Consider the following 71,636-nt stretch of genomic DNA (forward strand, 5'->3'; position numbering starts at 1 on the left):
GGATCCCAAAGAATCAAGCTCTTTCCAAGAAACACAACAGTATCTAAAAAGGGCAAATATTATTTGTAAAAAGAAAATGGATGGTGAACAACACATGGGTTTTAAGTAAAGACAGGATCCATAGTAGGGCACTGACCTATCCTTTGTCCTCAGGCTTTACTATGGCACTGTTTTCCTGATTATGTTGAAATGTTACCTTAAAAGATAATTGATCTTGATTTCTGAGGGGGATTTGGGGTGCCATCTTAAGTTGTATACCCAATGCCTCACTCACTTCACCCATATTTGGGCAGATATCAAAACCTGAGGGCTGTGAGTACATAGAAAAAACATGGTTCTCAGAAGCTCCCTCCTTTCAATTGTTACCTATAATTTATCCAGGAGAAATGAAAGTACTTGTATGAAGATGTGAACACGTGAAATATTCGTGACCCCTTGATTTCCAAACAGCTTCAAACTGGAATCAGTCCAAAAGTCCATCAAAAGATGAATGGGGAGCTGACCTGTGGAGGAGTGCCCATACACGGGAACAGTTCTGTACCACAAGCAAGAATGCAACCTTGCCGGCCATCCCCGGACAATGCAGGCTGTGCAGGGGCACGTGCTGACCCACCTCGGGAAAGAATAAGCATGAGTCAGCACCAGGCAATGGTCTCCTAGCAACGGGGCCGCTGGGACAACAAACCCCTGAAGCCACTGGGCGCCCTGGGCCAAGGGCGCCATGGCGTGCCAGCAGTGGCCCTTACCTGAGCCCCACAAGGGGTGGCTGTTAAAGTCGGACCTGAGGAAGAAGGCGCTCATAGAGTCAGGGCTGATCAAGCCGTGGCAGTCAGGGCCGAAGCTGGACAAGAAGCCGGAGCCCAGCAAGAAGTGGCTGCTAGGGCCAGGACCGCTGGAGCCCGTGCCCCTGGGCATGAAATGTAAGCCCTGGTTCAAGGACAGGGACAGGTTGCCTTCCCGCTATCTCTCCAGGCAGAACAACAAGCTTGGGAAGTGCCCCACCTCCATGGACAGCCGGCGGTGGGTATTTGTGAAGGAGGGACTGGACGACTTCAGAACGGGCTGTCCATCTGCTGAAGATGTGATCACTCGTGGCCCTCGGGAAGGCTTTCTCCCCATGATTGCTCATAGAATTCCCCGCCCTCCGCCCAAAAAGATTCACAGGCAGCCGCCCACGGGAGCGGACCTGTGTTCCAAGCTCTCGCCAGCCCAGCGAGCACGGAAGGCCTTTGTAGAGAACATTGAAGCCAGCCTGACCCAGCATTCCTTGGTTAACTGCCCGAATCTGGAGGAAGCTCTCCCTCCAGACCTCCTGCTCAAGGTCCTGGAAGTGCTAGATCCTGACAGGAAGATGGAGGACACGTGGGCGTATTGTGAGGGCACCAAGGAAAGAAAGAAGACCCCCACACACCTGTGTGAAGAACATCCTGAGGAGGTCAACCTGGAGCCTCCCCAGGCAGTGAACCTGGAGCCTCCTCAGGCAGTGAACTTAAAACCTCCCGAGGCAGTGAACCTGGAGCCTCCCCAGGCAGTCCACCCCAAATCTGCCTGGAAGCTCAACCTGGAACCTCCCGAGGAGGACAACCTGGAACCTGAAGACCAAGCCTACGTGGAAACGGCCAAGGAGAGTCTCCAGTCATATTTATTCAGTTTGTTTCCTGAGGAAGAGACAAATGCAGCATGCACAATGGATATCCCCAAGGATCCTGGGCTCCAGAAATCAAGAAGAAGAATTCGTGAATTCTGCAGATGGATCGATGATAATTTTGGAGACATAGGCATTGATGAAGAGGACCTCATGAAACAGTTTCAAGTTGAGTTAGAGGTCCCACTCACCCATAATACAGTCAAAATAAAGAAAATAAGCCAGCTTCCTTTGAATATAAGGCCCTGCAAACAGCTAGATGACATACAGCAGAGAAAATTCTCCATGCAGGAAGGTAACTGGGAAAGGAAACTCCGCAAACAACAAGACCCTTATAAACCCAAACGGGAGAAGATAAGGTATGGAGCATGGTACCTGGACCCCAAATCCTGGAAAAAGCTGGTCAATGACCAGCCCTTTCCCGACCCTAAAGCCGTCCCTGACAAGGAACATTTGACCGATGGAAGGCATCTTGAACCAGACATTATTGATGAACTTTATGGACCAATTGCCTTCAAAGATTTCATTGTAAGCAAGGGCTACAGGATGCCAGGTGTGATTGAGAAGATGTTTATGAGGAAGGGATGGAACTATGAGTCTGTGAAGACTCCTATACACCGAGTAATGAAACTCCTCTCCAAACCCAAAGAGGAGGATTCAGGGGACGAAGAGGATTAGACAATTTTCTATTTACTGCTCACTTGGCTAGTGTGTCTCTCTCATTTTAACATAAGTCAGAATTCACCATGAGTGCCTCACTGTGTATGGACAATTTGATTCCACAATATCTGTAAATTTTTAACACCTATTTCTAATAAAACTTTCTGAATTAGCTTCTGCTTCAATGTGTTATGTATTTTACCAACTATGAAGTAAATATTTATATATACTCCTCTTGGTTTTGGTTGTGTTAGGAGTATTATATTTTCATTTCAATTATTCATTAAAAATGACCATAAATAAATGAATTACTTAAAAAGGATCTTGTTGCCCAGCCTATGTGGCTCAGTGGTTGAGTGTAGACCTATGTATCAGGAGGTCATAGTTTGATTCCTGCTCAGGGCACATGCCCGTGTTGCTGGCTCGATCCCCAGTGTGTGTGTTGGGGCGGGGGGTACATGCTGGAAGCAGCCGATTAATGTTTCTGTGTCATCATTGATGTTTCTCTCTCTTCCTCTCCCTCTCTGAAAATCAGTAAAAGTATATTAAAAATTGTGCCAGCTACAACTTGGGATGAATTCCAAGATAATCGTGCATAATGAAAGAACTATCGCTCCGATAATACTCAATTTATAATGCATTACGACAATTATTTTGTTAAGCACAACTTGTAACCCGTAGCCGAAGTAATTTTATGCATTTTTTTTTTAATTGTCCATGGCTACCTTTGCACTACGACATGAGAATTTAGGAATTATCACAGAGATCATATGGCCTGCAAGCCTAAAATATTTCCTATCTGATTTTTTACAGTAAAATTTACTGTCCCCCTGATCTAGAAGGAAAATATATTCATACATATATTAAATCAATTATTCCACTCTTTAGCTGAACAGAAGATAATACATGCTCATCTATGGAATAGAATAAAGTAAAATATTTTTATAAAATTAACTATTTAGTTAGAACTTTCTGAACACTTTTCAAATCTGCCTATGACTTTTAATATCCTTAGGGTCAAAAATCCCTGAGGCATATCATCATATTTATGATAGTCCCTGTTTCTTGTAATATCTCTCCATGTGATGACTTGTCATACAGAGATTTCCCATGACTCCAAAAATGTGGGTGTTAAATGTGAGGTAAAGCAGCCTGAACATGATAAAGACAGACTAACTTTCTTTCCACTGAAATGGCTAATTAATTCAATGGGATGTCCACAAAGGTAGGTTGGCCAGGAAACATGGATTGTATGTCACATATATATTCTATCCATACACCCACCACCCATGGGACCAAAATTAATTTATTTAGGGTATTGTGCTAAGGAGTCGACCCTTCACCTCCATGAAGGGATTTCCTGGGATATTCTTCTGCTTTCCCAGACTACACAGGGCACAAGACTGAATGTTTTCTTTGGTGCCTAGGGCTGCTGTTTGTTCTCTACAGCCCAGGACACCAGCAAGGCACTGCTCTTTGCAGTCCTCCGAGCCAATCAAGTGTCAGGACAAAGGTTTCTACAAAGAACACACATTCCCCTCAGCTGCCACAGGGTGGGGGCACAGTGTCTGCTTAGGACCAGTCCCTGGAAGCAGCATGGGGAGGCTCAGGGAAGGGCAGAGGTTCCAGGAGAACACATGAGGTATGGATTTCAGGAAGTGAGCTGGAAAGTTTCTCCCACAGACTCAACTTAATAAAAGGGGCCACCTGGGGCTAATACTCAGTGTGAAAAGCAGCTTTCAAGCTGGGAGATCTCTCAGTCAAAAGCACAGCTAGCATTTCTGTTTGATTTTGGGGGGATGGGCTGAAATAGGCCTGTGCCCATTAAACTTCCTGAAATGAACACCTAGACCAAAGGCTGTATAACCATCAGGCTTTAAGGGTGTATGTAGAGTGGGATGTTGTCCAATGGAGGTCCTCCTAGGGGCAGAGCAGGCAGCTCACAGGGTGTCTTTGGAAAGGATGACACAGGGAGAAACAGTACTGACAGACACACAGAGTTACAGACACCAGGAACCGGAAGCCACGTGACAGAGCCTCTGGATAAATTATGGTTCCTTCTGTGCAGATATAAAATGGGCATTATTGAAAGTCATAGGACAGCTCTGGGCAGGGGTGGGGGTGTGTGTCAAGAATTCTTTGAATATCTCTTCCATAGCCTACTTGCACCTGGACTGGTGCTCTGCCAGGAGGGGCTGCAGGACCTGCATGAGCTCCTTCTTGAGCTCCCAGGTGAGCATGGCTCCACTGCTGTAATCCTTCCTGATCTGCTCCAGCTTGTCCTCATCCTCGAGCAAGAAGGTCATGTACATGAAGGACACGTCCAGGTGGCCATTTCCCCCAAACTGCCTGTGCTCCTCCATGATGTGTCTCCGTCCATAAAACACATACTTGTTGACCTTGGACTTGATCTGCTTGGCTGTGTCTGTGAGGAAGTGGACCAGTTGGGGTCACTGGCACTCCTTTGGGTCAGAGTCCCCTGCAGGGAGGGGAAGAAGGTCGAGTGCAGCAGGGTGGTTTAGGATAGAAAATCCTGGGTGTGACATCTCTTGTCATCCTGAAGTAAGGATCCTGGTTGATGGCACAGGGGCTGAGGCCTTGGACGTCCATCTTGCTCCCAAAGTTCTGTGGGAATGAGTTACTGAAGGAGGGAGCAGCCTGGATGGCAGGAAAGCTGATCTTCCCCTTGCAATCACTGTCTGCAAAGCCAAAAAATGCCTTTCACTTGGTTGAAGGTCACGTGCTTCTGATCTTCACCATATTCTTGTAGAAGTCTGTGCTCACCCCCATGTAGTCGAGGTCAGAGAAGATGGGCTTGTTGATGTCAAAGCCACAGGTGATGATGTCCTTGGCATTTTCCATGGAGTAGCCATAGGCCTGGTCCAGGGTCAGGACTTCCACAGGTACTTCTACTCATCTGCCATCCGGATGAGCAAGAGCACATTCAACATGTCCCGCAGCCACTTTGTGAAAATGAACGGGATGTGGTGGCCTACATGCATGGCTTCGGAAGAGGGGCCCCTGCCCATTTACCAGCGAAACAGCTTCTTGTTTTCATAGGCATCGAGGACTTGGTTCACGTCTCTGTTTGAGAAGAAGGTTCATCTGTGCAGGAAGCGGTGCAGTCTCTGGCCCCTGGCTCTCTCTATTCTGTTTATCAGCTCTTGGTCAATGTTATTGCTTCCCAACAGACAATGAGCTTGTCATACTCACTGCCTTTTGCACTGTTCTTCTGTTCATTTCAGGGGTCCACAAAATCCATTTCAGCTTCCATGGCACCTGGACCACTAACCCAGGTGCAAGGGTCTCTGGAAGGCAGTGGCCTTGTAGCTCTCCCCCGTGGCCACGTTGTAGCTCATTTTTAGCAATAACAGCCTCTTCCCTGCAGAATCAATTTCATCCTGGGCTGCGGGGGACACTGAAGAGGTGGCCCGTGGAGTAGCTGAGATCTCTGTGCAGCTGGGCTCTTCTTTTATAGTCTCCCCCCTCTTACCGTTTCCTTTTTTAAGCCCCTTTCTTCTCTTTTCTTCTTGTTCACCCCACCCTGCAGCTACTTGCAGTAAGAATTTCTTAGAAATCAACCAGTTTCTCACAAACACTTGAGCCTCTTGACCAATTCCTCATGAGACAGTCCAATCAGGTTTTGGTTGTGAGTGTGTGTATTTGGGGGAGGGTAGGTGTAGAGACCAATGAAACCCACTCTAAATTCAAACTATTAGCCGGTCATTGCATCATTAGCTGGTCATTAGCCACCCCACACTGCAAGCTGGCCTCCATTTAACCTCCACACTCACTCCCCATCTCACATCCTTAGTCTCAGTATGAGAACTGAGTTTTCATTTGTCCTCATGGGAAGAAAGGCAGACTCCAAGTGCCCTGCGGGTATTGTGCACTAAGGCAATGTTGTGAAAGATCAGTTCTGGGGTCACAGGGACCTGAATTTCCAAAGACAGCTTTGACTTTTTTTAAAAAAAAATATTTTTATTCATTTCAGAGAGGAAAGGAGATGGAGTGAGATGAAAACTTCAATGATGAGAATTATTGATCATGTGCCTCCTGCACACCCCCTACTAGGGATTGAGCCCATAACCTGGGCATGTGCCCTTGACCAGAATCAAACATGGGACCCTTCAATCTACAGGCCAATGCTCAGTCCACTGAGCCAAACCGGTTAGAGCTGGCTTTTTACTTTTCTTTTTATTGCTGAAAGTGTTATACATGTCCCTTTTTTTACCCTAGTGACCTCTCCCAGCACCTTACCCCCAAATCCTTCACCATCCCATTGTCTGTGTCCATGGGTTATGCATATACGCACATGAGTTCAGTGGTTGAATTCTTCCTCCCTCCACCCTCTCCTTCTTTCCCTAGTGTGTTCCATGTCTCTTTGACTCTAGGTCTATTTTTTCATCACTTTATGTTCTTAGTTATTTTTCACATATGACTGAGATCATATGATATTGATCTTTTTCCCACTGGCTTATGCAAATTAACCGCCATCTTTGTTGGGTTAATTTGCATACTCATCCTGATTGGCTGGTGGGCATAGCAGAGTGATGCCAATTTCCATGTTTCTCTTTTATTAGTATAGACTAGAGGCTTGGTGCACAAAAATTTGTGCACTGGCGGGGGGGCGTGTCCCTCAGCTCCACTTGTGACCTCTCACAGTCTGGGACCCCTTCGGAGATAATGACCTGCTGGCTTAGGCCCGCTCCCGGTTGGCAGAGGGCAGGCCCAATCCCTAGGTGCAGCCCCTGGTCAGGCTCAGAGTAGGGCTGATTGGGGAGTTGGGGCGCCACCCTCAGTCACGATCAGGGTAGGGCCGATTGGGTGGTGGAGGTGCCACCCCCTGTCACAATCAAGGCAGGGTCAATGGGGAGGTTGCGGATTCACCCCCTCTCATGCACAGAGCAGGGCCGATAAGGGGGTTGGGGCGCTGCCCCCTCTCACACACAGAGCAGGGCCAATAGGGGAGTTGGGGCACCACCCCCTGTCACACACAGTACAGAGCAGATCAGGGGGTTGGGGAGCTTCCCGCTATCAGGCACAGAGCAGGGCCGATCAGGGGGTTAGGGCGCCATCCCCTGTCATGAACAGAGCAGAGAGGATAGGGAGTTGTGGCCCCGCCCCCTGTCACACACAGAGCCACAGGGCGATCTGGGGGTTTGGGCGTTGCCCCCTCTCACACTGCTTCAGGGGCCAGGAGGCCTCGTGCCTCCACTGATCAAAGTCCTGGGAGGCCTTGCGGCTCTGCTTGTCACCAGGGCAGTGAGGTCTCGCTGCTCAGCTGATCCAGGTGCTAGGAGGCCTCACAGCTCCGCTGATCCCAGGTTCGGGAGGCCTCACAGCTCCGCTGTTCTCAAGTTCGGGAGGCTTTATGGCTCCGCTGATCCTGGGTTTGGAAGGCCCGGCGGCTCCACTAATCCCGTTGATGGGAGGCATATTACCCTTTCACTATATACTATAGAGGCCTGGTGCATGGGTGGGAGCCATTTCTTTTGCCCTGAAGGGTGTCCCGGATCAGGGTGGGGGGGTCCTGCTTGGGTGCCTGGCCAGCCTGGATGAGGGGATGGTGGCTGTTTTCAGTTAGTCACACCACCTACAGGGTGGGTGTCCCCCCTGGGGTGCCTGGCCAGTCTGGGTGAGTGGCTGAGGGCCGTTTTCAGGCTGTCTGGTGACTAAAGCTCCCAACCTCTCCTTTTTTTCTTTCTTTTTTTTTTTTTTTTTATTCTGGGATTTATTTACCTTCTATGGCTGTCACTGCAGCTGAGAGCCAGCTTTAGCTCTGAGGCTCGGCTCCAGCTCTGAGACCTCGGCTGCTGAACTCAGGTATCTGGTTTGTTTGGCTTCTATAATTGGAACACTGTTGCAAATCCAGCTTGGCCGGCTGGTTGAAAGCATGGTGTTTATTTAGCTTCTATAATTGCAGCATTGCTTCTTAGAGTGCAGCTCAGAGGCCAGCAGTGGCAGGCGGGGAACCTTGGCTTCCTCCATCACTGAAGCAAGTAAGCCTCCTGTTCGCTTCAGCTGCCTGGCTCCCGGCCGCCATCTTGGTTGGCAGTTAATTTGCATATCACCCTGATTAGCCAATGGGAAGTGTGTTGGAGGTACGGTTAATTACCATGTTTGTCTATTATTAGATAGGATAAAAAAACCAAGTGACCAACATGACCAGTCACTATGACATGCACTGTGGCTGGCCAATCGGCCTGATCAGGGGTGGTGCTGACCAATCAACCTCTCACGTTCCCTCCCCTGGGCTGGCCCAGCCCCAATTAGACTGATCGGGGCAGGCTTCTGGACCCCACCCATGCATGAATTCATGCACCAGGACTCTAGTCCTATCTAATAAAAGAGAAACATGGTAATTAGCATACATCCGCTACCCTTCCCATTGGCTAAACAGGGTGATATGCAAATTAACTGCCAACAAAGATGGCGGTTAACTGCCAACAAAGATGGCGGTTAATTTGCATACAGAGGCGCAATGATGGGAGGCCATAGGGAAAGGACGGTGATTGGAAATACAGGGAGCAGGCAAGAGCCGGGAGGCACGGCCCCTGGCCCTGAATGGGAGAACCGGCCATCTTTGCCCGCCCCCCTGCCGGTGATCAGAGAAGCCAGAGCGGGGCACCGAAGAGGCCGGTGCCTGCCTCTTCCCTGGCCGCCCCTGCCAGGGATGGGGAACCGGAGATCCCATAGCAGGAAAGGGGGGCCTGCAGCTAGTCCCCCTGTGCGCCTGCCCCTGGGTCACTGCAGCGATCAGGGAGCAGGGAAGAGTGGTCTCTAGCCAGCCCCCATGTGCGCCTGCCCCTGGGTCGCCATGGTGATCACAGAGCAGGAAAGGGCGGCCTGCAGCCAGCCCTGTGTGCGCCTGCACCTGGGTCACCACTGAGATCCCTGAGCAGGAAAGAGCGGCCTCTAGCCAGCCCCCCTGTGCACCTGCCCCTGGGTCGCTGCAGGGATCATGAAGCAGGAAAGGGCTGTCTCTAGGCAGCCCCCCTGTGCGCCTGCCTGTGGAATCGCAGCTGCGATCACGGAGCAGGAAAGGGGGGCCTGCAGCCAGCCCACGTGTGCCCCTGCCCCTGGGTCGCCACTGCGATCCCACAGGAGGAAAGGGGGGCCTGCAGCCAACCTCCGTGTGCGCCTGCAGCTGCGATCATGGAGCAGGAAAGGGGGGCCTCTAGCCAGCCCCCCTGTGCCCCTGCCCATGGGATTGCCCCAGAGATCATGGAGCAGGAAAGGGTGTGAAGTATGGTACCTATTTGCTTTGTTTAACAATGGACAGGTTACTTTGATTTTCTAAATTGTATAAGTCATCCCATTCGATTGAATGCCTTATCGATTGAATGACTATTCCATTGATTGTTATCATACTGGTCTTAGAGAGCACATTCTTCTGTAGCTGGGAAACAGGACAGCACAATTACCCTAAATTGTTTTAGTGGCCACAGGTGGTGCGTTCCAGCTGACTCAGTGGTCCCGAGACCAGGAAAGCACAATTACTCTAAACTGTCCTGACAACTCAGTGGTCGGGAGACCCAAGGGCTCTAGATAATGTATACCTGTCAATTCAGTGACCCCGAGACCCGAAACTGTAATTAACATGCTTAATTCTGCTTCTGTAATCTGCTTTTTTGGGAGCCAGGTGCCACATTCCAAACCCTGGGATGTAATCAATACCTTTGTGATTTTGCCTATATAAGTCTGGTTTTGCCACCATCTTAGGGCTATGAGATTTGGGAATGGCCCCTCATAGTCCCGGGTTGCAATCAATGTGACTCTTTAATTCGACTTCTTGAGGCGTCCTTCTGTGATTCGCGGGGTACGTTACAACAGGTGGCCTGCAGCCAGCCATGTGTGCGCCAGCACCTGGGTCACCACTGCGATTCCTGAGGAGGAAAGAGCGGCCTCTAGCCAGCCCCCCTGTGCGCCTGCCCTTGGGATTGCAGCGGCGATCAAGGAGCAGGAAAGGGGGGCCTGCAGCCAGCCTCCCTGTGTGCCTGCGCTTGGGATCACTGTGGTGATCCCAGAGCAGGAAAGGGCGGCCTGCAGCCATGCCCTGTGTGCGCCTGTCCCTAGGTTGCTCTGGCAATCCCACAGCAGGAAAGGGCGCCTCACCCTGGCCACAGCTCAAGGGAGAGTACAACATGCAGTGGAGGCCAGGAGCCTGAGAGATCAACAGAGAGGGGCACCTCCCAGGTGTGGCTGGGGGCAGGCCCCAGCAGACACACACACACACACACACACACACACACACACACACACACACAAATGGGACGCCTGCACCGAGCCTCTGCTGCCAGACTGTGGCCATTAGTAGGACATCTACTGAGGGCTCCTGGACTGAGGGGCAGGCTTGGCTGAGGGAACCCCATCCCCCAGTCCACGAATTTCGTGCACCGGGCCTCTAGTATATATATATATATATATATATATATATATATATATTTAAGAACAATGTCAAAAAGTTTACTGACCATCTTTCTTCTAGGAGTTTTCTGGGTTTGCATCTTATAGTTAACTCTTTAATCAGTTTTGAGTTTATTCTGATATATAGTGTAAGAAAATGGTCTAGTATCATTTTTGCATGTATTTGTCCAGTTTTCCCAGCACCATTTATTGACTAGAGTGATGGTGAACCTATGACACGTGAACTCATTTTTTAGTTGATTTTTCTTTGTTAAATGGCATTTAAATATATAAAATAAATATCAAAAATATAAATCTTTGTTTTACCATAGTTGCAAATATCAAAAAATTTCTATGTGTGACAGGGCACCAGAGTTAAGTTAGGGTTTTTCAAAATGCTGACATGCCGAGCTCAAAAGGTTCGCCATCACTGGACTAGACTGTGCTTATTCCATTGTATGTTCTTCCCCCCTTTGCCATAGATTAATGGCCCGTATAGGTGTGAGTTTGTTTCTGGGTTATTCCGTTTCATTGAGCTAGACATCTTTTGCCATTACCATTTTGTTTTGATTACTAGGGGCTTGTAGAATAGTTCTATCAATGGTAGCATGATACCTCCAACTTTGTTCTTCTTTCTCAAGATTGCTGTGGCTATTTGGGGTCAAAATTTTTGGATTATTTGTTCCAGTTCTATGGTAAATGGCACTGGTATTTTGATATTGATTGTGTTGAATCTATATAATCCTTTTGGTACTATGGACATTTTTTACATTAATTGTTCCTATCCATAAGAAACAGTATATGCTTTTATTTATTTGCTTCCTCTTCAATTGCGTTCTTCACTGTCTTATTATTTTCAGAGTTCAGACGTTTTTACCTCTTTGGTTAAATTTACTGGTAGGTATTTTTGATGCAATTGTAAATGGGATGTTTTCTTAATTTCTTTTCTGATGTTTCACTATTGGTACATAACCATGCTATGGATTTCTGAACACTAAGTTTTTATCCTGTAACTTTACTAAATTCATTTACCAGTTCTAATAGCATTTTGATGGAATCTTTAGGATGTCTGCGTTGAGACCATGGGAACTGTCCCCCTTGGGGGCAGACAGGGCGGGCAGAATGTGTTTCAGGGCTGTGCTGAGAGATGGAGAGGAGACAGAGTAAAGGGCGGGAAGGCCAGTTCACAGGAGGGAAGATGGGAGGCGGAGAGTCGGTGAGGCTGTGGAGGCCGGGCTCTGCCCGCAGAGAGGGGGGCCTTGATGGTGAACAGGAGGAAGTGCAGGTCGCTTGTGTCACAAGGCCGAGGACCGGGGACAGGCTGTGGGTACTGTGGGTGCAGACGCTGACATCATTCTGATGAAGCTTTGGGATTCATGCTGAGGCAATAAGGATTCCCCAAAAGGGCTGGGCGGCGGTTAAGGACACAACCACATCGGGACCACATTCACACAAGTTGCTCCGAGAAATCAAGTTCAGTTGATGTCCTGGCAGCGGTTGCACTTCTCCTCATGGGTCACACTTTAAAATGCCATGAAGGCCAGGGCCCAGCATGAGACGGGCATGGAATCTGGAGAAGGTCAGCGCTGCCCGCCTCCTCGGGGCCCCCTCAGGCCCCCCTGTGAGGGGCCCCCCGCCCCTCCCCAGACCCCTGAGTAACGGTCACTGCTTCGGGTCCCCTCAGAGCCAACCGCCACCACCAGCGGCCCGCAGCCTTCCACGTGTCTTGTCGCTGCAGACGCCTGACTCTGGTGCCCTGCCCTCACCCAGGACCTAGGGAGACCCCAGCCGCCTACACCTGTGACCCGCCGGCCTCATCCACTCAGCCTCAACCTCCAACCCGCTCCTGCGCCTGCAGACATGGCCACTCCTCCGCCCTCCTCTGAGCGCCAGCGCTACCATCCAGACTGCGAGGCCGCCATCAACCAGCAGATCGGCCTGGAGCTCTACGCGGCCTCCGTGTACACCTCCATCGCCGGCTACTTCCAGAGGCCCGACCGGGCCTGGCAGCAGGGCTCCCAGTACTTCCGGAAGCGGGCCCTCAAGAAGAGGGAGCAGGCGGACCGGCTGGTGTGGCTGCAGAGCCAGCGCGGGGGCCGGGTCCTGCTGGAGGACGTCCCCCGGCCGCAGCAGCACCAGTGGGACAGCAGCCTGATGGCCCTGGAGCAGGCCCTGCTCCTGGCGAAGAGAGTGGACCAGGGCCTGCGGCACCTGCACCGCCGGGCCACCCACCGGGAGGACGCCCACCTGTGCGAGTTCCTGGAGAGCCACTGCCTGCACCCACAGGCGGCCTTCCTCCAGGAGCTGGGCGGCCACATCAGCCAGCTGCGCCAGATGCAGGCCCCCGAGTCCGGCCTGGAGGAGGACCTGCTCCACAAGCTCACCCTGGGCGACGGAGAGGAGCACTGACCGGGACTGCCTTCCCGAGAGCCGAGGGGGCCTCCCTGCCCCGTGCCCGGATGCCCATGGCCACATTGCCCGTGCCAAACGGGCACCTCAGTTCCATGTTCAAGGTCCGCTGTCTCTTCAAATAAAGTCTTTGGTTCTTAAATAAATAAGGGTCTTTCTCTGATTCCTCTGAGCAAATACATTTACTTTTAAACCGGTATCCAGGAGTCTCCACCCAGGCCTCAATTAGTGCAGCTCGGGTCCCTAGATGGAGAGAGGAGGGATTCCATGGGACCCTTAGGGAGGGAGGAGGGATTCCATATGATCCTGATGGAAGGAGGAGGGATTCCATAGGATCCTGACGGAAGGAGGTGGGAGGAGGGATTCCATAGGACCCTGATGGAAGGAGGAGGGATTCCATAGGATCCTGACGGAAGGAGGAGGGAGGAGGGATTCCATAGGACCCTAATGGAAGGAGGAGGGATTCCATGGGACCCTGGATGGAGGGAGGAGGGATTCCATAGGATCCTGATGGAAGAGTGAGGAGGGATTCTATAGGACCCTGACGGAGGGAGGAGGATTCCATACTATCCTGATGGAGGGAGGAGGGATTCCATAGGACCCTGATGGAGGGAAGAGGGATTCCATAGGATCCTGGTTGGAGGAGGTAGGATGGAGTACAAAGGAGCCAGATGGAGGGATGGAGAAAGGATTCCATAGGATCCAGTTGGAGGGAGGGAGGAGGGATTCAATAGGATCCTGGAGGGAGGAGGGAGGAGGCAGTCCATAGGACCATGGATGGAGGGAGGAGGAATACCATGGGACCCTGATGGAGGGAGGAGGGTTTCCATAGGACCCTGGATGGAGGGAAGAGGAATTCTCTAAGACCCTGGAGGAAGGAAGGAGGGATTCCATAGGACCCTGATGTAAGAAGGAGGAGGGATTCCATATTACCCTGAATAGAGACAAGAGGAATTCCTTAGGATCCTGCTGGAGGTGGGAGGAGGGATTCCATAGGACCCTGATGGAGCGGGTAGTGATTCCAGAGGACCCTGGATTGAGGAGGGAGGAGGGATTCCAAAGTACCCAGATTGGGGGAGGGAGAAAGGATTTAATAGGATCCTTTTGGGTGGAGGGAGCAGGGATTCCATAGGACCCTGGATTGAGGGAGGAGGGATACCAAAGGACCCTGATGGAGGTTGGGAGGAGGGATTACTTAGGATCCTGGATGGGAGGAGGAATGATACCATGAGACTCTGATGGAGGGAGGAGGGATTCCATAGGACCCTGGATGGAGGGAGGAGGGATTCCATAGGACCCTGGATGGAGGGAGGAGGGATTCCATAGGACCCTGATGGAGGGAGGAGGGATTCCATAGGACCCTGGATGGAAGGAGGAGGGATTCCATAGGACCCTGGATGGAGGGAGGAGGGATTCCATAGGACCCTGGATGGAGGGAGGAGGGTTTCCATAGGACCCTGGATGGAGGGAGGAGGGATTCCATAGGACTCTGATGGAGGGAGGGAGGAAGGATACCATGAGACTCTGATGGAGGGAGGAGGGATTCCATAGGATCCTGGATGGAAAGAGAGATGGGGATGCCATAGGATCCTGATGGAGGGAGAGAAGGAGGAGGGATTCCATAGGACCCTGATATAGGGAGGGAGGAGGGATTCCATAGGATCCTGATGAAGGAGGAAGGAGGGATTCCATTCGACCCTGATGAAGGAGGAAGAAAGGAGTCCATTGGACCGTGATGGAGGGAGGAGATATTCTATAGGACCCTTTGGAGGAGGGAGGAGGGATTCCATAGGACCCTACATGGAGTAGGAGGTATTCCATGGGACCCTGCATGGAGAAGGAGTTATTGCATGTGAAACTGGATGGAGGAGGAGGTATTCCGTGGCACCTGGAAAAACACTAAATTCACCTACCCTTATAAACAATGTATATGAGGGTGCACTCAGGTGGAAGGTCTTTGGCCCTTTGAATGTGGGTGAATGTTCATGCTAAATGTATAAAATATATCCTTAAAATCACAGCTGTGCTTACCTCTGGGAAAAGGGTTAATAGAATGGGATTGGGCAGGGACTAAAAGAAAGGATTCTTGTATTTAACCTACAGTTTTTGGTTTACAAAAATATGCAGATATTAATATTTGGTAACATCTGGGCAGCAGGGTGGAGACCCCTTACTCTAAGATCAGAGTAAATGAAATTGCAACACTGCGGATGGTCCTTGGTCAATTGTGAGAGTAAATAGCTGCTCTGTGAAGAGCAGATCTGTTTTAACTTGCTCAGCTCTAACCCTACCCCACCCCTACTTACATAGGACAGTAAAGATCTTTGGCATCTGAGCCTTTTAATCTCCCCAAACTACACTCTAAGACGGTGAATGAATGTAAGACAATTACAGACCTGCAGAGAAGGGAAACAATAGGACACATTTTCCTAGAAGGAAAAAACACTAGTGTTCCAATGTGAGAAATATTGTGCTTGCTTTGGCATCAGAAAGTGTTTCTATCCTACCTGTAAGCTCTATGCCATGTATCCCCAAAGGAGAAAGAAACTGAATAACTGACACACTCCACTCTCCCATTTTGAGCAAAACCCTAGTAGTGAAATGGACATCACAATTCTAGATCTGATCCATGCTACTTACCGAGGTGAATCAAGTAAGTCCTTTATTCATAAATATAAATGGAAAAGGTTTGCCAGATGTATGAGGAGGGTAAAATAGAGGATCACAATAAACACACAAAACTATGTCATTGTGGGGGAAAACTCAGATAAAATATTGAAATAAAAGATAATTTTACTAAAAATTCAAATTCCTATTCTCAGAATTTTAAGGGAAGAAAATAGATTTACAAAATTAAAATAAAATGTCTACTATAGAAGGAAACAATTAGAGGACAGATGAAGTACTTGCAAGATAGTAATATTTGCAACAGCATGGATTGACCTGGAGAGTATTATGCTAAATGAAATAAGCCAGTCAGAGAAAGGTCAAATATCACATGATCTCACTTATATGTGTAATCTAATGAACAAAATGAATCCATGAACAAAATAGGTCCAGAAACAATGTCATTTTGATTTTTTTTAAAAAAATGAAAACTAAAAGGGGAAGTTAGTGGAATAATCTGATGTTGAAAAATGTTGCTACATTACAAGGTATCGGAATTATCTTAAATGTGCTTATTATAAGTGATCAAAGTTATGGTAACAACTACCTGTAAGACTCAATCTTCACATGCTGTCTATTTAAGAAGCAAAAAATGGGACAATTTAGAAAGGTAAGTACTCTACATCAGTAATCATTCTTCTGAAATATTTGCTTTGGGAGATGGTAAACAAGTACAGCAGGCCCTTTTTCAATAGCCATATTTCCTAATGTTAACTGCCATTGCCAGAGTCGGATGAATACTTGGAAGATGCTGATGTTCATACAGTAATGTAACCTCTTGTATTTAAGAGTGAAGAGAGCTCTAGAATCATTATTTGGAACACCTGAGGCTCATTCATTATATTTCATTGGTTAAATATATATATTCATTTTAGAGAGCTAGGGAGAGGGAAAGAGGGATAGAAACATGTGATGAGAGAGAATCATGGATCAGCTGCCTCTTGTAGGCCCCTACTGGGGATTGAGCCTTCTTGCCCGCACCACCTGGGCATGTGACCTTCACCAAAATGTTACCTGGGACACTTCAGTCCCCAGGCTGAGGCTCTTGGCGAAACTTTTGAGCTCGGCGTGTCAGCATTTTGAAAAACCCTAACTTAACTCTGGTGCCGTGTCACATATAGAAATTTTTTGACAGTTGCAACCATAGTAAAAAAAAGATTTATAGTTTGGTATTTATTTTATATATTTAAATGCCATTTAACAAAGAAAAATCAGCCAAAGAAATGAGTTCGTGTGTCACCTCTGACACGCGTGTCATAGGTTCTCCATCACTGCTATCCAATGGTCCAAAACAGCCAGGATTCACTTGATAATTTCAATAACGGGTACATGTAATTTCTGTTGCACATCTATCTTTCCTCTGGAAAAAGTATATCTCATATGACAAATGGGGACAATAGTGAACTTTTAAAGGCGTTTGAATATACTGGGAATTACCTTTTGGCTAGTTGTCATTTTTCCTATGAAAATGACACTTCGTTCTTATTCTTCAATGGAGATATTCTCCCATTGCTTCATACTGCAGTAAACAATAATATTAATAATGATATTAATAATAATACTAATTTACAAGCAATGATTTCTAAATTAGATCGAGTTCCCATTGAATCGTGGTCACTGATTTTCTATTCCTTAGCTTCATATTTTAACTTATACCAACCATCTTAAGTCATCTTCGCTGTATTAATATATTTAATTCTGTTTCATTGATTTGCAATCTCAGCCTGCTTCACTTAACACTTACTCAGAAAGAATGTACTTCAAGGGTGAAGTCTGAAGAAAATCTTTAAAATAATCAGATGGCAAAAATTGATGGGAATTTTATTATAGGGAAAATATAGTGTTTGTATCTTTAATTGCAATAGTTTGAGTATTGGACACACTGCCTCATACAAAAGGAGAATTGAACCAATGTATGCTGAATAACTAAATGAATTAAAAATGTATTTTAGGACAAGATTCAAGTTGCTGACATGGTTGAAGAATTACATCTAATCTGTAATTTATGTATTAGTGTATTATTGGCTATGACCAAGAAAAAGCCATGCTGCATTGAAATTGTAAAACACCTAATGCTACATGCTAAGGAGTTTACTATTTATTTTTTGGAATTTGAAGTAGATGGTTGTGAGGTGGCCCAGAAAAGCGACGAAGAGAACAAAGAGAACAAGAACCGAGTGAATCAGAAAGAAAAAGGAGAAGTTTATTTGCGTTCTCTGGAGAGACCCGCTGACCCAAAAGGTGGGGTCAGTGAATGTCGCGCCTCCAGGGAGGGAGGGGGATCTTTTTATTCAGGTGTTTGGTGAGGGCGGGGGGCCTGAACTGAGGAAGTCTGCACCGCAGGGATCATCATGACATTCAACTGAGAAAAGTCTCAGCTGCAGGGGAGTGGGCGGAATATTCAGGACGAAGTTCTTATCTTATCTGTGTGGGGGTATGTGAATTCAGGGAGAAGAAGCTGGTATCTGTGTCTGGCACGTTGATCTGTGAGAAATTCCAGGGGAAGTCCATTATCTCATCACATGCCTGCATGCATCCGAACCTGGGCTCTCTCCGACCTAACAATGGTTATCCTGAGTATTAGGGAAAAAAGAAAAATAGATTGGTATGGATTTTAAAAGAGGCATTTGTTTCAATAATGTCGGTGTGATCTACAATTTCTAATCATGGACAATAGCAACAATTTACGGTACCAAGAGATGGACAGCCCCACTTCACAAAGGGCTGTTCATCTCCTGAAGATGTGAACACTTGTGGCCCTCGGGCGGGCTTTCTCCCCATGATAGCTCAGAAGTCGTGGGAGACCTTTGATAAGGCAGACTCACAAATTGATGGAGATGAAACAAAAAAAAAGTAAATTATATTTTCTGTTCTGGCCAAAGTAGAGTAACAGGGATCAGATTTATGCCCTGGAACACCTGGAAAAATAATGAAATAAAGTAAGATAAATTTATGAAAGACACTGGACATCAGGAAGCAGGGACAGATGCCTCACAGATAGGAAATAAATGAGGTGACTCCTATGATGGCTCCACATTCCTTCCATTTCTAGACCACAGCTCAGAGAGGCAAAGACCAGCAGTCATGCTATGTAGAGGAGATGGAGCTAAGACACTATAGAGAAGAAGGTGGGTAGAGATCTCAAGGCAGACAACCAGAGAGCAAAATGAGAGAAAGAGAGGGAACTCCAGAATCTTGGACCCCACAAGAATGATTCAGGGGATTACTGATCAGCTCTTGTGTGAATACATTATTAGAAGCCAGGAAAGAAACCACTGGAAAGAATTCTTGATACCTGACACTCACACAGGGCCTGCAGTAGTGACCTTTACAGTCAGCCAGACTAGAAGATCTCTAGATGCACAGCCATTGAATAATTTACATGGAAGGGTCTTGCTTCAGTAGTGAGGAACAGTTAATTAACCATACCACATGGTCTAACAGTATTTAGCCATGGACTATAATAGGGAACTGCTCTGTTTATTTAAATCAAATCTTAAAAAGGACCCCAAAGAATCAAACTATTTCCAAGAAACACAACAGTATCTAAAAAGGGCAAATATTATTTGTAAAAAGAAAATGGATGGTGAACAACACATGGGTTTTAAATAAAGTCAGGATCAGTAGTAGGAACACTGATCTATCCTTGGTCCTCAGGCTTTACTATGGCACTGTTTTTCTGATTATGTTGAAATGTGACCTTAAAAGATAACTGATCTTGATTTCTGAGGGGGATTTTGGGTGCCATCTTAAGTTGTATACCCATTGCCTCACTCACCTCACCCATATTTGGGCAAATACCAAAACCTGAGGGCTGTGAGAACATAGAAAAAACATGGCTCTCAGTATCTCCCGCCTATCAATTGTTACCTATAATTTATCCAGGAGAAATGAAAGTATTTGTATGAAGTTGTGAACACGTGAAATATTCGTGGCCCCTTGATTTGCAAACAGCCGCCCAAGGGAGTGGACCTGTGTTCCAAGCTCTTGTCAGCCCAGCGAGCACAGAAGGTCTTTGTAGAGAACATTGAAGCCAGCCTGACCCAGCATCCCTTGGCAAACTGCCCTAATCTGGAGGAAGCTCTCTCTCCAGACCTCCTGCTCAAGGTCCTGGAAGTGCTACATCCTGACAGGAAGCTGGAGGACATGTGGGCGTTTTGTGAGGGCACCAAGGAAAGAAAGAAGACCCCCACACACCTGTGTGAAGAACATCCTGAGGAGGTCAACCTGGAGCCTCCCCAGGCAGTGAACCTGGAACCTCCCTAGACAGTGAACCTGGAGCCTCCACAGGCAGTGAACCTGGAGCCTCCCCAGGCAGTGAACCTAGAACCTTCCGAGGTAGTCCACCTGGAATATCCCTGGAAGTTCAACCTGCAACTTCCCGAGGAGGTCAACCTGGAACTTGAATACCAAGCATACCAGGAAACGGCCAAGGAGAGCTTCCAGTCATATTTATTCAGTTTGTTTCCTGAGGAAGAGACAAATGCAGCATGCACAATGGATATCCCCAAAGTTCCTGTGTTCTAAAAAGCAAGAAGAACAGTTCGTGAATTCTGCAGATGGATCAATGATAATTTTGGAGACATAGACATTGATGAAGAGGACATCATGAAAAAGTTTGAAATTGACTTTGATGTCCCACTCACCAATAATGCAGTCAAAATAAAGAAAATAAGCCAGCTTCCTTTGAATATCAGGCCCTGAAAACAGCTAGATGACATACAGCAGAGAAAATTCTCCCTGCAGGAAGGTAACTGGGAAAGGAAACTCCACAAACAACAAGACCCTTATAAACCCAAACGGGAGAAGATAAGGTATGGAGCATGGTACCTGGACCCCAAATCCTGGAAAAAGCTGGTCAATGGCCAGCCTTTGCCCGACCCTGAAGCCATCCCTGACAAGGAATATTGGACCGATGGAAGGCATCTTGAACCAGACATTTTTGATGAACTTTATGGACCAATTGCCTTCAAAGATTTCATTGTAAGCAAGAGCTACAAGATGCCAGGTGTGATTGAGAAGATATTTAAGAGGAAGGGATGGAAATATGAGTCTGTGAAGACTCCTATACACCGAGTAATGAAACTCCTCTCCAAACCCAAAGAGGAGGATTCAGGGGATGAAGAGGATTAGACAATTTTATATTTACTGCTCACTTGGCTAGTGTGTCTCTCTCATTTTAACATAAGTCAGAATTCACCATGAGTGCCTCACTGTGTATGGACAATTTGATTCCACAATATCTGTAAATTTAACACCTATTGCTAATAAAACTTTCTGTATGAGCTTCTGCTTGGGTTCATCAATGTGTTATGTATTTTACCAACTATGAAGTCAATACTTACATATACTCCTCTTGGTTTTTACTGCATTAGGAGTATTATATTTTTATTTCAATTATTCATTAAAAATAACCATAAGTAAAAGAATTACTTACAAAGGATCTTATTGCACAGCCGATTAGGGCTCACTGTTTCAGCATCGACCTGTGAACCAGGAGGTCATGGTTTGATTGCAAGTCAGGGCATATGCCTGGGGTGCAGGCTCAATCCTCAGTGGAGGTGCAAGCAGGATACAGCTGATTAATGATTCCCTCTCAACATTGAAATTTCTCTCTCTTCCTCTCTCTCTCTGTCTGAAAATCAGTAAAAATTTATTTTTAAATAAATTATGCCAGCTACTGCATGGGATGAATCTCAAAATAATTGTGCAGAATGAAAGAAATGTATCGCTCCAATAATATTCAATTTATAATGCATTATTACAATTATTTTGTTAAGCACAACTTGTAACCCGTAGCCAAAGTAATTTTATGAATTTTTTGTGAATTATCTATGGCTACCTTTGCATTACAGGATGAGAATTTAGGAATTGCCACAGAGATCATATGGCCTGCAAGCCTAATATATTTCCTATCTGAATTTTTACAGTAAAATTTACTGTCCCTCTGATCTAAAAGAAAAATATATTCATACATATATTAAATCAATGATGCCACACTTTAGCTGAAGGAAAGATGATACACACTCATCTATGGAATAGAATGAAGTAAAATATTTTTATAAAATTAACTATTTAGTTAGACCTTTTGGAACACTTTTCAAATCTGCCTATTAATTTTAATATTCTTAGGGTCAAAAACCCCTGAGGTATATCAGAACATCTTATAGCCCCTGTTTCTTGTAATGCCTTTACATGTGATGACTTGTCATACAGAGATTTCCCATGATTCCAATTATGTGGATGTTAAATGTGAGGTAAGGCAGCCTGAACATGATACAGACAGACTAACTTTCTTCCCAGCTGCAATGGCTAATAATTCAATTGGCTGTCCACAAAGGTGGGTTGGCCAGGAAACATGGTTTGTATGTCATATATATACTAGAGGCCCGGTGCACAAAAATTTGTGCACTCTGGGGGAGGGGGGGTCCCTCAGCCCGGCCTGTGCCCTCTCCAGTCTGGGACCCCTCGGGAGATAAAGACCTGCAGGCTTAGGCCTGCTCCCTGGTGGCAGAGGGCAGGCCCAATCCCTAGGTGCAGCCCCTGGTTGGGCTCAGAGCAGGGCCGATTGGGGAGTTGGGGCGCTGCCCCTGTCATGCACAGAGCAGGGCAGATTGGGAGGTTTCGATGCCACCCTCAGTCATGCTCAGAATTCGCCCAATTGGGGGGTTGGGGCACCGTCCCCTGTCACACTCAAGGCAGGGTCAATGGGGAGGTTGCGGCGCCACCCCCGTCACGCACAGATCAGGGCCAATTAGGGAGTTGGGGCGCTGCCCCCGTCACACACAGAGCAGGGCCCATCAGGGGGTTGTGGCACCGCCCTCTAGCACCCACAGAGCAGGGCTGATCAGGGGGTTGGGGCGCCGCCACTCTCACACTCAGGGCAGGGCCGATGGGGAGGTTATGGCTCTACCCCGTCACACACAGAGCAGGGCCCGTGGGGGGGGGGAGGGGGGAAGCTCCCGCCTATCAGGCACAGAGCAGGGCTGCTCAGGGGGTTGGTGCCCCGCCCCCTGTGACACACACTGCCGCAGGGCGATCAGAGGGTTTGGGCGCTGCCCCCTGTCACGCTGATCCTGGTGCTGGGAGGCATATTACCCTTTTACTATATAGGGTAGAGGCCTGGTGCATGGGTGGGGCCAGCTGGTTTGCCCTCAAGGGTGTCCTGGATCAGGGTGGGGGTCCCCACTGGGGTGCCTGGCCAGTCTGGGTGAGGGGCTGAGGGCTGTTTGCAGGCTGGGAGTGACTGATGTTCCCAACCGCTCCTTTTTTTCTTTTTTTTTAATTCTGGGCCAGCTTTACCTTGAGGCTTGACTCCAGCTCTTAGGCTTCCATGTCTGAAAGTAGGTTTCTGGCCTTTGCTTACAATGTTGCGAATCTGCTGGCTGAAGTCTGGCGGTATTTGTTACAATGTTTCTTAAACTGCCTGCTCAGAAGCCTGCAGCCGCAGGCGGAGAAGGTTGGTTTCCTCCAAGGATCCTCCATCACTGAGGCAAGCAAGCCTCATGTTAGTTTCAAGCTGCCTGGCTGCCGGCCGCCACCTTGGCTGACAGTTAATTTGCATATCTCGCAGATTAGCCAATGGAAAGGGTAGCGGTCGTACGCCAATTATGATGTTTGTCTGTTATTAGTGTAGATTCCACCCCTACACCCACCCCCGGTGGGACCAAATGAAGTTTATTTAGGGTATTGTGCTCAGGAGTGGACCCTGCACCTCCATGGAGGGATTTCCTGGGATATTCTTCTGCTCCCAGACTACCCAGGGCACAAGACTGGATGTTTCCCTTGGTGCCTGGGGTTGCTGCTTGCTCTCTACAGGCCAGGACACCAGCAGGGCACTGTTCCTTGCAGGCCTCTGAGCCCATCAAGTGTCAGGACAAAGCTTTCTACAAAGGACACACATTCCCCTCAGCTGCCACAGGGTGGGGGCACAGCGCCTGTGCTCAGGGCCAGTCCCTGAAAGCAGCATGGGGAGGCTCAGGGAAGGGGAGAAGTTCCAGGAAAACACATGAGGTCTGGATTTCAGGAAGTGAGCTGGAAAGTTTCTCCCACAGACTCAACTTAATAAAAGCGGCCACCTGGGGCTAATACTCTGTGTGAAAAGCAGCTTTCAAGCTGGGAGATCTCTCAGTCAAAAGCATATCCAGCATTTCTGTTTGTTTTTGGGGGGGAGGATGGGCTGAAATAGGTCTGTGCCCATTAAACTTCCTGAAATAAACACCTAGACCACAGGCTCTCTAACCAACAGGCTTTAAGGTTGTATGTGGAATAGTGGGATGTTTTCCAATGGCGGTTCTCCTAGGGGCGGAACAGGAAGCTCACAGGGTTTCTTTGGAAAGCATGACACTGGGAGAAAGAGTACTGACAGACACACAGAGTTAGACACCAGGAATGGGAAGCCATGTGACAGAGCCTCTGGGTAAATTATGGTTCTTTCTGTGCAGATATAAAATGGGCGTTATTGAAAGTCATAGGACAGCTTCTGGTGTGTGGGGGGATGTTAAGAACTCTTTGAATATCTCCTCCCTGGCCTCCTTGCACCTGGCCTGGTGCTTCCCAAGGAGGGGCTGCAGGACCTGCATGAGCTCCTTCTTGGGCTCCCAGGTGAGCATGGCTCCACTGCAGTAATCCTTCCTGATCTGTCCCAGCTTGTCCTCATCCTCCAGGAAGAAGGTCTTGTACATGAAGGACACGTCCAGTTGGCCATTTTCCCCAAACTGGTTGTGCTTCCTCGATGGTGTCTATCCCTCCAGAAAACACATGCTTGTTGACCTTGGTCTTGATCTGCTTGGCTGTGTCTGTGAGGAAGATAGGGGAGTTGGGGTCTCTGGCATTCCTGTGGGTCTGAGTCCCCTGCAGGGTGGGGAAGAAGGCTGAGTGTAGCAGGGTGGTTTAGGATAGAAGATCCTGGGTGTGACATCTCTTGTCATCCTGAAGTAAGGATCCTGGTTGAAGGCACAAGGGATGAGGTCCTGGACGTCCATCTCGCCCGCAAAGATCTGTGGGAATGAGTTGCTGAAGGAGAGAGCAGCCTGGATGGCAGGAAAGCTGATCTTCCCCTTGCAGTCACTGTCTGCAAAGCCAAAAATGCCTTTCACTTGGTTGAAGTTCGGGTACTTCTCATCTTGACCGTGTTCTTGTAGAAGTCTGGGCTCACCCCCACGTAGTCGAGGTCAGAGAAGATGGGGTTGTTGATGTCAAAGCCTCAGGTGATGATGTCCTTGGCGTTTTCCACGGAGTAGCCATAGGCCTGGTCCAGGGTCAGGACTTCCACAGGTACTTCTACTCATCTGCCATCTGGATGAGCAAGAGCACATTCAACATGTCCTGCAGCCACTTTGTGAAAATGAACGGGATGTGGTGGCCTACATGCATGGCTTCGGCAGAGGGGCCCCTGCCCATATACATGCGAAACAGCTTCTTGTTTTCATAGGCATCGAGGACTTGGTTCATGTCTCTGTGTGAGAAGAATGTGCATCTGTGCAGGAAGCGGTGCGGTCTCTGGCCCCTGGCTCTGTCTGTTCTGTTTATCAGCTCTTGGTCAATGTTACTGCTTCCAAACAGAACAATGAGCTTGTCATAGTCACTGCCTTGTGCACTGTTCGTCTGTACAGTTCGGGGGTCCACAATATCCACTTCAGCTTCCATGGCACCTGGGCCACTAACCCAGGTACAAGGTTCCCTGGAAGGCAGTCCGCCTTGTAGTTTTCCGCAGTGGCCACGTTGTAGCTCATTTTTAGCAATAACAGCCTCTTCACTGCAGAATCAATTTCATCCTGGGCTGTGGGGGGAACTGCAGAGGTGGCCAGTGGAGTAGCTGAGATCTCTGTGCAGTTGGGCTCTTCTTTTATAGTGTTCCCCCTCTTACTGTTTCCTTTTTTTTAAGCCCCTTTCTTCTCTTTTCTTCCTGTTCACCCCACCCTGCAGCTATTTGCAGTAAGGATTTCTTAGAAATCAACCAGTTTCTCACAAACACTTGAGCCTCTTGACCAATTCCTCATGAGACAGTCCAATCAGGAGTTGGCTATGAGTGTGTGTGTTTGGGGGAGGGTGGTTGTGGAGACCAATAAAACCCACTTTAAACCCAAACTATTAGCTGGTCATTGCATCATTATCTGTTCATTAGTGTGGGGTGCCACACTGCCTGCCAACCTCCATTTAACCTCCCCACTCACTTCCCATCTCACTTCTTCAGCCTCAGTATGAGAACTGAGTTTACATGTGGTCCTGATGGAAGGAAAGACAATCTCTAAGTGCCCTGCAGCTATTGTGCACTAAGGCAATGTTGTGAAAGTTCAGTTCTGGGTCACAGGGACCTGAATTTCAAAGTACAGCTTTGACTTTAAAAATATATATATATTTATTTATTTCAGAGAAGAAGGGAGATGGAGTGAGATAAAAACATCAATGATGAGAATCACTGATCATGTGCCTCCTGCACACCCCCTACTAGGGATTGAGCCCATAACCTGGGCATGTGCCCTTGACCAGAATCAAACTTGGGACCCTTCAATCTGTAGGCCAATGCTCAATCCACTAAGCCAATCCTGTTTGAGCTGGCTTTTTTCTTTTCTTTTTATTGCTGAAAATATTACATATGTCCTTTTTTTTACCCCTAGTGCCCTCTCCCCGTCCCTTACCCCCAAAACCTTCACCTACCCATTGTCTGTGTCCATGGGTTATGCATATACTCACATGAGTTCATTGGTTGACTTGTTCCCCCAACCAACCTCTTCTGCTTTACCTGTGTGGGTTGCCAGTGTGTTCCATGTCTCTATGTCTCTATGTCTATTTTTTCATCACTTTATGTTCTTAGTTATATTTCACATATGAATGAGATCATGTGATATTGATCTATTTCCCACTGGCTTATTTCACTTAGCATATTGTGCTCTAGGTCCATCCATGCTGTTGCAAATGGTCATAGTTCATTCTTTTTCAGCTGCATAGTATTCCATTAAATAGTTGTACCACCGTTTTTTAATCCATTCATTTGCTGATGGGTGCTTAGGCTGTTTCCAAATCTTAGCAATTGTAAATTGTGCTGCTATGAACATAGGGGTGCATATATTCTTTCTGATTGGTGTTTCTGATTTCTTGGGATATAGTCCTAGAAGTGGAATCACTGGGTCAAATGGTAGTTCCATTTTTAATTTTTTGATGAAACTCCAAACTGTTTTCCACAGTGGCTGCACCAGTCTGCATTCCCACCAGCAGTGCACCAGGGTTCCCTTTTTTCCACATCCTTGACAACACTTTGTCATTTGTTGATTTGTTGATGATAGCCATTCTAACAGGGGTGAGGTGGTACCTCACTGTCCTTTTTATTTGCACCTCTTGAATAATCAGTGACTTTGAGCACTTTTTCATATGCCATTTGGCCTTCTGCATGTCCATGTTGGAGAGTGTCTATTTAGATACTTGTCCCATTTTTAATTGGACTGTTTATCTTCATTTTGTTAAGATGTATGAGTTCCCTGTAGATTTTGGAGGTTAACTCCTTGTCAGATGTATTGTCGGCAAATATGTTTTCCCATGGAGTGAGCACTATTTTTATTTTAGTGATGGTTTCATTTGCTGTGCAGAAGCTTTTCATTTGAATGTAGTCCCACTTATTTTCTCCTTAATTTCCATATTGTTACATGAAATGTCTGAGATTTTGCTGCCTGTGAATTCTTCTAGGATTTTTATGTTTTCCCTTCTTACATTTAAATCCTTCATACATTTTGAGTTTATTTTTGTGCATGGTTTAGCTTGGAGTTCTAGGTTCATTTTTTGCATGTTTCTGTCCAATTTTCCCAACACCATTTATTTAATAGACTATCTTGACTCCATTGTGTGCTCTTGCCTCCTTTGTCATATATTGAACATGATGACTTGTGTCGATTTCCAGGTTCTCTGTTCTGTTTCATTGGTGTATATGTCTGATCTTGGTATTTTAATGGGTATTGCTTTGAATCTGTAGACTGCCTAGGTACTATGGACATTGTGATGATGTTGATTGTACCAATCCATGAACAGGGTATATTCTTCCACTTGTTTGTATCTTCCTCTATCTCCATTTTTAATGTCTTTTATATTTTCTAGTACAGGTTTTCTACTCCTTGGTAAAATTTATTCATAAGTATCTATTTTTTTTTTTTTTTTGCAATGGTAAAGGGGTTCTTTGTTTGCTTTCCCTTTCTGAGAGTCCATTACTGGTGTATAAAAATGCCATAGATTTCTGGTTAATTTTATATCCTGCTACTTTGCCAAATTCATTTGTTAAAGCTAGTAGTTTTCTGATGGAGTCTTCAGGGTTTTCTTTGTATAGTATCATGTTATTAGGGAATAGTGACAGTTTTACTTCCTACTTTCCAATTTGAATGCCTTTCATTTCTTCTTGTTGTCTGATTGCAACAGCTAGTACTTTTAGTACTATGTAGAACAGAAGTGGTGAAAGTGGGCATTCCTGTCTTGTTCTTGTCCCTATTTAAAATGGTTTAAGCTTTTGTCCATTGAGTATGATGCTGCCTGTAGGCTTTTCATAAAAGGCTTTTATTATGTTGAGGTATGTTCCCTTTACTCCCACTTTGTTGAGAGTTTTTATCAAAAAAGGGATTTTTGTCCCATTGGATTTTGTCAAATACTTTCTCTGCATCTATTCATATGATCATGTGGTTTTTATCTTTCAGCTTGTTTATGTGATGTATCACATTTATTGATTTGTGGATATTGTACTAGCCTTGCATCCCTAGAATAAACAGCAATTGGTTATGGTGTATGATATTTCTAATGTATATCTGGATCCGATTTTCTAGAATTTTGTTGAGGATTTTAGCCACTATGTTCATCAGGGATATTGTCCTGTAATCCTCTTTCTTTCTACTGTCTTTATCTGGTTTTTGGAATAGGGTAATGCTAGCCTCAAAGAAAGAGCTTAGAAGTGTTCCTTATTTTCCTGACTTTTTTAGAATAGTTTGAGGAGGATAGGTGTTAATTCTTTCAAGTTTGGTAAAACTTCTCTGTGAAGCCATCTCATCCAGAGTTTCTTTGCTGGGAATTGTTTTTATGACTTATTCGAATTCATCATAGTTATTCATCTATTCAGGTTTTCTGATTAATTTGTTCATTGATGTCAATAGGGTATTAAAGTCTCCTACTGTGATTGAGTTGCTGTTGATCTCTCCTTTGATATCTTCCAGAAGTTTTGTTTATATATTTGGATGCTCCTGTATTGGGTAAACATATGTTTACCAGATGTAAATCCTTTTGTTGTATCAATCCCCTTAGTATTATTAAGTGGCCTTCCCTACCTCTTGTTATGACCTTTGCTTTGAGGTGTATTTTTCTCAGATATAAGTATTGCTACCACAGGTTATTTTGTTTTTGTTTGTTTTTCATTTCAATTTGCCTGAAGAATATCGTTTTCCATTTCTTCATGTTCAGTCTGTGTGAGTCATTGTTCTGAAGTGGGCCTGTTTTAGATAGTATATATATGAGTCATGATTTCTTATCCATTCTGCTACCTTATGTTTTTACTTGGGGCATTTAATCCGTTTACATTTAAGGTTATTATTAATAGCTCTTTATTTGTTGCTCTCTTTATTCTTTGAGCCTATTTTCTTTCTCTTTCTCCCTTTCTATTTCTTCTCTACAACAGCCCCTTTAGTATGTCTTGCATTGCTGTCTTGGTGGTAATAAACCCCCTTAGTTGTTGTTTTTGTTTGTTTATTTGTTTGTTTGTTTGGGTTTTTGTTTGTCTGTTTTGTTTTGTTTTGTTTTTGTCTGTGAATCTCCAAATTTCACCTTTAACTTTGAATGATAGCCGTGCTGGTTAGAGCATTATTCGAATCAGTCCCTTGCTTTGCATCACTTTACATACCTCATTCTATTCCCTTCTGGCCTGGCATGTTTCTGTTGAGAAATCAGTTGATAGTGTAATGGGAGATCCCTTTAACATGAATTTGTCTCTCTCTTGTAGCCTTTAAGATTCTTTGTCTTTTACATTTGCCAATTTAATTACGACCTGTCTTGGTTTGGGTCTTTTTGGGTTCATCTTGCTTGGGACTCTGTGCTTCTTGGCTTTGTGTGACTTGTTTTCTTCCCCAACTCTGGAAAGTTTCTTTAAAAAATGTTTCTATTCCTTGCTCAGCCACTCTTCTTCTGCCACAGCTATTATGCACATGCTGTATTATTTCCAGTTGTCCCAAAATTCCAGTATACTCTCCTCCTGTTTTTAAATTATTTTTTTTCCAGTTGCTGCTCAGATTGGGCATCTATTTATACTTTGTCTTCTAACTTGTTGATTTGGCCCTCGCCTTCTTCTAGTCTACTCTTGAAGCCTTCCATTGTGTTCTTTATGGCTGCTACGTCATTCTTCATTTACTTTTCTGTAAAAGTGATTTTATTGAATTTAATTTAAATTCTTTATTTTTTAAAGTATTTCATATGCCTCCTTTTTCCACCTTGTCCTCTCCCAGCCCATTTCCACCCACCAGTACATGCCCTCAAGTCCCCTTCCAGTTGGTGTCTATTGGTTATGCTTGTATGCATGCATACAAGTCCTTTGGTTGATCTCTTATACCCTCAACCCCAGCTTACCCTCATAGGTTCAACAGTCTGTTTGAGGCTTCTATGACTCTGCTTCTAGCTTTGTTCATCAGTTCATGTTGTTCATTATATTCCAAAAATTATTGACATCATGTGATATTTATCTTTCTCCGACTGACTTATTTCACTTAGCATAATGCTCTCTAATTCCATCCATGCTGTTCCAAATGGTAAGAATTCCTTCTTTCTTACAGCGGCATAGAATTCTATTGTGTAGATGGACTACAGTTTTCTAATTCATTCATTTTCTGATGGGCACCTAGGCTGTTTCCAAACCTTAGCTATTGTAAATTGTGCTGCTATGGACATAGGGGTATATATATATCCTTTCTGATTGGTGTTTTTGGTTTCTTGGAATATAGTTCTAGAAGTTGGATTACTGGATCAAGTGGGAGTTCCATTATTAATTTTTTGAGGAAACGCTATACTGTCTTCCACAGTGGCTGCACCAATCTGCATTCTCACCAGCAGTGCAAGAGGTTTCCTTTTTCTCTGCATCCTCTCCAGCACTTGTTTGTTGATGATAGCCAGTCTGACAGGTGGTACCTCATTGTTGTTTTGATTTTCATCTCTCAGATGATTAGTGATTTTGAGCATGTGTTCATATGTCTCCTGGTCTTCTGTTTGTCTGCCTTTGAAAATTGTCTATTTAGATCCTGTGCCCATTTTGTAATTGGATTGTTTATCTTCCTTTTGAAAAGTTGCAGGAGTTACTTATAAATATTGGAGATTAAACCCCTATTGGTGATAACATTGGCAAATATGTTCTCTCATGCAATGGGCTTTTTTGTTGTTGTTTTTTATGGTTTCTTTTGCTGTGCAGAAGCTTTTTATTTTGATGTAGTCTCATTTGTTTATTTTCTCCTTAACCTGCTTGCTCTAAGAGATGTGTCAGTAATGATTTTGCTACAACAAATGTCTGTTATTTATGTGCCTATGGCTTCTTCTAAGATGTTTATCTATTCCCATCTGATGTTTAAGTCCTTGGGACATTTTGAGTTTCCTCACGGCCGTTGATGGAAGGAGAGAGGATGGATACCATACCACCCTGATGGAAGGAGGATGGATTCTATAGGGTCCTGGATGGAAGGTGGGAGGAGGGAATCCATAGGATCCTGGATGGATGGATGGGTGGACGGAGGAGGTATTCCTCGGGGCCCTGGATAGAGGGGGGAAGGATTCCATAGGACACTGGAAGGAGGAAGAGGAATTCCACAGGACCCTGGATGGAAGGAGAGACGAGGGGTTCCATAGGACCCTGATGGAGGAGGAGGTATTCCGTGGGACCCTGGATGGAGGGGGGAAGGATTCTATAAACCCCTGGATAGAGGGAGGAGGTATTCCATAGGAGTCTGGATGGAGAAAGAGGGATTCCATAGGACCCTGAATGGTGGAGGAGGTATTCCATGGGGCCCTGGATGGAAGGAATGAGAAAGGATTCCATGGGACCCTGGATGGAGGAAGTAAAGAGGTATTCCATGGAAACATAGATAGAAAGAGGGTGAAAGATCCATCATACCATGGATGGAGGGAGGGAGGAGGTGTTCCTTGGGAACCTGAATGGTGGGAGGGATGAAGTATTCATGGATCCGTGGGTGGAGGGAGGGAGGTGGTATTCTGTGGGACCCTAAATGGAGTGAGGAGGTATTCCATGGAACCCTGGATGGACAGAGGGAGGATGTATTCCTTGAAACTCTGAATGGAAGGAAAGAAGAGGGATTCTATGGAGCCCTGGATGGAGGGAGGAGAGATTCCATTGAAGCCTAAATGGAGGGAGGGAAGGAGGGATGCTATGGAATCCTGGACAGAGAAAGAACGTATTCTGTGGGACCTTTTGGAGGAAGGGAGGTTGTATTCCTTGGGACCCTGGATGGAGGGAGGGAGAAGCTATTCCATAGGACTCTGGATGTAAGCAGGAATGTATTCGATGGGACCCTGGATGGAGAAGGTATTCCCTAGTACCCAGGATGGGGGGAAGAGGTATTCTGTGCTACCCTGAAAGAATGGAGAGAGTATTTATGGGACCCTTGATGGACGGAGGGAAGAGGTATTCCATGGAACCCTGAATGCAGGGTGGAGGTCTTCCATGGGACCCTGGATGGGAGTTGTATGTATTCTGTGGGACCGTGATTGACAGAGGGAAGAGTTATTCCTGGGGACCCTGTTACTAGGAAGGGAAGAGGTATTCCTGGGGACCCTGGTACTAGAGAGGGAAGAGATATTCCTGGGGACCCTGAATGGAGGGAGGGAGGAGGTAGTCCATGGAAACCTGGATGTTAGAAGAAAAAAAGGCATTTCGTAAACCTGAGTCAAGAGAGAAAGGAGTTATTCCATGGAATCCTGGATTTAGAGTGGAAGGAGGTAATCCTTGGGACCCATTAATGGATAATGGGAAAATGCATTCCATTCGACCCTGCATGGAGGGAGGGAAGAGGTATCCCGTAGATCCCAAAAGGATAGAGGGAGGTGTTCCATGGAACCCTGGATGGAGGAATAGAAGAGGTATTCTGTGGGACCCTGGATTGATGTAAGGAGGAGGTATTCCATGGAACCCTAGATGGAAGGAGGCAAGGGGTATTTTATGGGTCCCTGAATGGAGTGAATAGGTATTTCATGGACCCTGCATGGAAGGAGAGAGAAAGATCCGTGGTACCATTGATGGAGGGAGGGAGGAGGTATTAATTGGGAATCTGAATGGAGGGAGGGAGGAGGTATTCCATGGAACCATGGGTGGAGGGAGGGAAGTGGTATTCCATGGGACCCTGAATGGGGGGGAGAGGTATTTTGTGGGACCCTGAAAGGATGGGGAGAGAAGGTATTCATGGAACCTTGGATGGATGGAGGAAAGAGGTATTCCATGGAACCCTGAAAGGAGAGAGGGAGGTATTTCATGGAACCCTGGGTGGAAGGATGGAAGAGGTATACTGTGGGACCCTGATGGAGGGAGGGAACAGTTATTCCTTCCAACTCTGGATGGAGGAATGGAAGAGGTATTCCGTGGGACCCTGGATCTTAGCATACATGAGGTATTCCTTTGGACCCTGATTCTGGAAGGGAGAAATTCCATGGAACCCTGGATGGAAGGAGGGAAAAGGTACTCCCTGGGACCCTGGATTGAAGGAAAGAAGGGGTATTCCATGGATCCCGTGAAGGAAGAGGGCAAGAGGTATTTTGTGGAACACTGAATGGAGTGAAGAGATATTCCATAGATCCCTGGGTGAAGGGAGGGAGGAGATAATCCTTGGGATCCTGATGGAGAAAGGAAGGAGGTATTCCATGGAACCCTGGGTACAAGCAGGAGTTATTTCATAGGACTCTGAATGGAGGGAGGGAAAATGATCAGTGGTAACATGCATGAAGGGTGGGAGGAGGGATTCCTTGGGACTCTGAATGGAGGGAGGGGGGAGGTATTCCTTGGAACCCTGGAGGAAGGGAGGAGTTATTCCTTGGGACTGGGCAATAGTGATTATGGAAATGAGCCTTATACTGGTTTTCCCATAGAGCGGGGTGTGACTTCCAAATCACCAGTGACTGGCATACACATTCCAGTTACAAAGCATTTACTTATGTATATTTTCTTTCATTTGTATCATAAGTGTATAGATATTCTGCAGGAGAGTTCGTTTTCAATCTCCAGAGTAGATTTTTGAATGTTTGCTCTGGAAGATACCCTTTCTTGAAAACCACTTCAGTGACTGCATTATTGGACATGATATAGCTGCTTTCTAGAGCTTTTCTGAGCCTGGTGGTATATCTGCCCTTGCATTTCAAATATTTAACTTTATTTAGTATTTTTTATTTGTTACCAAGATAACCTAAGCAAATATGTTTTTTTATTATCATCACACCTTTACCAGGCTCCACTGTAACTTCTTCTAGGATAGTAAATGACATTTTTCTCTTTATCCCTAGCACAGATTCCGCTGAAAAGGAAAAAATGAAAGGGTAAAAGGGATAAAATAAATATAATTGCCTGGATAGAAATACACACTAATGAAGGCTGGTACCACAAGCATCCCTTCTCACCTGAAAGATTTTTCTCTTTAATTTGCAGGTTTTTAATTCCTTATAACAAACTTTATAAGAATGTGTTGAGTATTAGCCAGTGCCACAAAATATTAGCAGATGTTCAGTGAAAAATGGGTATATATATATATATATATATATATATATATATATATTTAGCAGGATTTTTAGTATGGTTTTTCAGTTTTTGTTTACTCTAAGAATTTTATGTCTATAGTATAAAACATATATACATCGTGAACTTATAAAATGTTCAATATTTCCAAGCATTCTCATCATAGGAATCTTTTTATACCAAATTTTATAGAACAGTATTGAAAAAAAAAAGCTTTGAAAACAATGTTAAATGATCTCATGTGTTGCTCCAAAATCACATACCTGGTAGCTAAACGTCAATCATTTTCATTAAGAAGTCACTATGAGAAACTGTAAAGTTTGCTGGGAATATTCCAGCACAGTAAGTTTTAGGACAATAAATGTAATGCAGGGCCCTCACCATGACAGTGGCAGATATAACACCTATCCATTTTGTTTCCTAGTGGATAACTTCTAACATATTTTCCCATCCTACTCTAATTTCCATATCTAAATGGATGGCTTTCTGGCAATGATATATTGATATTTTTTCAGTACTTAAGAGTTGAGAGAAAGGCTGTTAAATATCTTATATTTTTAACTTGCCTCTCTACCTATGTATTTATTATTTTCACCAGCAGCAGAATTCTTCACTTTCATTTTCCAGACTAGATTGCTGAATTTTGGTAATACACCTTTGAGTCAAAAGCAGTCTATTACTGTATTTTGGGAAATAAAATGCTGAAATTACTAAAAATTCAGACATTTATGAGGAAAAAATCTCACAACATATATATGCTATAAGGCATTTTATTAATAAAGTACAGTATTAGTAAATGAATATATAATGTATTATATGTCAACTGTAATTAAAAACTAAAAAAAAAGAAAATAAGAAGAATACACAGCCCTAACTGGTTTGGCTCAGTGGATAGAGTGTTGGCCTGCAGACTGAAAGGTCCTGGGTTTGATTCCTGTCAAGGGCATATGCCCAGGTGGTGGGCTCAATCCCCAGTAGGGGCATCCTGGGGGCAGCCAATCAATGATTCTCTCTCATCATTCATATTTCTTTTTTAAAAAATATATCTTTTATTGATTTTTTACAGAGGAAGGGAGAGGGATGAGAGCTAGAAACATCGATGAGAGAGAAACATTGATCAGCTGCCTCCTGCACACGCGATACTGGGGATGTGCCCACAACCAAGGTACATGCCTTTGACTAGAATTGAACCTGGGACCCTTGAGTCCGTAGGCTGACGCTCCATCCACTGAGCCTAACCAGTCAGGGCTCATCATTCATATTCCTATCTCTCTCACCCTTCCTCTTTGAAATCAGTAAACTACATATTTTTAAAAAAGAATACACAAAATACAATCATGAGTGCTTTAATTAAAGAATCAAATATATATATAAATATATATATAAATATATATATATATATATATATATATATATATATATATATATATATATACATACACACACATACACACACTAGAGGCCTGGTGCACAAAATTCGTGCATGGGGGGAGGGGTCTCCCCTCAGCCCAATCTACACCCTCTCCAATCCAGGACTCCTTGGGGGATGTACGACTGCCGGGATTGGGCCTAAACAGGCACTTGGACATCCCTCTCACAATTGGGGGCTGGTCACCCTCAACTTCCCCCCCTTGCTGGCCTGATCGCACCTAACTGCCCCACCCTGCTGGCCTGATTGCCCCTAACTGCCCCCGCCCCTGCTAGCCTGGTCGCCCCTAACTGTCCCCCGTGCCTGCCTGGTTGTGCACAACTGCCCCCTCAGCCTGGTCACTCCTCATGGCCCCCCTGCCTACCTGGTTGCCCCACACAGCCTGCTGTTCAATCATTTGGTCATCCCTCACTAACTCCCCTGGCAGCCTGGTCGCCCCATGCAACCTGCTTCTTCAGTCATTTGGTCATCCCTCACTAACCCTCCTGCAGGCCTTGTAGTAGGCAGCCAACTTGTGAGGGTGTGAGGATTAATTTGCATAGTACCTCTTTATCATATAGGATATATATATATATATAGATAGATAGATAGATAGATAGATAGATATAGATATAGATATAGATATAGATATAGATACATATATATATAATGAATAATGTACTTAATGTGCAGCATCTTACACTGCCATCTTTTTCCTCCAATAGAGATCATCAAGAGCACTAAGCTACAAAACTGTTGGATTTTGGATGAGTATCCAATTGCAATGCATTTCCCTATGGGTTCAATAGAGGACCTGTCAAGTTTCTCTCCAGATCTAAAATACATGGTGCAATTCTATAATTGAAACTGCACCGATCTGAAGCAATGGTTGATGTGTGGTAATTTCTAAAGATGAACTCTTACAGATATTTTATTTAAATGTGTTCCCACAACTATCTCTCAGGTATCAGTTCTCATGACTCCTCAAATTAATTTGATAAAATGCCTATTTTATTTCCATGCAGATATCAACATAATACAAAACTATTATTTTCTCAATGTGGAAAACATTCTACCATTTTAATAAATTATTCTATTATGCTGGAAAAAAACAGTATTTGAGTTCAATCCATCTTATTAACCACAACTTTTATTTGTCTATTCACTGACTGCTTAATTCGATACAACAAGTATTTATTCTTTTGTTTTAAACAATGGAATTTTTTCAATTACACTTGAAATTCAATAGTACATTAGTCTCAGGTGTACAGCATAGTAGTTGGACATTTATATATAAACTAGGGGCCCGGTGCATGAAATTCGTGCACTGGGTGTGTGTGTGTGGGGGAGTGTCCCTCAGCCCAGCCTGCCCCTTCTCACATACTGGGAGCCCTCAGGCATTGACCCCCATCACCCTCCAATCGCAGGATCAGCCCCTTGCCCAGGCCTGATGCCTCTGACAGAGGCATCAGGCCTGGGCAGGGGACCCTCATTTCCCCCATCACTGGTTCTGCCCCCAGCCCAGGCCGGATGCCTTTGGCCCAGGCATCAGGCCTGGGCAGGGGACCCCGAGACCCCTCCGATTGCTGGCTCTGCCTTTTGCCCAGGCCTGATGCCTCGGCCAGAGGCGTAGACCCCCATCACCCTCCGATCGCCTGATCGGCCCCTTGACCAGGCCTGAGGCCTATGCCAGAGGTGTCAGGCTTGGACAGGGGACCCCCATCTCCCCCCGATCACTGCCTCTGGCCCCCGCCCAGGCCTGAGGCCTCTGGCCCAGGAATCATGCCTGGGCAGGGGACCCCCATCTCCCTCTGATTGCTTGCTCCACCCCCCGCCCAAGCCAGACGCCTCTGACCCAGGCTTCAGGCCTGGGCAAGGGGACCATCATATCCCCCCAATCCCCGGCTCCAACCCCACCCAGGCCTGATGCCTCGGCCAGAGGAGTTGACCCTCATCAGCCTCTGATGACCAATCACCGGATCGGCCCCTTGACCAGGCCTGAGGCCTCCGGCAGAGGTGTCAGGCCTGGTCAAGGGACCCCCAGCTCCCCGCGGTTGCAGGCTCCGCCCCTTCCCCTGCAGGACGCCTCTGGCTGAGGCCTCCGGCCTGGGCAGCGGGAACCGCAGCTGCAGCGGCCCCGCGATAGTGGGCTCCGCTTTAGGCCCAGGCAAGGGACCCATAGCTCCCTGGACTGCCAGCTTTGACTGTGCCCAACTCCCATCCCTGGCTCCATCCCTACTTCCTGCTATCACTGGCCAGGGCAGCAAAGGTGCCTGATTCTCTGATCATGGCTGTGGGGCAGGGCAAAGGCGGCCCCAGGACCGCCTTTGCTCTGCCCCCCAGCTCTTAGCTCCCCCATGGGTTTCCGATCACTGTCAGTGGCAGGGGGCTTCTTCCTGTTTTCCCTTTCGCCTCCCTGCATTGTGCCTACATATGCAAATTAACTGCCATCTTGTTGGCAGTTAATTTGCATATAGCCCTGATTAGCCAATGAAAAGGGTAGCGTCATACGCCAATTACCATTTTTCTGTTTTATTAGTGTAGATTACAAAATCTAGTACCCACCTGACACCTATGTAATTATTACAATATCATTGACTATATTCTGAATGCTGTACTTTACATCCCCATCACTGTTTTGTAACTGCCAGTTTGTATACTTCTTAATCCCTTCGTCTTTTTCACTCAGCCTCCCAAAACCCCACACATCTGGTGATGATTAGTTTGTCCTCCATATCCATGAATTTGGTTTTTTTTGGTTTCTTTTTTTAAAAAATATATTTCATTGATTATTTACACAGTGAAAGGGAGAGAGATGGAGAGTTAGAAACATCGATCAGCTGCCTCCTGAACATCTCCTACTGGGGATGTGCCCGCAACCCAGGTACATGCCCTTGACCGGAATAGAACCTGGGACCCTTCAGTCCGCAGGCCGATGCTCTATCCACTGAGCCAAACCGGTTTCGGCTATGAATTTGTTTTGTTGTGATTGTTGTTGATTATTTTGTTTTCTAGATCCCATATATAAGTGAAATCATCTTGTATTTGTCTTTCTTTATCTGATTTAACTTAGTATAATATCATCTAGGTCCATCCATGCTGGTCAATTTTTTAGATTTCATTCTTTTTTGTGGCCAAGTAATATTCCCCTATGTGTATGTACCCCTTCTTCTTCATCCAATCACATATTGATGGACACTCAGGTTGCTTCCATATCTTGGCTATTGTAAATAATGTTGCAATAAACATAAGGGTGCATATGTTTTTATGAATTAATGTTTTGGATTTTTTTGAGTAAATACCCAGAAGTGGGGTTGATGTGTCACATGAAATTTCTAGTTTTCAATGTTTTGAGAAACCTCCATACTGTCTTCCATGGCATGCTCCAATTTGCAATCCCATCAACAATGCATGAGAGTTCCATTTTATCCATATCCTCTGCAACACTTGCTGTTAGTTGATTTATTAGTAGCCATTCTGTGAGGTGCTAGCTCATTATGGTTTTAATTTGCATTTCTCTAACAACTTGAGGCCCAATGCATGAAATTCATGCAAGAGTAGGCCTTCCTTCCCCCAGCTTCTGGCACCAGCTTCCCTCTGGCACCTGGGACCTGGGCTTCCCTCGCAGCCCTGGCTTTGTCCAGAATGTTGTCCCGAAGGATGTCTGGTCTAATTAGCATATAATGCTTTTATTACTATAGAAGATTAGTGACATTGAACATCTTATCATATGTATATTGACCATATGCATGTCCTCTTCTGCCCATTTTTAATTGGGTTATTTGTTTTCTTAGTGCTAAGTTGTATGAGTTCTTTATGTATTTTGGATATTAACCCATTATGGGATGTATCATAGACAAATATTTTCTTCCATTCAGTAAGGTGTCTTTTCATTTTGTTCCTGGTTTTCTTTGTTGTGCAAAAAAGATTTTAGTTGGATGTAGTCCCATTTGTTTATTTTTTCTTTTGTTCCCCTTACCTGAGAATTCATATCCAAATATTTATATACCAGAGGCCCATTGCAATAGAAGATTCGTGCAATAGGCCTCCCTTCCCCTGGCTGCCAGCACCGGATTTCCTCCGGCACCCGGGACCCAGGCTAGGCTTCTCTGCTGGGGCCACAGCAGCGAGGCTTGGCTTCTCCACTCCGGCCGCAGTGAGCCTTGGCTTCTCTAGAGGCTGAGGAGAAGCCAAGCCTCTTAAGTCTCTAGTCGTCTTTAGTCCTCAGTCATCTTCAGTCGTTGCTCCATGCCTGAATATGCAAATTAACTGCCACCTTTGTTGGGTTAATTTGCATACCCATCCTGATTGGTTGGTCGCATAGCAGAGTTACACTAATTTGCATGTTTCACTTTTATTAGTACAGATATAAAAACCAAGTGACCTAAACGACCAGTCGCTTTGACATGCACTGTGGCTGGCCAACCAGCCTGATCAGAGGCGGTGTGGACCAGTCAACCTCTCACGTTCCCTCCCCTGAGCTGGCCCAGCCCCAATTAGCCGATTGGGGCAGGCTGGCTGGACCCCACCCATGCATGTATTCATGGACCAGGACTCTAGTATATATATCATTAAGAACAATGACAAAAAGCTTACTGCCTATCTTTCTTCTAGGAGTTTTATGGTTTTGCATCTTATATTTAACTCTTTAATCAGTTTTGAGTTTATTCTGATATATAGTGTAAGAAAATGGTCTAGTACAGGGGTGGGCAAACTTTTTGACTCGAGGGCCACAATGGGGTTCTTAAACTGGACCGGAGGGCCAGAACAAAAGCATGGATGGAGTGTTTGCGTGAACTAATATAAATTCAAAGTAAACATCATTACATAAAATGGTAAGGTTATTTTTTTTTTTAGTTTCATTCATTTCAAAGGACCGGATCCAGCCCCAGGGCCATAGTTTGCCCACGGCTGGTATAGTATCATTTTTTGCATGCATTTGTCCAATTTTCCCAGCATGAATTATTGACTAGACTGTGCTTATCCCATTGAATGTTCTTCCCTCCTTTGCCATAGATAGATTGCCTGTATAGGTGTGCTTGTTTCTGGTTTATTCTGTTCCATTGATCTATACATCTTATGCTAGTACCATGTTGTTATGATTACTGTGGGCTTGTAGAATAGTTTTATCCATGGTAGCATGATACCTCCAATTTGTTCTCCTTTCTCAAGATTGCTGTGGCTACATGGGATCTTTGTGTTTCCATATAAATTTTTGGATAATTTGTTCCAATTGTATGGTAAATGCCATTGGTATTTTGATATTGATTGTGTTGAATCTATATATTCCTTTTGCTACTATAGGCATTTTTTACATTAACAGTTGCAATCCATAAGAAACAGTTTATGCTTTCATTTATTTGCTTCCTCTTCAATTCCATTCTTCAGTGTGTGATTATTTTCAGAGTTCAGACATTTTACCTCTTTGGTTAAATTTACTGGTAGACATTTTTGATGCAATTGTAAATGGGATGTTTTCTTAATTTCTTTTCTGATGTTTCATGATTGGTACATAACCATGCTATGGATTTCTGAACACTAATTTTTTATCCTGTAACTTTACTAAATTCATTTACCAGTTCTAATAGCATTTTGATGGAATCTCTGGGATGTCAGCGTTGAGACCATGGGAACTGTCCCCCTTGGGGCAGACAGGGCGGGAGGAATGGGTGTCTGGGCTGTGCTGAGAGATGGAGAGGAGACAGAGTAAAGGGCGGGAAGGCCAGTTCCCAGGCGGGAAGATGGGAGGCGGAGGGTCGGTGAGGCTGTGGAGGCCGGGCTCTGCCCGCAGAGAGGGGGGCCTTGATGGTGAACAGGAGGAAGTGGAGGTCGCTGGCGTCACCAGGCCGAGGACGGGGTCAGGCTGTGGGAACTGTGGGAGCGGACGCTGACGTCATTCTGATGAAGCGTTGGGATTCATGCTGAGGCAACAAGGATTCCCCAAAAGGGCTGGGCGGCGGTTAAGGACACAACCACATCGGGGCCACATTCACCCAAGCTGCTCCGAGAAACCAAGTGCGGTTGACGTCCTGACAGCGGTCGCACTGGTCCTCACGGGTCACACTTTAAAACGCCATGAAGGCCAGGGCCCAGCATGAGACGGGCATGGAATCCGGAGAAGGTCGGCGCTGCCCGCCTCCTCGGCCCCCCTCAGCCCCCCTGTGAGGCCCCCGCCCCTCCCCCAGGCCCCTGAGTAACGGTCACTGCTTCCGGTCCCCGCAGAGCCAACCGCCACCGCCAGCGGCCCGCAGCCTCCTGCGTGTCTTGTCGCTGCGGCCACCTGACTCCGGTGCCCTGCCCTCACCCGGGACCCTCCGAGACCCCAGCCGCCTGTCTCCGGTGCCCTGCCCTCACCCGGGACCCTCCGAGACCCCAGCCGCCTGTCTCCGGTGCCCTGCCCTCACCCGGGACCCTCCGAGACCCCAGCCGCCTGTCTCCGGTGCCCTGCCCTCACCCGGGACCCTCCGAGACCCCAGCCGCCTGTCTCCGGTGCCCTGCCCGCACCCGGGACCTTCTGAGACCCCAGCCGCCTGTCTCCGGTGCCCTGTCCTCACCCGGGACCTTCCGAGACCCCAGCCGCCTGTCTCCGGGGCCCTGCCCTCACCCGGGACCTTCTGAGACCCCAGCCGCCTGCACCTGTGACCGGCCGGCCTCCTCCACTCCGCCTCGGCCTCTGACCGCTCCTGCGCCTGCAGACATGGCCACTCCTCCGCCCTCCTCTGAGCGCCAGCGCTACCATCCAGACTGCGAGGCCGCCATCAACCAGCAGATCGGCCTGGAGCTCTACGCGGCCTCCGTGTACACCTCCATCGCCGGCTACTTCCAGAGGCCCGACCGGGCCTGGCAGCAGGGCTCCCAGTACTTCCGGAAGCGGGCCCTCAAGAAGAGGGAGCAGGCAGACCGGCTGGTGTGGCTGCAGAGCCAGCGCGGGGGCCGGGTCCTGCTGGAGGACGTCCCCCGGCCGCAGCAGCACCAGTGGGACAGCAGCCTGATGGCCCTGGAGCAGGCCCTGCTCCTGGCGAAGAGAGTGGACCAGGGCCTGCGGCACCTGCACCGCCGGGCCACCCACCGGGAGGACGCCCACCTGTGCGAGTTCCTGGAGAGCCACTGCCTGCACCCACAGGCGGCCTTCCTCCAGGAGCTGGGCGGCCACATCAGCCAGCTGCGCCAGATGCAGGCCCCCGAGTCCGGCCTGGAGGAGGACCTGCTCCACAAGCTCACCCTGGGCGACGGAGAGGAGCACTGACCGGGACTGCCTTCCCGAGAGCCGAGGGGGCCTCCCTGCCCCGTGCCCGGATGCCCATGGCCACATTGCCCGTGCAAAACGGGCACCTCAGTTCTGTGTTCAAGGTCCACTGTCTCTTCAAATAAAGTCATTGGTTCTTAAATAAATAAAGGTCTTTCTCTCATTCCTGTGAGTAAATCCCTCACATTTCATTTTTAAAACAGGTATCCAGGAGTCTCCACCAAGGACTCAATTAGGTGCAGCTCGGGACCCTGGATGGAGGAGGGAGGAGTGATTCCATAGGACCCTGATGGAGGGAGGAGGGATTCCATATGATCCGGATGGAGGGAGGAGGGATTCCATGGGACCCTGAATGGAGGGAGGAGGGATTCCATAGGACCCTGATGGAAGGAAGAGGGATTCCATAGGACCCTGATGGAGAGAGGAGTGATTCCATTGGACCCTGATGCAGGGAGGAGGGATTCCATAGGACCCTGGATGGAGGGAGGAGGGATTCGATAGGACCCTGATGGAGGAAGGAGGGATTCCATAGGACCCTGATGGAGGGAGGAGGGATTCCATTGGACCCTGATGGATGAAGGAGGGATTCCACAGGATCCTGATGGAGGAGAAAAGAGGGGATTCCATAGGAGCCTGATGGAGGGAGAAGGGATTCCATCGGGCACAGATGGATGGCGGAGGGATTCCACAGGACCCTGATGGATGAAGGAGGGATTCCATAGGATCCTGATGGAGGAGGAAAGAGGGGATTCCATAGGACCCTGGATGGAGGGAGGAGGTATTCCACGGGACCCTAATGGAGGGAGGAGGGATTCCATCGGGCCCTGATAGAGGTAGGAGGTACTCCATCGGACCCAGATGGAGGTGGGAGAAGGGATTCCATAGGACCATGATGGAGGAGGGAGGAGGAATTCCATAGAACCCTGATGGATGGAGGAGGGATTCCATAGCACCCTGATGGATGAAGGAGGGATTCCATAGGACCCTGATGGAGGGAGGAGGGATTCCATGGGACGCTGATGGGGGAGAGAAGAGGGATTCCATAGGACATTATTGGATGAAGGAGGGATTCCATAGGACCCTGATGGAGGGGGAAGGGGGGATTCCATAGGACCCTGATGGGGGTGGGAGAAGGGATTCCATAGGACCGTGATGAAGGAGGGAGGAGGAATTCCATAGGACCCTGATGGACGGAGGAAGGATTCCATAGGACCCTGGATAGAGGGAGGAGGGACTCCATAGGACCCTGATGGAGGGAAGGAGGAGGGATTCCACAGGACCCTGATGGATGGAGGAGGGATTCCATAGGATCCTGATGGAGGAGGGAGAAGTGATTCCATAGGACCCTGATGGAGGGAGGAGGGATTCCATAGGACCCTGATGCAGGGAGGAGGGATTTCATAGGATCCTGGATGGAGGAGGTAGGATGGAGTCCAAAGGACCCAGATGGAGAGACAGAAAAAGGATTCCATAGGACACAGTTGGAGGGAGGGAGGAGGGATTTGTTAGGATCCTGGACGGAGTGAGGAAGGATTCCATAGGACTCTTGATAGATGAGGAAGGAGCGATTCCATGGGACCATGGATGGAGGAACGAGGAATATCATGGGACCCTGATGGAGGGAGGAGGGATACCACAGGACCCTGGATGGAAGGAGGAGGAATTCCATAGGACCCTAGATGGAGAGAGGAGGAATTCCATATGACCCTAGATGGAGAGAGGAGGAATTCCATAGGACCCTGGAGTGAAGGAGGAGAGGTTCTATAGGACCCAATGGATGGAGTGAGGAGGGATTCCATAAGATCCTGTTGGAGGAGAGATGAGGGATTCCATAGGTCCCTGATGGAGGCAGGAGGGATTCCATAGGACCTTGGATGGAGAGAGGAGGAATTCCTTAGGATCCTGCTGGAGGAGGAAGGAGGAATTCCATAGGACCCTGATGGAGGGGGAGGAATTCCAGAGAACCCTGGATGGAGGAGGGAGGAGGGATTTCATAGGAAGCCTGGATGGAGTTGGGAGGAGGGATTCCATACCTCCCTGATGGAGGGAGGAGGGATTCCATAGGGCACCGATTACGGGAGGGAGATATTCCATAGGAGGTAGGGAGGTGGGATCCCATAGGACGCTGGATGTAAGGAGGAGGGATTCCATGGGATCTTCATGGAGGAGGGAGGAGGGATTCCAAAGGATCCTGATGGAAGATGGAGGAGGGATTCCATAGGGCCCTGATGGAAGGAGGAGGAATTCCATAGGATCCTGATGGAGGGAGGAGGAGGGATTCCATAGGATCCTGATGGAAGGAGGTAGGAGGGATTCCATAGGGCCCTGATGGAGGAGGGAAGAGGGATTGCATAAGACACTTATGGTTGTAGAAGGGAATCCATACGACCCTGATGAAGGGAGGAGGGATTCCATAGTACCCTGGACAGAGAGAATAGGAATTCCTTAGGATCCTGATGAATGAGGGAGGAGGGATTCCATAGGACCTTGGATGGAGGAAGGAGAGGGAGTCCATAGGACCCAGACGGAGGAAGGGAAAAAGTATTCCGTATGATCCAGTTGGAAGGAGGGAGGAGGGATTCGATAAGATCCTGGATGGAGGGAGGAAGGACTCCATAGGACCCTGGATAGAGGGAGGAGGGATTCCATAGTATCCTGATGGAGGAGGTAGGAGGGTTTCCATAGGACTCTGATTGAGGGAGGAGGGATTCCATAGGACTGTGATGGAGGGAGGAGGGATTCCATACAACCCTGGATCGAGGAAGGAGGGATACCATAGGACCCTGATGACAGGAGGGAGGTGGGATTCCATAGGACCCTAATCGAGGGAGGAGGAATTCCATAGTACCCTGATGGAGGAGGGAGGAGGAATTCCATAGTACCCTGATGGAGGAGGGAGGAGGAATTCCATAGTACCCTGATGGAAAGAGGGAGGATTCTATTGGAACCAGATGGAGTTGGGAGAAGGGATTCCATAGGACCGTGATTGAGGAAGGAAGAGGAATTCCATAGGACCCTGAATGGAGGAAGGAGGGATTCCATAGGACCCTGATGGAAGTAGGAGGAAGTCCTAAGGATCTTGATGGAGGAGGGAGGAGGTATTCCATAGGGCCCTGATGGAGGAGGGAGGAGGGATTCAATAGGATCCTGATGGAGGGAGGAAGGATTCCATAGGACGCTGGACAGAGAGAATAGGAATTCCTTTGGATCCTGATTAATGAGGGAGGAGGGATTCCATAGGACCTTGGATGGAGGAGGGAGAGGGAGTCCATAGGACCCAGATGGAGCAAGGGAGAAAGTATTCCGTATGATCCAGTTGGATGGAGGGAGGAGGGATTCGATAAGATCCTTGATGGAGGGAGGAAGGATTCCATAGGACCCTGGATAGAGGGAGGAGGGATTCCATAGTATCCTGATGGAGGAAGGAGGAGGGTTTCCATAGGACTCTGATGGAGGGAGGAGGAATTCCATAGGACTGTGATGGAGGGAGGTGGGATTCCATACAACCCTGGATGGAGGGAGGAGGTATTCCATAGGACCCTGATGACAGGAGGGAGGTGGGATTCCGTAGGACCCTAATCGAGGGAGGAGTAATTCCATAGTACCCTGATGGAGGAGGGAGGAGGAATTCCATAGTACCCTGATAGAGGAGGGAGGATTCTATTGGAACCAGATGGAGGTGGGAGGAGGGATTCCATAGGACCCTGGATAGAGGAAGGAGGGATTCCAGAGGACCCTCGATGGAAGAGTTAGGAGAGATTTCCAAGGACCCAGATGGAGGGAGGGAGAAAGGATCCCTAGGATCCTTTTGGAGGGAGAGAGGACCGATTCCATAGGATCCTGGATAGAGGGAGGAGGGATTCCGTAGGACCCTGGTTTCCGAGAGGAGGGATATCCTAGGACCATGTTTCAGGGTGGGAGGACGGATTCCTTAGGATCCTGGATGGTGGGAGGAGGGATACCATGAGACCCTGATGGAGGGAGGAGGGATTCCATAAGATCCTGGATGAAAAAAGAGATGGGTATTCCATAGGATTCTGATGTAGGGAGGGAGGGAGGAGGGATTCCATAATTCCCTGGATTGAGGGAGGAGGGATTCCATAGGACCCTGGATGGAGGGAGGAGGGATTCCATAGGATCTTGATGGAGGGAGGAGGGATTCTATATGACCCTTATGGAGGTGGGAATAGGGATTCCATAGAATCCTGCATGGAGTAGGAGGTATTCCGTGGGACCCAGCATGGAGGAGAAGTTATTTCATGTGAACCTGGGTGGAGGAGGAGGTATTCCGTGGCACCTGGGAAAACAGAAAATTAACCTACCCCTTATTAACAATGCATATGAGGATGCAGATAGGTGGATGGTCTTCGACCCTTTGAATGTGGATGAATGTTCATGCTAAATGTATAAAATATATCCTTAAAATCACAGCTGTGCTTACCTCTGGTAAAAGGGTGAATAGAATGGGATTGGGCATGGATTAAAAGAAAGTATTCTTGTATTTAACCTACAGTTTTTGGTTTACTAAAATATGCAGATATTAACATTTGTTAACATCTGGGTAGCAAGATGGAGACCCCTTACTCTAAGAACAGAATAAATGAAATTGCAACACTGCAGATGATCCTTGGTCAATTGTGAGAGTAAATAGCTGCTCTGTGAAGAGCAGATCTGTTTTAACTTGCTCAGCTCTAACCCTACCCCATCCCTCCTTACATAGGACAGTAAAGATCTTTGGCATCTGAGCCTTTTAATCTCCCTAAGTACACTCCAAGACAGTGAATGAATTTAAGACAATTACAGACCTGCAGAGAAGGGAAACAATAGGACACATTTTCCTACAAGCAAAAAAACAAACTACTGTTCTAATGTGAGAAATATTGTGTTTATTTTGGCATCAGAAAGTGTTCCTATTCTACCTATAAGCTCTATGCCATGTATCCCCAAATGAGAAAGAAACTGAATAACTAACACACTCCACTCTCCCATTTTGAACAAAACCCTAGTAGTGAAATGGACATCACAATTCTAGATCAGATCCATGCTACTTACCGAGGTGAATCAAGTAAGTCCTTTATTCATAAATATAAATGGAAAAGGTTTGCCAGATGTATGAGGAGGGTAAAATAGAGGATCACAATAAACACACAAAACTATGTCATTGTGGGGGAAAACTCAGATAAAATATTGAAATAAAAGATAATTTTACTAAAAATTCAAATTCCTATTCTCAGAATTTTAAGGGAAGAAAATAGATTTATAAAATTAAAATGAAATATCTACTATAGAAGGAAACAATTAGAGGACAGATCAAGCACTTGCAAGATAGAAATATTTGCAACAGCATGGATTGACCTGGAGAGTATTGTGCTAAATGAAATAAGCCAGTCAGAGAAAGGTAAGTATCACATGATCTCACTCATATGTGGAATCTAATGAACAAAATAAATCCATGAAAAAATAGATCCAGAAACAATGTCATTTTGATTTTTAAAAAAATGAAAACTAAAAGGGGAAGTCAGTGGAATATTCTGATGTTGAAAAATGTTGCCACATTACAAGGTATCAGAATTATCTTAAATGTGCTTATTATAAGTGATCCAAGTCATGGTAACAACTACCTGTAAGACACAATCTTCACACGCTGTCTATTTAAGAAGCAAAAAAAGGGGACAATTTAGAAAGGTAAGTACTCTACATCAATAATCACTCTTCAGAAATATTTGCCTTGGGAGATGGTAAACAACTACAGCAGGCTCTTTTTCAATAGCCATATTTCCTAATGTTAACTGCCATAGCCAGGGTAGGATGAATACTTGGTGATGCTGATGTTCATACAGTAATGTAACCTCTTGTATTTAAGAGTGAAGAGAGCTCTAGAAACATTATTTGGAACTCCTGATGCTCATTCATTATGTTTCATTGGCTAATTTTATATATATGTATATATATATATCTCCTATCTAATAGTAGACAAACATGGTAATTAACCGTACCTCCGACATGGCTAATCAAGGAGATATGCAAATTAACTGCCAACCAAGATGGTGGCTAATTTGCATATGGCAGGCAGGGCGGGGCAGCGCCATCCTGCCTGCCTTGCTGCCATCCAGGCCTGCTATTTGCGACCGGGGCAGCAGGTGGCCCTTATGAGAACAGACCCAGGGCTGGCAGCAGGACCACAGAGATCAGCCAGCAGCCACGCCCACAAACGGCCCTCCCATGGGGATCGGAGGCTGCCAGGTGCTAATGCATGTATCTGCCAAAACGCACACCTGGGCTGCCTTTGCCCTGCGCAAACTATGCAGCTGGCAGAGGGGAGTGGGGCCGCTGGGAGCAGGGCGGGAACTTCCCGGGGTTTGCGTCAGGCAGCCCTTTTGCAGAGTGCAACTATCCCAACAGGTAGCTGCTTTCTCATTCACTTACTTGCTCATTCATTCACCCATTCACTCACTCATTCACTCACTCACCAAACCCTCTCAGGTCCATGGCACCGGGCCAGGCACAGAAGTTGAAGTAGTATAAGACAGAGCTATGTCCTCAAGATGTTAGTAATTCAGTATGCAGCCAGGAGAGGGGTCCCAGGCCACTGGGAACAGGGGGGAACTTTCCAGGGTGGGCTTCAGGGAGCCGTGTGTGAGGCTGGAACTTCTGCCATGTTGCCATGGCAATGCGGCAGAAGTTCCCGCCCCTTAGCTGCTTGTTCATTCACTTACTTGCTCATTCATTCACTCATTCACTCATTCATTATTCACGCACTCAACAAACCCTCTCAGGTCCATAGCAGCAGGCCAGGCACTGAAGATGAAGCAGGATAAGACAGAGCTATGTCCTCAAGATGTTAGTAATCCAGTAGGGCGAAGCAGACACATGAACGAGGCAGTTGTATGCACAGATGCAGTGTACTAGGTTCTGTGAGGGCTGTAACATACGCTGACTTTGTTCTCTTGACAAAATGGGGCCTCGGGAGCCAGGCCGCCCAAGCCTGTAGGCCTGTGCCTAGGCCAGGAGTGGCCGGGGTCCCCGAACATGACAGAGGGTGCAGGTCAGGTTGAGGGGTCTAGCCCCACCCCTCACCCTCACCCCCAAGTGCACAAGTTTTTAGAGAGATAGGGAGAGGGAAAGAGGGATAGAAACATTAGTGATGAGAGAGAATCATTGATCAGTTGCCTCTTGTAGGCCCCTACCGGGGATTGAGCCTTCTTGCCCCCACCACCTGGGCAGGTGACCTTCAACAAAATGTTACCTGGGACACTTCAGTCCCCAGGGTGAGGCTCTTGGCGAATCTTCTGAGCTTGGCGTGTCAGCCTTTTGAAAAAACCTAACTTAACTCTGGTGACATGTCACATATAGAATTTTTTTTACATTTGCAACCATACTAAAACAAAGATTTATATTTTTGATATTTATTTTATATAATTAACTGCCATTTAACAACAACAAAAAAATCAACCAAAAAAATGAGTTCGCGTGTCACCTCTGACATGCGTGTCATAGGTTCGCCATCACTTCTACCCAATGGTCCAAAACAGCTAGGATTCACTTGATAATTTCAATAAGGGGTAAATGTAATTTCTGTTGCACATCTATCACTCCTCTTTGGAAAAAGTATATGTCATATGTCAAATAGGGACAATAGTGAACTTTTTTTTTAATTTATTGCTTAAAGTATTACAAAGGGTATTACATATGTGTCCATTTTATCCCCCCGCCCTAGACAGTCCCCTAGCCTCCCCTATCCCCCAATGTCTTATGTCCACTGGTTATGCTTATATGCATGCATACAAGTCCATTAGTTGATCTCTTACCCCCCTACCTCCTGCCCCCCAACCCTCCCCGGCCTCCCCGCTGCAGTTTGACAATCTGTTTGAGGCAGCTATGCCTCTGTATCTATTATTGTTCAAAAGTTTATAATGGTCTCTATTATCCATGAATGAGTGAGATCATGTGGTATTTTTCCTTCATTGACTGGCTTATTTCACTTAGCATAATGCTCTCCAGTTCCATCCATGACGTTGCAAATGGTAAGAGTTCCTTCCTTTTTAGAGCAGCATAGTATTCCATCGTGTAGATGTACCACAGTTTTCTAATCCATTCATCTACTGATGGGCACTTAGGCTGTTTCCAGATCTTAGCTATGGTGAATTGTGCTGCTATGAACATAGGGGTGCATATATCCTTTCTGGTTGGTGTTTCTGGTTTCTTGGGATATATTCCTAGGAGTGGGATCACAGGGTCAAATGGGAGTTCCATTTTCAGTTTTTTAAGGAAACTCCATACAGTCTTCCATAGTGGCTGCACCAGTCTGCATTCCCACCAGCAGTGCACAAGTGTTCCTTTTTCTCCACATCCTCTCCAGCACTTGTCGTTTGTTGATTTGTTGATGATAGCCAGTCTGACAGGTGTGAGATGGTACCTCATTGTTGTTTTGATTTGCATCTCTCGGATGATTAGTGACTTTGAGCATGTTTTCATATGTCTCTTGGCTTTCTGAATGTCCTCTTTTGAAAGGTGTCTATTTAGGTCCTTTGCCCATTTTTTGATTGGATTGTTTATCTTCCTTTTGTTGAGTTGGATGAGTTCCCTATAAATTTTTGAGATTAAGCCCTTATCAGATATGACATTGGCAAATATGTTTTCCCACACAGTGGGTTTTCTCGTTGTTTGGTTGATGGTTTCTTTTGCTGTGCAGAAGCTTTTTATTTTGATGTAGTCCCATTTGTTCATTTTCTCTTTAGTTTCAAGTGCTCTAGGAGCTGTATCAGTGAAGAAATTGCTTCAGCATAGGTCTGAGATTTTGTTGCCTTTGGATTCTTCTAGAATTTTTATGGTTTCCTGTCGTACATTTAAGTCCTTTATCCATTTTGAGTTTATTTTTGTGTATGGTGTAAGTTGGTGGACTAGTTTCATTTTCTTGCATATATCTGTCCAATTTTCCCAACACCATTTATTGAAGAGACTATCTTGGCTCCATTGTATGTTCTTGCCTCCTTTGTCAAATATTAATTGAGCATATTGGTTCGGGCCGATTTCGGGGCTCTCTATTCTATTCCATTGATCTATATGCCTATTCTTGTGCCAGTACCAGGCAGTTTTGAGAACAGTGGCTTTGTAATACAACTTGATATCTGGTATTGAGATCCCACCTACTTTGGTCTTTTTCAGGATTGATGCAGCTATTCGGGGTCTTTTTTTATTCCAGATGAATTTTTGGAGAGTTCGTTCTAGATCTCTGAAGTATGCCGTTGGTATTTTAAGGGGGAGTGCGTTGAATTTATAGATTGCTTTGGGTAGTATGGACATTTTAATGATGTTGATTCTACCAATCCATGAACACGGTATGTTCTTCCATCTGTTTATGTCTTCCTCTATATCTTTTTTCAACGGCCTGTAGTTTTCTGAGTAGAGGTCTTTTACCTCTTTAGTTAAGTTTATTCCTAGGTAGCTTAATTTTTTTGGTGCGATGGTAAACGGGATTGTTTTTATAATCTCTCTTTCTGAAAGTTCACTATTGGTGTATAGAAATGCCTCAGATTTCTTGGGGTTAATTTTGTATACTGCTACATTGCCAAATTCATGTATTTAGTCTAGTAGCTTTTGGATGGAGTCTCTAGGATTTTTGTATGTATAATATCATGTCGTCTGCAAATAAGGACAGTTTTACTTCCTCTTTTCCAATTTGGATGCCTTTTATTTCTTCTTCTTGCCGAATTGCAATGGCTAACACTTCCAGTACTATGTTGAACAGGAGTGGTGAGAGGGGGCAGCCCTGTCTTGTTCCTGTTCTTAGGGGAAATGGTGTTAGTTTTTGTCCATTGAGTATGATGTTGGCTGTGGGCCTGTCATATATGGCTTTTATTATGTTGAGGTATGATCCTTCTACTCCCACCTTGCTGAGAGCTTTTATCAAAAATGGGTGTTGAATTTTGTCAAATGCTTTTTCTGCATCAATTGATATGACCATGTGGTTTTTTTATTTCAATTTGTTTATGTGATGTATCGTGTTTATTGATTTGCGGATATTGTACCATCCTTGCATCCCTGGGATAAATCCTACTTGGTCATGGTGTATGATCTTTCTGATGTACTGCTGGATCCGATTTGCTAAGATTTTGTTGAGGATTTTGGCATCTATGTTCATGAGGGATATTGGCCTGTAATTCTCTTTCATTGTGTTGTCTTTACCTGGTTTTGGTATTAGGGTGATGCTGGCTTCATAGAATGAGCTTGGAAGTGTTCCTTCCTCTTGAATTTTTTGTAGTAGTCTGAGGAGGATAGGTTTTAGTTCTTCCTTGAATGTTTGGTAAAACTCCCCTGTGAAGCCGTCTGGTCCTGGGCTTTTGTTTGCTGGAAGCTTTTTGATGACTGCTTCAATTTCTTCCATAGTTATTGGCCTGTTGAGATTTTTAGATTCTTCCTGATTGAGTTTTGGAATGTTGTATTTTTCTAGGAATTTGTCCATTTCCTCCAGGTTGTCTACTTTGTTGGAGTAGAGCTGTCCATAGTATTTTTTAACAATCATTTGTATTTCTGTGGGGTCTGTTGTTATTTCGCCTCTATTGTTTCTGATTTTGTTTGTTTGGGTCCTCTCTCTTTGCTTCTTGGTGAGTCTGGCTATAGGTTTGTCAATCTTGTTTATCCTTTCAAAGAACCAACTCTTGGTTTCATTGATTTTCTGTATTGTTTTTTTGGTCTCTATGTCATTTATTTCTGCTCTAATCTTTATTATCTCCTTCCTTCTGCTCACTCTGGGGTTTTCTTGTTGCTCGCTTTCTAATTCTTTGAGTTGTAGAGTTAGCTGATTTACTACCATTTTTTCTTGTTTTTTTGAGATAGGCCTGTAGAGCTATAAACTTCCCTCTCAGGACTGCTTTCATTGTGTCCCATAGGTTTTGGATTGTAGTGTTTTCTTTGTCATTAGTTTCCAGGATGTTTTGAATTTTTTCTTTGATTTCATTGGTAACCAAATCAATATTTAATAGCATGCTATTCAGCTTCCAGGTGTTTGAGTATTTTGGGTTGTTTTTATTGTAGTTTATTTCTAATATTATGCCATCGTGGTCTGCGAAGATGCTTTTTATAATTTCAATCTTCTTGAATTTGGGGATACTTTGCTTGTGACCCAATATATGGTCTATTTTTGAATATGTCTTATGAGCATTTGAGTAGAATGTATATTCCCTGGCTTTGGGGTGAAGTGTTCTGAAGATGTCTATTAAGTCCATCTGATCTAGTGAGTCATTTAGGATTGCTGTATCTTTGCTGATTGTTTGTCTAGAGGGCTTATCCAGTGTTGTCAGTGGTGTATTAAAGTCCCCTACTATGATTGTATTGTTGTCGATCTCTCCTTTGATATCTTCCAGGAGTTTTTTTTTATGAATTTGGGTGCTCCTGCATTGGGTGCATATATGTTTACCAGAGTTATATCTTCTTGTTGTATTGATCCCTTTAGTATTATGAAGTGGCCTTCCTTATCTCTTGTTATGGCCTTCACTTTGAGGTCTATTTTGTCCGATATAAGTATTGCTACCCCAGCTTTCTTTTCCTTTCCATTTGCCTGAAAGATATTTTTCCATCCTTTCACTTTCAGTCTGTGTGGGTCCTTTCTAATGAGGTGGGTTTCTTGTAGACAGCAGATGTATGGGTCATGTTTTTTTATCCATTCAGCCACTCGATGTCTTTTGTTTGGAGCATTTAGTCCGTTTACGTTTAAAGTTATTATTGAAAGGTACTTGTTTGTAGCCATTTCTGTTTTTGTGTGGCTGTTTTCTTTCTGAGCTTTTTATTTCTTATTTTTATACCAGTCCCTTTAGCATTCCTTGCATTGCTGGCTTGGTGGTGATAAACTCCCTTAGCCTTTTTTTTGTCTGTGAAGCTTCTTATTTCCCCTTCAAGTTTGAATGATAGCCTTGCTGGATAGAGTATTCTTGGATTCAGTCCTTTGCTTTGCATCACTTTGTACATTTCTGTCCATTCTTTTCTGGCCTGATGTGTTTCTGTTGAGAAATCATTTGACAATCTAATGGGAGATCCCTTCTATGTAACTTTCCGTCTCTCTCTTGCAGCCTGTAAGATTCTCTCTTTGTCCTGAACGTTTGCCATGGTAATTATGATGTGTCTTGGTGTGGGTCTTTTCGGGTTCACCTTGTTTGGGACTCTCTGGGCTTGTGTGACTTTTTTCTTCCCCACCTCAGGGAAATTTTCTGATATTATTTCTTCTAATAGGTTTTCTAATCCTTGTTCATCCTTCTGTTGTTCTGGTACCCCTATTATTCGTATGTTGTTTCGTTTCATGTTGTCCCAAAGCTCGCTTAGACTCTCCTCCTGTCTTTTAATTTTTTTCTCCAATTGCAGTACATTTTGGGTGTGTTTTGCTTCCTTGTCTTCTAATTCACTAATTCGGTCTTCCGCTTCTCCTAGTCTACTGTTGATACTTTCAATGGAGTTTTTCATTGCAGCTATATCACTCTTAATTTCTTCTTGGGTCTTACTTTAGTTGTTGATTTTTTCATCTGTTTCTTTTAGCTTCTTGCAGAAGTTGTCGATTTTTTCCTCCATCCGGTTTATGCACTCTAGGACCCTTATTCTGAATTCTTTTTCTGTCATGTTGCATGCCTCTGTATTACTTAGCTGCTTTTCTGGAGAGTCCTCCTTCTCTCTCCTTTGGGGGTTTCTTTGTCTGCCCATGTTTGATCTCACTGACATATCTAGACGTTGAGTCGTTCAGTGGTTGCTCCCTTGGTGGCAGTGACTCCTTGGTCTGTGGTTGCTCTTCGGGAGGTTGCGGTAGCAGCTGCTCTTCAGTTGGCAGCAGCTCCTCTGGTGGGTGCTGTTCACAGCTGTGGTGGCTCTTCTGGCTGGTGGGGCGAGGTTTCACGTACAGCTGCTGTTCCTCAGCAGAGGGTGTGGTGCTCAGGAGGTTGCTGTTGCTTGGATCTGCTGCGTTGTTTTAAAGGCACAAAATACAACACAACAAGGCACCACGTACCAGGCTCTATACACAAATATATTCACGACATTAATAACCCCAAATAAAGGTGACCACCTGAATTAAGAGAATTAGGGGATAAGGAAGAAGGAAGAGAAAAAGATAAAAGAGAAAAAAGAAAAGAAAAGTAGGGACCAAAAAAAGGAGTGCAAAAATGAAATTGGGAAAATGAAGGGGGGAAAATAAAAGCGAGAAAAGAAAAGAAAAGAAGAAAGAAAAAAAAAGAGTGAAAAGAGAGAATGAAGTGGAAGAGGGGAAGAGACTTTTTTATATGAGGAGAATACTCCTATAGAACAGCCATTAATCCCAACAAATTCCAGCAACAGCTCTCTGGAGATGAAGGCAAACTAGAAACAACCAATAATATAATGATGAAAATAGAATGCAGAACACTAATCCCAAAATAAAATAAAGAGAAAATAAAATGGCACTTTAAAAAAAATGGTAAAATGGTAGCAGTAATAATACTGGTTAAAAATAAGAAGGTAGTAATTAAAAGGGTAAAATCAGGTGATGGAAAAAAGAAGAAAAAAAAAGAAGAAAAGAAAAAGAAAAAAAAGAAAAAAAATTGGTTTCTTAGTTAAAAGGTGAAAAAAGAAAAAAAAAAATGGCAGTAGTGAAGCTCCTTCGGTTCTTCTATTCTTCAGTGTGGCTCGCCTTAGACCTGCCAGGTATTCAGGAGAGTGTTGAGTTTCCCTGCGATACACTGTTCCTCTGTGTTGTAAACCACAGTCCTTATTTTAAAGCAAGCCGCATTTGTTTCCCAGACTGCCTTATTTTGTGTTTAGCAAAGAGTCAGTTTGTGGGTCAGCCTCTGGGTAGCAGTGTTCTGGGGTTGGCCTCTGAGGTTATAGGGCCTCTCTGTCCAGTGGAAGTTCACTGCCCAGAGCTGGCTGCGTAATAGTTAGTTACCGGCGCTGTGTTGTTGCTGGGATTAATAGTGAACTTTTAAAGGGCTTTGAATATACTGGGCATTACCTTCAGGCTACTTGTCATTTTTCCTATGAAAATGTCACTTCGTTCGTATCCTTAAACGGAGATATTCTCCCTGTGCTTCATACTGCAGGAAACTATAATATTAATATTAATAATGATATTAATAATAATACTAATTTACAAGCAACGATTTCTAGAATAGATTGAGTTCCCACTGAATCGTGGTCACTGATTTTCTATTCCTTAGCTTCATATTTTAATTTATACCAACCATCTTAAGTCATCTTAGCTGTATTAATATATTTAATGCTATTTCATTGATTTGCAATTTCAGCCTGCTTCACTTAACACTTACTCAGAAAGAATGTACTTCAAAGGTGATGTCTGAAGAAAATCTTTAAAATAATCAGATGGCAAAAATTGATGGGAAATTGATTATAGGGAAAATATAGTGTTTGTATCTTTAATTGCAAGAGTTTGAATATTGGACACACTGCCTCATACAAAAGGAGAACTGAACCAATGTGTGCTGAATAACTAAATGAATAAAAAATGTATTTGAGGACAAGATTCAAGTTGCTGCCATGGTTGAAGAATTACATCCAATCTGCAATTTGTGTATTAGTGTATCATTGGCTATGACCAAGAAAAATCCATGCTGCATTGAAATTGTAAAACACCTAATGTTATATGCTAAGGACTTTATTATTTATTTTTTTTAAGTTGAAGTAGATGGTTATCCTGAGAATTAGGGAAAAAAGTAAAATAGGTTGGTATGGATTTTAAAAGAGGCATTTGTTTCAATAATGTCGGTGTGATCTACAATTTCTAATCATGGAGAATAGCAAGAATTGACGGTACCAGGAGATGGACAGCCCGACTTCACAAAGGGCTGTCCATCTCCTGAAGATGTGAACACTCATGGCCCTCGGGCGGGCTTTCTCCCCATGATAGTTCGGAAGCCGTGGTAGACCTTTGCAAAGGCAGACTCACAAATTGATGGAGACGAAACAAAAAAAGTTGATCATATTTTCTCTTCTGGCCAAAGTAGAGTAACAGGTATCAGATTTATGCCCTGGAGCACGTGAAAAAATAATGAAAGAAAATAAGATAAAATTATGAAAGACACTGGACATCAGGAAGCAGGGACAGATGCCTCACAGATAGGAAATAAATGAGGTGACTCCTATGATGGCTCCACATTCCTTCTGTTTCTAGGCCACAGCTCAGAGAGGTCACGCTATGTAAAGGAGATGGAGCTAAGACACCACAGAGAACAATGTGGGTAGAGATCTCAAGGCAGACAACCAGAGAGCAAAATGAGAGAAAGAGACGGAACTCTAGAATCTTGCACCCCACAAGAATGATTCAGGGGATTACTGATCAGCTCGTGTGTGAATATTAGAAGCCAGGAAAGAAACCACTGGAAAGGATTCTTGATAACTGATACTCACACAGGGCCTGCAATAGTGACCTTTACTGTCAGCCAGACTAGAAGATCTCTAGATGCACAGGCATTGAATAATTTACATGGAAGGGTCTTGCTTCAGTAGTGAGGAACAGTTAATTAACCATACCACATGGTCTAACAGTATTTAGCCATGTACTATCACAGGGAACTGCTCTGGTTATTTAAATCAAATCTTAAAAAGGATCCCAAAGAATCAAGCTCTTTCCAAGAAACACAACAGTATCTAAAAAGGGCAAATATTATTTGTAAAAAGAAAATGGATGGTGAACAACACATGGGTTTTAAGTAAAGACAGGATCCGTAGTAGGGCACTGACCTATCCTTTGTCCTCAGGCTTTACTATGGCACTGTTTTCCTGATTATGTTGAAATGTTACCTTAAAAGATAATTGATCTTGATTTCTGAGGGGGATTTGGGGTGCCATCTTAAGTTGTATACCCAATGCCTCACTCACTTCACCCATATTTGGGCAGATATCAAAACCTGACGGCTGTGAGTACATAGAAAAAACATGGTTCTCAGAAGCTCCCGCCTTTCAATTGTTACCTATAATTTATCCAGGAGAAATGAAAGTACTTGTATGAAGATGTGAACACGTGAAATATTCGTGACGCCTTGATTTCCAAACAGCTTCAAACTGGAATCAGTCCAAAAGTCCATCAAAAGATGAATGGGGAGCTGACCTGTGGAGGAGTGCCCATACACGGGAACAGTTCTGTACCACAAGCAAGAATGCAACCTTGCCGGCCATCCCCGGACAATGCAGGCTGTGCAGGGGCACGTGCTGACCCACCTCGGGAAAGAATAAGCATGAGTCAGCACCAGGCAATGGTCTCCTAGCAACGGGGCCGCTGGGACAACAAACCCCTGAAGCCACTGGGCGCCCTGGGCCAAGGGCGCCATGGCGTGCCAGAAGTGGCCCTTACCTGAGCCCCACAAGGGGTGGCTGTTAAAGTCGGACCTGAGGAAGAAGGCGCTCATAGAGTCAGGGCTGATCAAGCCGTGGCAGTCAGGGCCGAAGCTGGACAAGAAGCCGGAGCCCAGCAAGAAGTGGCTGCTAGGGCCAGGACCGCTGGAGCCCGTGCCCCTGGGCATGAAATGTAAGCCCTGGTTCAAGGACAGGGACAGGTTGCCTTCCCGCTATCTCTCCAGGCAGAACAACAAGCTTGGGAAGTGCCCCACCTCCATGGACAGCCGGCGGTGGGTATTTGTGAAGGAGGGACTGGACGACTTCAGAACGGGCTGTCCATCTGCTGAAGATGTGATCACTCGTGGCCCTCGGGAAGGCTTTCTCCCCATGATTGCTCATAGAATTCCCCGCCCTCCGCCCAAAAAGATTCACAGGCAGCCGCCCACGGGAGCGGACCTGTGTTCCAAGCTCTCGCCAGCCCAGCGAGCACGGAAGGCCTTTGTAGAGAACATTGAAGCCAGCCTGACCCAGCATTCCTTGGTTAACTGCCCGAATCTGGAGGAAGCTCTCCCTCCAGACCTCCTGCTCAAGGTCCTGGAAGTGCTAGATCCTGACAGGAAGATGGAGGACACGTGGGCGTATTGTGAGGGCACCAAGGAAAGAAAGAAGACCCCCACACACCTGTGTGAAGAACATCCTGAGGAGGTCAACCTGGAGCCTCCCCAGGCAGTGAACCTGGAGCCTCCTCAGGCAGTGAACTTAGAACCTCCCGAGGCAGTGAACCTGGAGCCTCCCCAGGCAGTCCACCCCAAATCTGCCTGGAAGCTCAACCTGGAACCTCCCGAGGAGGACAACCTGGAACCTGAAGACCAAGCCTACGTGGAAACGGCCAAGGAGAGTCTCCAGTCATATTTATTCAGTTTGTTTCCTGAGGAAGAGACAAATGCAGCATGCACAATGGATATCCCCAAGGATCCTGGGCTCCAGAAATCAAGAAGAAGAATTCGTGAATTCTGCAGATGGATCGATGATAATTTTGGAGACATAGGCATTGATGAAGAGGACCTCATGAAACAGTTTCAAGTTGAGTTAGAGGTCCCACTCACCCATAATACAGTCAAAATAAAGAAAATAAGCCAGCTTCCTTTGAATATAAGGCCCTGCAAACAGCTAGATGACATACAGCAGAGAAAATTCTCCATGCAGGAAGGTAACTGGGAAAGGAAACTCCGCAAACAACAAGACCCTTATAAACCCAAACGGGAGAAGATAAGGTATGGAGCATGGTACCTGGACCCCAAATCCTGGAAAAAGCTGGTCAATGACCAGCCCTTTCCCGACCCTAAAGCCGTCCCTGACAAGGAACATTTGACCGATGGAAGGCATCTTGAACCAGACATTATTGATGAACTTTATGGACCAATTGCCTTCAAAGATTTCATTGTAAGCAAGGGCTACAGGATGCCAGGTGTGATTGAGAAGATGTTTATGAGGAAGGGATGGAACTATGAGTCTGTGAAGACTCCTATACACCGAGTAATGAAACTCCTCTCCAAACCCAAAGAGGAGGATTCAGGGGACGAAGAGGATTAGACAATTTTCTATTTACTGCTCACTTGGCTAGTGTGTCTCTCTCATTTTAACATAAGTCAGAATTCACCATGAGTGCCTCACTGTGTATGGACAATTTGATTCCACAATATCTGTAAATTTTTAACACCTATTTCTAATAAAACTTTCTGAATTAGCTTCTGCTTCAATGTGTTATGTATTTTACCAACTATGAAGTAAATATTTATATATACTCCTCTTGGTTTTGGTTGTGTTAGGAGTATTATATTTTCATTTCAATTATTCATTAAAAATGACCATAAATAAATGAATTACTTAAAAAGGATCTTGTTGCCCAGCCTATGTGGCTCAGTGGTTGAGTGTAGACCTATGTATCAGGAGGTCATAGTTTGATTCCTGCTCAGGGCACATGCCCGTGTTGCTGGCTCGATCCCCAGTGTGTGTGTTGGGGCGGGGGGTACATGCTGGAAGCAGCCGATTAATGTTTCTGTGTCATCATTGATGTTTCTCTCTCTTCCTCTCCCTCTCTGAAAATCAGTAAAAGTATATTAAAAATTGTGCCAGCTACAACTTGGGATGAATTCCAAGATAATCGTGCATAATGAAAGAACTATCGCTCCGATAATACTCAATTTATAATGCATTACGACAATTATTTTGTTAAGCACAACTTGTAACCCGTAGCCGAAGTAATTTTATGCATTTTTTTTTTAATTGTCCATGGCTACCTTTGCACTACGACATGAGAATTTAGGAATTATCACAGAGATCATATGGCCTGCAAGCATAAAATATTTCCTATCTGATTTTTTACAGTAAAATTTACTGTCCCCCTGATCTAGAAGGAAAATATATTCATACATATATTAAATCAATTATTCCACTCTTCAGCTGAACAGAAGATAATACATGCTCATCTATGGAATAGAATAAAGTAAAATATTTTTATAAAATTAACTATTTAGTTAGAACTTTCTGAACACTTTTCAAATCTGCCTATGACTTTTAATATCCTTAGGGTCAAAAATCCCTGAGGCATATCATCATATTTATGATAGTCCCTGTTTCTTGTAATATCTCTCCATGTGATGACTTGTCATACAGAGATTTCCCATGACTCCAAAAATGTGGGTGTTAAATGTGAGGTAAAGCAGCCTGAACATGATAAAGACAGACTAACTTTCTTTCCACTGAAATGGCTAATTAATTCAATGGGATGTCCACAAAGGTAGGTTGGCCAGGAAACATGGATTGTATGTCACATATATATTCTATCCCTACACCCACCACCCATGGGACCAAAATTAATTTATTTAGGGTATTGTGCTAAGGAGTCGACCCTTCACCTCCATGAAGGGATTTCCTGGGATATTCTTCTGCTTTCCCAGACTACACAGGGCACAAGACTGAATGTTTTCTTTGGTGCCTAGGGCTGCTGTTTGTTCTCTACAGCCCAGGACACCAGCAAGGCACTGCTCTTTGCAGTCCTCCGAGCCAATCAAGTGTCAGGACAAAGGTTTCTACAAAGAACACACATTCCCCTCAGCTGCCACAGGGTGGGGGCACAGTGTCTGCTTAGGGCCAGTCCCTGGAAGCAGCATGGGGAGGCTCAGGGAAGGGCAGAGGTTCCAGGAGAACACATGAGGTATGGATTTCAGGAAGTGAGCTGGAAAGTTTCTCCCACAGACTCAACTTAATAAAAGGGGCCACCTGGGGCTAATACTCAGTGTGAAAAGCAGCTTTCAAGCTGGGAGATCTCTCAGTCAAAAGCACAGCTAGCATTTCTGTTTGATTTTGGGGGGATGGGCTGAAATAGGCCTGTGCCCATTAAACTTCCTGAAATGAACACCTAGACCAAAGGCTGTATAACCATCAGGCTTTAAGGGTGTATGTAGAGTGGGATGTTGTCCAATGGAGGTCCTCCTAGGGGCAGAGCAGGCAGCTCACAGGGTGTCTTTGGAAAGGATGACACAGGGAGAAACAGTACTGACAGACACACAGAGTTACAGACACCAGGAACCGGAAGCCACGTGACAGAGCCTCTGGATAAATTATGGTTCCTTCTGTGCAGATATAAAATGGGCATTATTGAAAGTCATAGGACAGCTCTGGGCAGGGGTGGGGGTGTGTGTCAAGAATTCTTTGAATATCTCTTCCATAGCCTACTTGCACCTGGACTGGTGCTCTGCCAGGAGGGGCTGCAGGACCTGCATGAGCTCCTTCTTGAGCTCCCAGGTGAGCATGGCTCCACTGCTGTAATCCTTCCTGATCTGCTCCAGCTTGTCCTCATCCTCGAGCAAGAAGGTCATGTACATGAAGGACACGTCCAGGTGGCCATTTCCCCCAAACTGCCTGTGCTCCTCCATGATGTGTCTCCGTCCATAAAACACATACTTGTTGACCTTGGTCTTGATCTGCTTGGCTGTATCTGTGAGGAAGTGGGCCAGTTGGGGTCACTGGCACTCCTTTGGGTCAGAGTTCCCTGCAGGGAGGGGAAGAAGGTCGAGTGCAGCAGGGTGGTTTAGGATAGAAGATCCTGGGTGTGACATCTCTTGTCATCCTGAAGTAAGGATCCTGGTTGATGGCACAGGGGCTGAGGCCCTGGACGTCCATCTCGCTCCCGAAGTTCTGTGGGAATGAGTTACTGAAGAAGGGAGCAGCCTGGATGGCAGGAAAGCTGATCTTCGCCTTGCAATCACTGTCTGCAAAGCCAAAAAATGCCTTTCACTTGGTTGAAGGTCACGTGCTTCTGATCTTCACCATATTCTTGTAGAAGTCTGTGCTCACCCCCATGTAGTCGAGGTCAGAGAAGATAGGCTTGTTGATGTCAAAGCCACAGGTGATGATGTCCTTGGCATTTTCCATGGAGTAGCCATAGGCCTGGTCCAGGGTCAGGACTTCCACAGGTACTTCTACTCATCTGCCATCTGGATGAGCAAGAGCACATTCAACATGTCCTGCAGCCACTTTGTGAAAATGAACGGGATGTGGTGGCCTACATGCATGGCTTCGGAAGAGGGGCCCCTGCCCATTTACCAGCGAAACAGCTTCTTGTTTTCATAGGCATCAGGAACTTGGTTCATGTCTCTGTTTGAGAAGAAGGTGCATCTGTGCAGGAAACAGTGCAGTCTCTGGCCCGTGACTCTCTCTATTCTGTTTATCAGCTCTTGGTCAATGTTATTGCTTCCAAACAGACAATGAGCTTGTCATAGTCACTGCCTTTTGCACTGTTCTTCTGTTCATTTCAGGGGTCCACAAAATCCATTTCAGCTTCCATGGCACCTGGACCACTAACCCAGGTGCAAGGTTCTCTGGAATGCAGTGGCCTTGTAGCTCTCCCCCGTGGCCACGTTGTAGCTCATTTTTAGCAATAACAGCCTCTTCCCTGCAGAATCAATTTCATCCTGGGCTGCGGGGGACACTGAAGAGGTGGCCCGTGGAGTAGCTGAGATCTCTGTGCAGCTGGGCTCTTCTTTTATAGTCTCCCCCCTCTTACTGTTTCCTTTTTTAAGCCCCTTTCTTCTCTTTTCTTCTTGTTCACCCCACCCTGCAGCTACTTGCAGTAAGAATTTCTTAGAAATCAACCAGTTTCTCACAACCACTTGAGCCTCTTGACCAATTCCTCATGAGACAGTCCAATCAGGTTTTGGTTGTGAGTGTGTGTATTTGGGGGAGGGTAGGTGTAGAGACCAATGAAACCCACTCTAAATTCAAACTATTAGCCGGTCATTGCATCATTAGCTGGTCATTAGCCACCCCACACTGCAAGCTGGCCTCCATTTAACATCCACACTCACTCCCCATCTCACATCCTTAGTCTCAGTATGAGAACTGAGTTTTCATTTGTCCTCATGGGAAGAAAGGCAGACTCCAAGTGCCCTGCGGGTATTGTGCACTAAGGCAATGTTGTGAAAGATCAGTTCTGGGGTCACAGGGACCTGAATTTCCAAAGACAGCTTTGACTTTTTTTAAAAAAAATATTTTTATTCATTTCAGAGAGGAAAGGAGATGGAGTGAGATGAAAACTTCAATGATGAGAATTATAGATCATGTGCCTCCTGCACACCCCCTACTAGGGACTGAGCCCATAACCTGGGCATGTGCCCTTGACCAGAATCAAACATGGGACCCTTCAATCTGCAGGTCAATGCTCAGTCCACTGAGCCAAACCGGTTAGAGCTGGCTTTTTCTTTTCTTTTTATTGCTGAAAGTATTTTACATGTCCCTTTTTTTACCCTAGTGACCTCTCCCAGCACCTTACCCCCAAATCCTTCACCATCCCATTGTCTGTGTCCATGGGTTATGCATATATGCACATGAGTTCAGTGGTTGAATTCTTCCTCCCTCCACCCTCTCCTTCTTTCCCTAGTGTGTTCCATGTCTCTTTGACTCTAGGTCTATTTTTTCATCACTTTATGTTCTTAGTTATTTTTCACATATGACTGAGATCATATGATATTGATCTTTCTCCCACTGGCTTATGCAAATTAACCGCCATCTTTGTTGGGTTAATTTGCATACTCATCCTGATTGGCTGGTGGGCATAGCAGAGTGATGCCAATTTCCATGTTTCTCTTTTATTAGTATAGACTAGAGGCTTGGTGCACAAAAATTTGTGCACTGGCGGGGGGGCGTGTCCCTCAGCTCCACTTGTGCCCTCTCACAGTCTGGGACCCCTTCGGAGATAATGACCTGCTGGCTTAGGCCCGCTCCCAGTTGGCAGAGGGCAGGCCCAATCCCTAGGTGCAGCCCCTGGTCAGGCTCAGAGTAGGGCTGATTGGGGAGTTGGGGCGCCACCCTCAGTCACGATCAGGGTAGGGCCGATTGGGTGGTGGAGGTGCCACCCCCTATCACAATCGAGGCGGGGTCAATGGGGAGGTTGCGGATTCACCCCCTCTCATGCACAGAGCAGGGCTGATAAGGGAGTTGGGGCGCTGCCCCCTCTCACACACAGAGCAGGGCCAATAGGGGAGTTGGGGCACCACCCCCTGTCACACACAGTACAGAGCAGATCAGGGGGTTGGGGAGCTTCCCGCTATCAGGCACAGAGCAGGGCCGATCAGGGGGTTAGGGTGCCATCCCCTGTCATGAACAGAGCAGAGAGGATAGGGAGTTGTGGCCCCGCCCACTGTCACACACAGAGCCGCAGGGCGATCTGGGGGTTTGGGCGTTGCCCCCTCTCACACTGCTTCAGGGGCCAGGAGGCCTCGTGGCTCCACTGATCAAAGTCCTGGGAGGCCTTGCGGCTCTGCTTGTCACCAGGGCAGTGAGGTCTCGCTGCTCAGCTGATCCAGGTGCTAGGAGGCCTCACAGCTCCGCTGATCCCAGGTTCGGGAGGCCTCACGGCTCCGCTGTTCTCGAGTTCGGGAGGCTTTATGGCTCCGCTGATCCCGGGTTTGGAAGGCCCGGCGGCTCCACTAATCCCGTTGCTGGGAGGCATATTACCCTTTCACTATATACTATAGAGGCCTGGTGCATGAGTGGGAAGCATTTCTTTTGCCCTGAAGGGTGTCCCGGATCAGGGTGGGGGGGGTCCTGCTTGGGTGCCTGGCCAGCCTGGATGAGGGGATGGTGGCTGTTTTCAGTTAGTCACACCACCTACAGGGTGGGTGTCCCCCCTGGGGTGCCTGGCCAGTCTGGGTGAGTGGCTGAGGGCCGTTTTCAGGCTGTCTGGTGACTAAAGCTCCCAACCTCTCCTTTTTTTCTTTCTTTGTTTTTTTTTTTTTTTATTCTGGGATTTATTTACCTTCTATGGCTGTCACTGCAGCTGAGAGCCAGCTTTAGCTCTGAGGCTCGGCTCCAGCTCTGAGACCTCGGCTGCTGAACTGAGGTATCTGGTTTGTTTGGCTTCTATAATTGGAACACTGTTGCAAATCCAGCTTGGCCGGCTGGTTGAAAGCATGGTGTTTATTTAGCTTCTATAATTGCAGCATTGCTTCTTAGAGTGCAGCTCAGAGGCCAGCAGTGGCAGGCGGGGAACCTTGGCTTCCTCCATCACTGAAGCAAGCAAGCCTCCTGTTTGCTTCAGCTGCCTGGCTCTCGGCCGCCATCTTGGTTGGCAGTTAATTTGCATATCACCCTGATTAGCCAATGGGAAGTGTGTTGGAGGTACGGTTAATTACCATGTTTGTCTATTATTAGATAGGATAAAAAAACCAAGTGACCAACATGACCAGTCACTATGACATGCACTGTGGCTGGCCAATCGGCCTGATCAGGGGTGGTGCTGACCAATCAACCTCTCACGTTCCCTCCCCTGGGCTGGCCCAGCCCCAATTAGCCTGATCGGGGCAGGCTTCTGGACCCCACCCATGCATGAATTCATGCACCGGGACTCTAGTCCTATCTAATAAAAGAGAAACATGGTAATTAGCATACATCCGCTACCCTTCCCATTGGCTAAACAGGGTGATATGCAAATTAACTGCCAACAAAGATGGCGGTTAACTGCCAACAAAGATGGCGGTTGATTTGCATACAGAGGCGCAATGATGGGAGGCCATAGGGAAAGGACGGTGATTGGAAATACAGGCAGCAGGCAAGAGCCAGGAGGCAGAGCCCTTGGCCCTGAATGGGAGAACCGGCCATCTTTGCCCGCCCCCCTGCCGGTGATCAGAGAAGCCAGAGCGGGACACCAAAGAGGCCAGTGCCTGCCTCTTCCCTGGCCGCCCCTGCCAGGGATGAGGAAGCGGAGATCCCATAGCAGGAAAGGGGGGCCTGCAGCTAGTCACCCTGTGTGCCTGTCCCTGGGTCACTGCAGCGATCAGGGAGCAGGGAAGAGTGGTCTCTAGCCAGCCCCCATGTGCGCCTGCCCCTGGATCGCCATGGCGATCACAGAGCAGGAAAGGGCAGCCTGCAGCCAGCCCTGTGTGCGCCTGCACCTGGGTCACCACTGAGATCCCTGAGCAGGAAAGAGCGGCCTCTAGCCAGCCCCCCTGTGCACCTGCCCCTGGGTCGCTGCAGGGATCATGGAGCAGGAAAGGGCTGTCTCTAGGCAGCCCCCCTGTGCGCCTGCCTGTGGATTCGCAGCTGCGATCACAGAGCAGGAAAGGGGGGCCTGCAGCCAGCCCACGTGTGCCCCTGCCCCTGGGTCGCCACTGCGATCCCACAGGAGGAAAGGGGGGCCTGCAGCCAACCTCCGTGTGCGACTGCCTGTGGGATCGCCACAGCGATCATGGAGCAGGAAAGGGGAGCCTCTAGCCAGCCCCGCTGTGCGCCTGCCCATGCGATTGCCCCAGAGATCATGGAGCAGGAAAGGGTGTGAAGTATGGTACCTATTTGCTTTGTTTAACAATGGACAGGTTACTTTGATTTTCTAAATTGTATAAGTCATCCCATTCGATTGAATGCCTTATCGATTGAATGACTATTCCATTGATTGTTATCATACTGGTCTTAGAGAGCACATTCTTCTGTAGCTGGGAAACAGGACAGCACAATTACCCTAAATTGTTTTAGTGGCCACAGGTGGTGCGTTCCAGCTGACTCAGTGGTCCCGAGACCAGGAAAGCACAATTACTCTAAACTGTCCTGACAACTCAGTGGTCGGGAGACCCAAGGGCTCTAGATAATGTATACCTGTCAATTCAGTGACCCCGAGACCCGAAACTGTAATTAACATGCTTAATTCTGCTTCTGTAATCTGCTTTTTTGGGAGCCAGGTGCCACATTCCAAACCCTGGGATGTAATCAATACCTTTGTGATTTTGCCTATATAAGTCTGGTTTTGCCACCATCTTAGGGCTATGAGATTTGGGAATGGCCCCTCATAGTCCCGGGTTGCAATAAATGTGACTCTTTAATTCGACTTCTTGAGGCGTCCTTCTGTGATTCGCGGGGTACGTTACAACAGGTGGCCTGCAGCCAGCCATGTGTGCGCCAGCACCTGGGTCACCCCTGCGATTGCTGAGCAGGAAAGAGCGGCCTCTAGCCAGCCCCCCTGTGCGCCTGCCCTTGGGATTGCAGCGGTGATCAAGGAGCAGGAAAGGGGGGCCTGTAGCCAGCCTCCCTGTGCGCCTGCGCTTGGGATCACTGTGGTGATCCCAGAGCAGGAAAGGGCGGCCTGCAGCCATGCCCTGTGTGCGCCTGTCCCTAGGTTGCTCTGGCAATCCCACAGCAGGAAAGGGCGCCTCACCCTGGCCACAGCTCAAGGGAGAGTACAACATTCAGTGGAGGCCAGGAGCCTGAGAGATCAACAGAGAGGGGCACCTCCCAGGTGTGGCTGGGGGCAGGCCCCCAGCAGACAGACACACACACACACACACACACACACACACACACACACACACACAAACGGGACGCCTGCACCGAGCCTCTGCTGCCAGACTGTGGCCATTAGTAGGACATCTACTGAGGGCTCCTGGACTGAGGGGCAGGCTTGGCTGAGGGAACCCCATCCCCCAGTCCACGAATTTCGTGCACCGGGCCTCTAGTATATATATATATATATATATATATATATATATATATATATATATATATATATATAATTAAGAACAATGTCAAAAAGTTTACTGACTATCTTTCTTCTAGGAGTTTTCTGGGTTTGCATCTTATAGTTAACTCTTTAATCAGTTTTGAGTTTATTCTGATATATAGTGTAAGAAAATGGTCTAGTATCATTTTTGCATGTATTTGTCCAGTTTTCCCAGCACCATTTATTGACTAGAGTGATGGTGAACCTATGACACGTGAACTCATTTTTTAGTTGATTTTTCTTTGTTAAATGGCATTTAAATATATAAAATAAATATCAAAAATATAAATCTTTGTTTTACCATAGTTGCAAATATCAAAGAATTTCTATGTGTGACAGGGCACCAGAGTTAAGTTAGGGTTTTTCAAAATGCTGACATGCCGAGCTCAAAAGGTTCGCCATCACTGGACTAGACTGTGCTTATCCCATTGTATGTTCTTCCCTCCTTTGCCATAGATTAATGGCCCGTATAGGTGTGAGTTTGTTTCTGGGTTATTCCGTTTCATTGAGCTAGACATCTTTTGCCATTACCATTTTGTTTTGATTACTAGGGGCTTGTAGAATAGTTCTATCAATGGTAGCATGATACCTCCAACTTTGTTCTTCTTTCTCAAGATTGCTGTGGCTATTTGGGGTCAAAATTTTTGGATTATTTGTTCCAGTTCTATGGTAAATGGCACTGGTATTTTGATATTGATTGTGTTGAATCTATATAATCCTTTTGGTACTATGGACATTTTTTACATTAATTGTTCCTATCCATAAGAAACAGTATATGCTTTTATTTATTTGCTTCCTCTTCAATTGCGTTCTTCAGTGTCTTATTATTTTCAGAGTTCAGACGTTTTTACCTCTTTGGTTAAATTTACTGGTAGGTATTTTTGATGCAATTGTAAATGGGATGTTTTCTTAATTTCTTTTCTGATGTTTCATTATTGGTACATAACCATGCTATGGATTTCTGAACACTAATTTTTTATCCTGTAACTTTACTAAATTCATTTACCAGTTCTAATAGCATTTTGATGGAATCTTTAGGATGTCTGCGTTGAGACCAAGGGAACTGTCCCCCTTGGGGGCAGACAGGGCGGGCAGAATGTGTTTCAGGGCTGTGCTGAGAGATGGAGAGGAGACAGAGTAAAGGGCGGGAAGGCCAGTTCACAGGAGGGAAGATGGGAGGCGGAGAGTCAGTGAGGCTGTGGAGGCCGGGCTCTGCCCGCAGAGAGGGGGGCCTTGATGGTGAACAGGAGGAAGTGGAGGTCGCTTGTGTCACAAGGCCGAGGACCGGGGACAGGCTGTGGGTACTGTGGGTGCAGACGCTGACATCATTCTGATGAAGCTTTGGGATTCATGCTGAGGCAATAAGGATACCCCAAAAGGGCTGGGCGGCAGTTAAGGAAACAACCACATCAGGACCACATTCACACAAGTTGCTCCGAGAAATCAAGTGCAGTTGACGTCCTGACAGCGGTCGCACATGTCCTCATGGGTCACACTTTAAAATGCCATGAAGGCCAGGGCCCAGCATGAGACGGGCATGGAATCTGGAGAAGGTCAGCGCTGCCCGCCTCCTCGGGGCCCCCTCAGGCCCCCCTGTGAGGGGCCCCCCCCGCCCCTCCCCAGACCCCTGAGTAACGGTCACTGCTTCGGGTCCCCTCAGAGCCAACCGCCACCACCAGCGGCCCGCAGCCTTCCACGTGTCTTGTCGCTGCAGACGCCTGACTCTGGTGCCCTGCCCTCACCCAGGACCTACGGAGACCCCAGCCGCCTACACCTGTGACCCGCCGGCCTCATCCACTCAGCCTCAACCTCCAACCCGCTCCTGCGCCTGCAGACATGGCCACTCCTCCGCCCTCCTCTGAGCGCCAGCGCTACCATCCAGACTGCGAGGCCGCCATCAACCAGCAGATCAGCCTGGAGCTCTACGCGGCCTCCGTGTACACCTCCATCGCCGGCTACTTCCAGAGGCCCGACCGGGCCTGGCAGCAGGGCTCCCAGTACTTCCGGAAGCGGGCCCTCAAGAAGTGGGAGCAGGCAGACCGGCTGGTGTGGCTGCAGAGCCAGCGCGGGGGCCGGGTCCTGCTGGAGGACGTCCCCCGGCCGCAG

At 46.3% G+C, this 71,636-nt stretch overlaps 4 protein-coding genes and 2 pseudogenes across 6 annotated transcripts in view; 4 read left to right on the top strand and 2 right to left on the bottom strand.

Moving 5' to 3' along the window:
- Nucleotides 1-721: 721 nt before the first annotated feature.
- On the top strand, nt 722-2,323 carry LOC308511575 (protein FAM47E-like; the record flags this gene model as incomplete). Its single annotated transcript, XM_081081585.1, has 2 exons — nt 722-1,373; nt 1,509-2,323. The coding sequence occupies 2 exons, from the start codon at nt 722-724 to the stop codon at nt 2,321-2,323; spliced, it is 1,467 nt and encodes a 488-aa protein (XP_080937711.1).
- A 2,141-nt stretch (nt 2,324-4,464) lies between these two features.
- On the bottom strand, nt 4,465-26,453 carry LOC308511576 (tryptophan--tRNA ligase, cytoplasmic-like; annotated as a pseudogene). Its single transcript has 3 exons — nt 26,450-26,453; nt 25,071-25,571; nt 4,465-5,214 (listed from the first exon to the last, which is right to left on the bottom strand). The product of its transcript is annotated as a tryptophan--tRNA ligase, cytoplasmic-like (transcript).
- Nucleotides 26,454-42,628: 16,175 nt separating this feature from the next.
- Nucleotides 42,629-43,177, top strand: LOC308511578 (ferritin heavy chain-like; the record flags this gene model as incomplete). Its single annotated transcript, XM_081081586.1, has 1 exon — nt 42,629-43,177. The coding sequence occupies one exon, from the start codon at nt 42,629-42,631 to the stop codon at nt 43,175-43,177; it is 549 nt and encodes a 182-aa protein (XP_080937712.1).
- A 16,296-nt stretch (nt 43,178-59,473) lies between these two features.
- On the top strand, nt 59,474-61,075 carry LOC308511579 (protein FAM47E-like; the record flags this gene model as incomplete). The annotated part of the gene is made up of 2 exons (XM_081081587.1): nt 59,474-60,125; nt 60,213-61,075. 2 exons carry the CDS (start codon nt 59,474-59,476, stop codon nt 61,073-61,075), a joined length of 1,515 nt encoding a protein of 504 aa, XP_080937713.1.
- Nucleotides 61,076-63,216: 2,141 nt separating this feature from the next.
- Nucleotides 63,217-65,351, bottom strand: LOC308511580 (tryptophan--tRNA ligase, cytoplasmic-like; annotated as a pseudogene). The gene is made up of 2 exons: nt 65,316-65,351; nt 63,217-64,458 (listed from the first exon to the last, which is right to left on the bottom strand). The product of its transcript is annotated as a tryptophan--tRNA ligase, cytoplasmic-like (transcript).
- Nucleotides 65,352-71,366: 6,015 nt separating this feature from the next.
- Nucleotides 71,367-71,636, top strand: part of LOC308511581 (ferritin heavy chain-like) — a gene marked incomplete at both ends in the record, with an annotated part of 549 nt that continues 279 nt past the window's right edge. The window contains one exon of the mRNA XM_081081588.1: nt 71,367-71,636. This exon is cut by the window's right edge and continues 279 nt beyond it. Coding sequence (XP_080937714.1) covers nt 71,367-71,636 — 270 coding nt within the window.

Source organism: Myotis nattereri (genome assembly GCF_964212035.1).
Source record: "Myotis nattereri genome assembly, chromosome: X".
NCBI lineage: Eukaryota > Metazoa > Chordata > Mammalia > Chiroptera > Vespertilionidae > Myotis > Myotis nattereri.